This window comes from Macaca fascicularis, chromosome 10, assembly GCF_037993035.2.
Source record: "Macaca fascicularis isolate 582-1 chromosome 10, T2T-MFA8v1.1".
NCBI lineage: Eukaryota > Metazoa > Chordata > Mammalia > Primates > Cercopithecidae > Macaca > Macaca fascicularis.
The window spans coordinates 24959418-25031506 of NC_088384.1; the positions used below are offsets into that span (position 1 = coordinate 24959418).

General features: G+C 47.2%; 2 long non-coding RNA genes across 4 annotated transcripts; both read right to left on the reverse strand.

The window, feature by feature from the left end:
- Positions 1-3072: 3072 nt before the first annotated feature.
- On the reverse strand, positions 3073-25471 carry LOC102130576 (uncharacterized). Of its 2 annotated transcripts, none has more exons than XR_010578400.2 (5): positions 25307-25434; positions 9564-9647; positions 7723-7929; positions 3716-3818; positions 3073-3230 (listed from the first exon to the last, which is right to left on the reverse strand). It is a non-coding gene; the product is annotated as an uncharacterized lncRNA (long non-coding RNA). The 2 variants fall into 2 exon arrangements; XR_012418897.1 differs by lacking the exons at positions 3073-3230; positions 3716-3818; positions 7723-7929; positions 9564-9647 and adding exons at positions 20299-20400; positions 21496-21599; positions 22578-22700; positions 24238-24324 and having other exon boundaries at positions 25307-25471.
- Positions 25472-57036: 31565 nt separating this feature from the next.
- Positions 57037-70682, reverse strand: LOC101865988 (uncharacterized). 2 transcript variants are annotated; one of them, XR_012418896.1, is made up of 5 exons: positions 70561-70682; positions 64221-64303; positions 60708-62107; positions 60327-60452; positions 57037-59490 (listed from the first exon to the last, which is right to left on the reverse strand). It is a non-coding gene; the product is annotated as an uncharacterized lncRNA (long non-coding RNA). The 2 variants fall into 2 exon arrangements; XR_001493860.4 differs by lacking the exon at positions 70561-70682 and adding an exon at positions 70264-70399.
- Between the last annotated feature and the right edge of the window lie 1407 nt (positions 70683-72089).

The following is a 72089-nucleotide window of genomic DNA, read 5'->3' on the forward strand; positions in this document are numbered from 1 at the left end:
ACCCCATCTCTATAAAAGATAAAAAATGAAAAAAAAAATAGCCGGGTATAGAGGTTTGCCCCTGTAGTCCTGACTACTTGGGAGGCTGAGGTGGGAGGATTGCTTGAGCCTGGGAGTTCCAGCCTGCAGTGAGTCATAATTGCACCACTGCACTCTAGTCTGGGTGACAGAGTGAGACGTTGATTCAAAAGAAAAAGGCAGTTACTGTATTTATCTGTTCAGCAACTGTACATAATAAATGCTGAGTAAAAGTCTGTTGAATGTTGCTGAAATAAATGAAATGACCATTGGATGGGTAGATGCGCAAATAACCAAAGAGTTAAATAAATGACTCAGTTAATGGTGAGCAAGTGAAGAAACCATATAAGCTCTTTACCATGGCCACCTACTTAGAAGATGTACAACAACCAGGACATGGGACCATACAGTCTTATGTAGAATTAACTATATTGAGAGCAATAAGTATAAAAATCACACAAAGCAGAAAAGGCAACCTAGGGCATCCATGTAGACCTGCAGTCCCAGGAGGGCAGAAAGCAGGTCTGAGATGACAGGGCACGAGGACAGTGGCCCAGCAGGGGACGCCAGAGGCTCCAGCAGTGGAAAGAAACACATGGTTGCTACAATGAGGTGGAAATGAGAGCGGGCTGCAGGTGCAGGGCTGCTACCTGCAGAGTAACATGTGTTACCAGGTTGATCTTGCCCCTTGGGGAGTCTGGGGAAAACCCAGGTTCTAGAAACCAGAAACAGTGATGATGAATAGAAACCCTTGTGCAAGCACAACACTTTAAAATGTAGACACCACTTTCCCGGGGATCAGCTGACTCAGTCCTCACAACCACCTTGTGAAGGTTTATCTTACTATTTCTAATAGGCGAAGAACATAAGGCTCAGATGGGTGACAGAATAGGTCCAAGGTTACCTGGTGCACAAGAGGCAGGGAGCCACCTCCCAGGGACTGGCTTTATTGGTTCCAGTGAGAATTCCATTGGCCCCATTGAGAACTTCATTGGCCCCAATGCTGCCCAATGAGCCCACACAAGGCAGGGGTGGAACTTGAACCGAGGTGACTTCACCCCCATATCCTATGCTCCTTCAAACACACCCTAGGAGAAAACCTTCCAGCAGCGCTAGGGTTTGAATGTGTGTCTCCGAAACTCGTGTTGACATTTAACTGCTGTTGGAACAGTGGAGAGAGATGGGACCTTTGGGAGGTGGATGGGTCACGAGGGTTCTGCCCTCATGAGTGGGATCGATGCCATTATAAAGGATGAGTTTGGCTCTCTTTTGCCTCTTTTTTGCCTTCTGCCATGTGAAGATGAAGTGTTTTGTTCCTCCCCTTTGGAGGATGCAGCATTCCAGGCACTATCTTGGAATCAGAATCTCCAAGTCTGCCAGCACCTTGATTTTGTACCTCTCAGTCTCCAGAGCTATGAGCAATAAATTTCTGCATGTAAGTTACTTAGTCTCAGGTATTCTCTGATACCAGCTCATATAGACTAAGACAAGTGGGGAAAAGCAGAAATCTCTCCCCTGGTGTGTTGATCTTGGATTTGAATCACAGCCTTGGTTGCTGGCTAGTTCTCCAATTTGGGGAAGCTCACTTGAACCTGTGTTCTGATCTGTAGAATGGGAATAAATGAACCTGCATTATCATATTGTCCTAAGGACGTGAGGTAAAGCAGGCAGGAGTGTTTAGTACAGCATCCATCCCACAACAGGAGGTCAGTGCAGTCATGGGCACCCTTATTTGTCATCTCTTCTCTCTGGTCCCTTTCCCCCTCACCCTCCCCTCTTTGCTCCCCTTCTTTCATCTCTTCTTGGATTCTCTCTCTTGTCTCTCATTGTTCTCTTGTCTCCCCATAAACCCACACTTCCCACGTTCTTCCATCTGGTCCCTCAAAAACCCGCAGGTCCCTGTCCTAGGGAACAGCAGGTAGATGTGAAATGTTGAGTAACTCCTTCCCACAGGTCCGGGCTCCCTGGCCTGTCCATCCCCGCCATGTCCCTCTGCTCCACAGGTTCCATGCCCTTGGTCACACTGCTTTCTATCTTACATTCTTGACTTTATATGTACTTTGAATAATAACTCTCCCCACCTTGGTGAGGCCACAAATTATCACTAATCTCCAGGAGAGATTAAATGTTGTCAACAGTTGGTTTCTCGCATAGACTGGAGGATCCTGGGCTAAGGGGAAATGGATGGAGGAGGGCTGAGGTGCATGCTGATACCCAAGCCACAAGCAGGCTCTGCAGAAGCCAGCACAGCAGAGCCGGAGACACAGGAGCAGGCTCCGGAGCCCGGCCACCTGGAATGAGTCCCAGCCATGCCCCTTCTCATTTGTGTGACCTCAGAAACGGGCATCACCTCTCCGGGCCTTAATCTTTTCATCCACTAAACGGGATAATCGTAGAACAAGATGAGAGAATGAGCATGGAGCCTGCACAGAAGGAGGGCTTTAAGCAATTATGAGAATGAAGGGAAGTGTCATTTCTCAAAGTCCATGTGAGCCCTGCACATACTTCCTCCCCAAGCCCTACATATCTCCCCAGAGCCGTGCATTTGGGAGAGCAGATACAGAGTGCTGAGCAATTCCTCCAGGAGTACAGGGCTCTCTAGACCCAGATGTTGGGACACTTCGGGGACGGCCATTCCCCCTCTCACATCCCACCAACTCCGGTCTCCCAAGCTAGGCCCTGCTGGGTCCCAAGCCCACCCTTTGGCAGCCAAGTAGAGCTGCCCCTCAATGAAACGTGATGAATGGTGGCCCTCAGAGCCATCAGCTTCCCAACTTAACTGACACCCCACTGCTTCCTTCTTTAGGAATTCTGATTCTCCCTTCACAGACTGTCATAAAACCAGGCTAGAAGGCTTCCTTCCAACACCCACAGAGATGATTCAGCCAAAATGTTCATGAGCAAATATTACAGGGAAACGACCCCAAAGGGGAAAGTTCCCCCAAAGACCTACACGTTATTCTTCACTCAGTGCTTCATTTTTGGAGACAAAAGAAACCCTACCGTTCATCTGCTCCACAATGCAGGTGAGTGAACCAGGACAGGGCATTCGCAGCAGGGAACGTTTATTGAGCACTCTCTGTATACCCTGCACCGCACCAGCCAACTCCGGCACATCTCATTTCATCCTCGCACCATCTGTGAGGCAGGGCTGCTGCTAATCCCATGGCACTGGGGGAAACTGAAGCTCAAGGTGGTGGAGCCACTCCCACCTGTGGGAAAATCCAGAGTCACACAGTCACAAGAAGAGCCCAGACCTGCCTGGCTTCAAAACAGGTGGTGAGCTCCCCATTGCTGGAGGTATCCAAGAGTCTGCAGAGGGACTTCAAGTATTCAGGAAGGGGGAGACTCCAAGATCAGTGCCCCATGGATAGGCTCCATCTTCAACAGGGTTTCTCAATATTGGTGCTATTGAGATTGGGGACTGGATAATTCATTGCTGTAGAGAAGATTGTCCTGTGCATTGTGGGATGTTGAGCAGTATCCCTGGCCTCTGCCCAGCAGATGCAGGTAGCACCTCCTCAATCACGGCAACCAAAAACATCTCAAGACATTGCCAAAGGTCCCCTGGGGCGAGGGGGACAAAATCACCATTTGAGAACCACTGTTCTACAAGGATTTTTGAAAAAGCCAGCAGACATCCACGGGGACACGCGCTGACAATGCAGGGAGGAGAAGTTTTACACCCCTGCAGTACCTTCTAGGGAGACAGTTGTGCACCGCAGCAGCCCTTATATCATGGCAGAGATGCTGTATATCTGCTCCTCTGTCAGCATCCCAAAGGACCAGGAGGAATACTCCTGCACATTTAGAAAAGAAAGAGAGAGGAGACCCATGACCCAAAAATACGACATTGGAATTGAGGCACAATTTGACCTAAATGCAATAAAATTGTGCCATTAGTACCAGACCAGCAAGCACTACCCAACCCACTGATAACGCTGAGCTGCCACTAGACCTCAGTAAGCCTTGATATATTTTAGCCTTGATTTAAAACGGAAGAATCTGCAGGTCAGACCTGAAAAGATCCTTAGAAAGTAGAGATCTGCTCTCTGGTCCTGTGCTGTGAGTGTGTTGTGCGGTGTGAGGGTGGGGGCAGGTGGCAGGGGGAGCGGTCCTGGCCATCTGTGTCCGGCATCTTTTTTTTGTGCCCCTCATACAACCCCCAGATTGCCTCTCCACCCTTCTCCCCATGTGGACTTCAGTGGACTGTCTTGCCCTCCACCTTCTGATTTGGTTCTGCCAACTGGAGGCCCAGAAGGAAATCAGGGGCAGGGTAGATGGAGTCAGGGTCCTTGTTCCCCCTGCTCCTGCCGGCCAGTCTCTGAGGATTGGCTGCATCCCTTCACTGAAGGTCTCAGCCAAGGATCTTTTCTCCCTCGGCACCTTCTCCCCTTAACTCTTAACCTTCCCTCATCTGGTTAGGAATGATGATGGCGCCCGCTGACGCTAGACCCCAATTATACCCTCCTGTGTAGGTTCCCTACACTCTCCCCACACCTTTGTAAACAGTTCCTTTACTAAACTGTCCTCAAATTATCCCAATTATGTATGCATCATGTGTTTCCTGCTGAGCCCTGACTGATAGATAAACCAAGTGGTTCTTTGTTCAAACAAAATTGTATGCAAAAACTCAGCAGATACAACAGATCAGAGCGGAGCTCCTGCGTCCATTCACGTGGATTTATTATGTGTCAGCCCTTAGCCAGAGTCTCTGGGCTGGGGCTGAGGACACACTAGTGAGTGAGAACAGTGAGGTCCTTACTGGCTGGAGTATACAGTCTTGCAGGTGGCAAAGGTGGAGCAGGCAACCTGAGCTCCTTGGTCCCCGACACTGTCTTCGTGGGGCCTTATTTAATAACCACAGAATGTCATGTTAAGGCCTGTGATCCAGTTCCCTTGTCCTACTCCCATTTTTCAGACAGGAAAGCTGAGGCCTAGAGGAGGAAAGGGAATTGCCCAATATTTAAGACAGTCTACCTTCTGGAAGTTAATGGAATCTTGCCTTTTTTTTTTTTTTTTTTTTTTAACGGATTCTCACTCTGTTGCCAGGCTGGAGTGCAATAGCACGATCTTGGCTTACGGCAACCTCCGCCTCCCAGGTTCAAGCAATTCTCCTGCCTCAGCCTCCTGAGTAGCTGGGACTACAGGTGTGCGCCACCACACCCAGCTAATTTTTGTATTTTTAATAGAGATGGGGTTTCACCATGTTGGCCAGGATGGTCTCAATCTCTTGACCTCGTGATCTGCCCGCCTCAGCCTCCCAAAGTGCTGGGATTACAGATGTGAGCCACCACACCCAACTGGAACCCTGCCTTCTTAGTTTGGAGTGATGGCTAATATTTGGTGAGTTGTCAGTGTGTGCTGGACCCTTGACTACATATGGGTCACAGTTTAATCCCCTAATGACTCTCTGAAGTGGGAAGGAGTATTATCCCTACTTTATAGACAAGGCTTGGAGAGACGAAGTGACTTGTCCAGAATCACGGAGCGAGCTAGAGCCAGAGCTGGATGGAACCCAGGAAATCTATGGAGGAGGGAGAGGGGCTATGAAAAATGTCACCCTCAGAAAAGCATCTGAGTGTGTGATTTTTTTAATCATCTTGCAACCATAAGGAAAATTCTTGGTGCCTAAATCATCCCCTGAGACAGGGTAAGAGAGGGGCACAGGCATCCTGGATCCCTCAGATATCGGCTTCGTTTCAGAACATTCTTGGCTGGAATGAAAATGGCACAGAAGCCACGGTCAGTCAGGTTCACAGGAAGGGCTCAAGACACGCATGAGAGTCCCTGAGAGTGCCCACCGTGCACCCCAGCTTAAAATATATCCACCAACGTCTGAGCACCCTGCCATGATGCTTGAAATGCCACCGTAAGAGTCACTTTTGTGCAGAGCATGACATGCACTTCTCAAAGGAACACAGGAAATAGGCATAAATTACTCGGATGCAGTGACACATTAAGGGAGGGGAAGAAAGGACTGGGAGTTTTTGAGCACCTACTAGGTGCTTTCCATAGGGGAGACTCAGTAAATGGTAGTTTAATATTACATGGATCATATCTATGGAATATATCTTATTTGTCACAACAGGGCAGTGAAGAGGGCATTGCTACCTTGATATTTAGAAATGCCAGGCTCAGAGTGGTTAAGTGATTTGCTCAAGGTCACACAGCTGATATTGTGCAGAGCTAGGTTGGAGCTTCAATGGCAAGCCTGCCTACTTTCCATCACCTGTGCTATCACTCAAGCTCAAGGGACCAACTTTAAGGGGTTCCAATGGGCTAGGGACAGAAAATGTGGATGTTCGAGGGGCAGTACTAATCTCGGGGGCACCATGATGTCCCTGGGTCTGTCTCCCTATAAGAATTAGCTGTGTGGGCCGGGCGCGGTGGCTCAAGCCTGTAATCCCAGCCCTTTGGGAGGCCGAGACGGGCGGATCACGAGGTCAGGAGATCGAGACCATCCTGGCTAACACGGTGAAACCCCGTCTCTACTAAAAATACAAAAAAAAACTAGCCAGGCGAGGTGGCGGCGCCTGTAGTCCCAGCTACTCCGGAGGCTGAGGCAGGAGAATGGCGTGAACCCGGGAGGCGGAGCTTGCAGTGAGCCTAGATCGGGCCACTGCACTCCAGCCTGGGCGGCAGAGCGAGAGTCCATCTCACAAAAAAAAAAAAAAAAAAATTAGCTGTGTGACCTTCCCTGAGCTGGACTTCGGTTTCTTTTCAGGTAAAAAAAGAAGCTGCATTTGACACCCCCCTTAGCTTCCTTCTATTTCTGAAGTTCTGCGCATCACAAATTTGCTGATGGTATGCAAATTTTCATAGACTAATTTATGCAAATTCACATTGGTCCCTAGCAAGGTTCAACCCAATTGAATACTATTAACAACAGATACTTTCAAAAGGCAAAAACGCCAGGCGCAGTGGCTCACACCTATAATCCTAGGACTTGGGAAGCCGAGGAGGGTGGATCGGTTGAGCCCAGAAGTTGGAGACTAGCCTGGGCAAAATAGTGAAAGCCCATCTCTACAAAAAAATAGAAAAAATTAGCTGGGCATGGTGGCATGCACCTGTAAATCCAGATACTTGGACGGTTGATGGGGGAGGATGGCTTGAGCCATCTGGAGACTGAGGCAGCAGTGAGCCACAATTGCGCCATTGCCCTGCAGTCTGGGTGACAGAGGGAGGCCTTGCATCAAAAATAAAAGGCATCTATTTAATGGGTGCAGAAGAAAGTGCTCTCCACCTCCCATCCCTGCCTGTTCCCCACCTATGTCCCAGAACAGGGCACTCAGACTGTGGGTCTTTTTCCTTAGGATGAAGAGGTAGGAAAACAGGCAAGGCGTGAGCAACCTCTCACAGACTGTGGTGTGGACCAGCTGCTGCTGGTTACTTGGAGTTATTTGCTGCATAGGGGATGTCATCAGGGTTAAACTGGATCCCAGAGAGGGGGCCCCTGCACTCCTGTGATGCCCCAAGCCCTACCCAAGTAGAACTTGCAGACCCCTCTCCTGTCCTTGCACTCATGGGCTCCTCGCCCTGAGGCTGTTAGAAGCAGCTTGTTAAAGGCAGCAAATTTAAAAATAAAATGTTTAAAAATTTTTTAAAATAAGAGAAGCAATGTCTCTTCTCTAAACAGATCGATTCTTGCTGGGACACCTCAGTGATCTCATTGTGCTTGGCTCACCACCCTATGTTACTTACAGAGACCCGTTGGTATTTCTGAAGAACTAAAACATTCCTCCAGCCGGATCTCACTCACAAGTACAATATGATCTCCCATCATATGCTTTTAACCACAGCCTCCTCAATATCCCAACCCAAACACGGTCAGTGTAACTTGGATGGCTCCAATTCCCAGACAGGGTCATCAGACAGTGATCTCCGGAAAATTCCTCCCAGGTGGGCTGCCTGTCGGAGAATCACAAAAAGACATTTTATTTTAAATTAACCTCCACTATGATATGGGTCTACGGCATCCAAGAAGGGATAAATCAGCTGCACAAAGAACTTTAAACCAGGCACAGTGGTGCACGCCTGCAGTCCTAGCTACTCAGGAGGCAGAGGCCAGAGGATCACTTGAGGCCAGGAGATCGAGGCTGCAATGAGCCGTGATGATGCCTGTGAATAGCCACAGCATTCCAGCCTGGGGAATATAGCGAGAGTCTGTCTCTTTAAAAAAAAATTAATTAATTAATTAATTTTGAAAATTTTTAAATAAATAAGAAGAACTTTGATCCAGCCTTTAAACTGTAGGACTTGGTAGACAAGTTGGGAAGGGAGACCATGCCTGGGATGAAATAGTAGGAGCACAGGTGTGGAGGCACGACAGAGCTGGTTCTCGGTAGACTAGTGAGGAAGAGGAGCCGCCAACCCACCGGAAAAGAAAATGGCCCTTTTGGGAGTAATGGGAAATAAGGGGTTTTTGTCTGGTTTTGTTTGTTTGTTTGCAACAGAGTCTTGCTCTGTTGCCCAGGCTAGAGTGCAGTGGCACAATTGTAGCTCACTGCAGCCTCGAACTCCTGGGCTCCGGTGATCCTCCCATCTCAGCCTCCCTAGTAGCTGGGACTACCAGCACACTCCACCATGCCCAGCTAATTTTTATTTTTTGCAGAGATGAGGTCACACTATGTTGCCCAGGCTGGTCTCAAATTCCTGGGCTCAAGCAATCTTCCTGCCTTAGCCTCCCAAAGTGCTGGGATTACGGGTGTGAGCCACTGCAGCTAGCCAGAAATAAGTTTTTTAATAGATGGAGTGCGGTCAGATTATCAAAGCCTTTGAAAGGCAGGCAGGTGAAGTTTATAGTTAATTTAATAGACAGGAGGGAGCCTCACAAGGTGTTCGAGCAGGGAAATAATAATGCAAGATAGAGTCGATCATCATTATTCAGGGGTTCTGTTTTTGCAAATTCACCTGCTTGGTAAAATTTCTTTCTAACCCCGAAATCAATACCCACAACTCTTCCATGAGTACTGGCAGTGTAGTGAAACAGACGAGTCCCTCACACACGTGTTTTCGGCTGCGGCTGAGCAAGGCTGTCTTTTTTCAGCTCTCATACAATTAGCTAGTCCTTTTTGCAGTCTATTTAGTTCCATCTTTTTCACATTTGTGTGTTTTGTTGATTTTGGTGATTTTGCTGTTTCAAAGGGGCCCAGGCACGGTGTTGAAGCGCTGTCTCGTGTTCCTAAACCTAAGAAAGTCATGAGGTGCCTTACAGAGAAAATGCATGCATTCGGTTAGCTTCACTCAGACATGAGTTCCAGTGCTTCCGGCTGTTAGTTCAACATTTAATAACCCAACAATAAATATTAAATAAGGTATCTTTAAACAGAAACACACATAAAACTTGGTTATGAGTTGCTCAGTTGACAATCTAGAAGCAATGGGTCAGTTTTCACTAATTCAGTGATCGCAGCAACTTTATAGAGCATAACTAGCACGAATAATGAGAATCGCCTATATCAGCATTTTGGACTCTAAGGAGACCACAAGACCATGAAAAGAAGCCATCTCTTAAGAGAGTGTATGCTCCAGAGTCAAACTACCTGGGTTCAAATCCCAGCTCTTCTGCTTACTAGCTGTGCCACCTTGGGTGAGTTGCTTGTCTTCTCTGTGCCACAGTATTTCATCTGTAAAACAGACACAACGATTGTCTCTTTATCATAGAGTGACTAGGAGAATTTAAACGTGTTAATGTTTGTCAAGTTCTCAGAAGATTATCTGGGACATAATGAATCCTGTTTACATGTTTTGTGTTTGTTAAATAAAGAAAAGGGAGAAGGTGAGAGAAAGAGAGAGAGAGAGCATGCACCTCATTTCACAGGTGAGGAACCTGAGTCAGGCCCACATCTGAGTCTTTCCAGCGACGAAATGGGGAGGCAGGTGGCTCTGGGGAACCCAGATCAGAGTCAGTTCAATGACGGGGATGCAAAATTGAGGTGGTGGTGACAACCACAGGGACAGGCGCTAACCCACGGTGCTGAGCAAAGGCACGGTGTGACTGAGGGACCCGCCAAGACCCATCCACCTGTGACCACCAAGGGACACTTCCTCTTACTCCCCCTTTCCAAGCCACAGCCAGATGGAACCCAGAGTGCTCTAAAGATGCACCTCTCCACCTCGCCATTTAAGAATTACTAGGCATCTCCAGGCTGTGCGGCTGAGGAGCAAGAAATACTACCGCGCCCCAGCAGAAAGCTAATGAGAAACCGAACACAGCCAGACAGAAGCTTAACAAGAAATACTGGCCCGGGCTCCCCAGAAGAAGAGCAGGCTCCGAAGGCCTGGCAGGCCGCCTGCCATCTCCCTGCAATGCATCGATCGGTGCAGGGAAAGCTGGAGACCTCGGGGAAGGAGATAAACGAGAAGATGTATGACGGGAGGGGCCCAGGGCTGATGAAAGGGGAAGGGAAGGTGGCTTAAATCAAGGGGCAAGTGCCGCGAGAGGGGCGGATAACAGGATTTGTGTTTACGGTTAAGGAGGAGAATTGGTGGAGGTGCTGCTCTGGGGCAGGGGAGGTGGGTGAAGACTTGGGGAGGAAGAGGAAGAGGGGCTCCAGGGAGGGTAACCCATGCTCCAAGCAAATCACTAACATGAGCCAGGGGTAAGTCCCTGAAATGGCAAAATCCTTCCTGGTCCATTTGGCTGGAACTGCGATTGCCTTTTATCTTCTCTCCTTTGTTTCCTAACTTTCCTGAGTGTCCAGGAAAGAATATCCACATCTGCCCCTTTCTCCCACCACCAAGTCATCAGAATTCAAAGCCTGTGTCCGGACAACAGGGATAACAGGAAATGCTCACCGAGCACCTCCTCTGTGCTTCTGGCTGGGCCGAGAGCTTCCTGTGTCTTACTCCAACTAATATTCATCCCACGATGGAGGCACTGCGGTTGTTCTCATTGCACAGATAAGGAAACTGAAATTCAGAGAGGCCCTCCAATGACACAGAAGGGTGCTGAAATTCCAGCCCAGGCAGTGTGGCTCCAGTGCTAACCATGATTCCACACTGAGCCTGTTGACACCCTCAGCATTTATGCCTAATGGGAGATTGTTTGCCTGCATTTCAGGCCTTTGAACCACCTCTGATTTCTGCATCGCTGTGGCACACTGTTTCACGCAGGCTAGTAACACTCTTTGCAAGAAGCAGCCAGGAAACGACTCCACTTTTCTGCCTTAGGGACTTCTCCAAAGATGCAGAAGCAGCTCAGTTCTCCACTAGGTGCAGCCAACAAGTACAAGGCACTCACGTCCCCAGGGCTGGCCCTCTGCTAGGGGATGAGGAGTTGAGGGAAAAATGCCCCCATCCCTCAGGGGGGCAATTCTGAGGCACATTCTGCAGGGCTCCTCAGAGGATGTCTGGCAGGCTAGAGTCCCATTTTCCCCCAGTGATAACCAGCTACACATGCCCTCATAAGGTAGCCTGCTTTTCTTCCTCATCTCCCTGCTCCCTCACTCCTGCTTCCTGCGTCTCCTTCCAGCCGACTCTCCTGCATACAAGCCCTCCTCTCAGGCTCCACTGGGCGGGGATCGCAAACTAGGATAGGGCGCCACCTCAGTTAAACAAGAAATGCAAGAAATAGGACCAGTTTACCAAAGATAAACTTTGGGGAGATTGCGTGATAAGGAGATGAAAAGGGGGTCTCTCTCTCTCTCTCTCTTTTTTTCTCTCTCTCTGCGGTTTTACAGACACCTCTTTTAATGATTTAGCAAGATATTTCCTTGTTTTTAACACATTTCTATTAAATATAGAATATGGCATTAAGAGTGGGTATGGCGGCTCATGCCTGTAAGCCCAGCACTTTGGGATGCCGAGGTGAGTGGACCACTTGAGGCCAGGAGTTCGAGACCAGCCTGGCCAACATGGTGAAACCCCATATCTACTTAAAAAATACAAAAAATAGTTGGGCGTAGTGACGTGCACCTGTAATCCCAGCTAGCAGGGGAGGTTGAGACAGGAGAATCGCTTGAACCTGGGAGGCGAAGGTTGCAGCGAGCTGAGATCCAACCTGGGTGACAGAGCAAGACTCAACTCAAAAAAAAAAAAAAAAAGAATATAGCATTAAAATGGGAGTATTTGGGCCTCTATTGAGGTAGTCTGAATTTATATATAATTTAGAATAGGATAAAAACAGAGTAATAATTTTAACTTCACTTTGTTACAATGATATGGTTTCTCTTATTCTCTCCAATTTTATTCCTCTATCGAGAACTTCAGAACTTTGGTCAACGCTTTTTCCCCATCCAGAGAAGTGCTGGGGGAAATGTGTCTGTCTTTCTTTGCACCCTTGACTTTTTCCTAATTCTGCTAATGACAGCCTGACTCCCATGAACCCTGACATCCAGTTGGTGGCATCGCCAGTCCTCAAAAGCCAGAAACCACCTCTACAGAGGTGACTCCATGTTAAAACAGAGCAAGACTCCATCTTAAAAAGAAAAAAAAAGTGTGTATATATATATATATATATACACACACACACACACACACACACACATACACACACACACTTTTTATATATATATGTATATATGTGTGCGTGTGTGTGTATATATAGCTACAAAGAGGAACCAGAGTAGATTTGTTGAGTACAGATACAGAAGAGCCACATTCACCTCCAGATTTGCTCAAAACTGCACAGCAAAAATACGACCAAGTCTCTAGGAGCCCGTCTGAGCCTCAGTTTTCACATCTTTGAAAAAGAGATAATACTATTCACCTCAGTGAGTTGTCGTTGAGATCAGTAATCATAAACACTGTTTGAGTGCAGACCCCATTCAAAATTTGATTTTACAAATATTCTACAAATGAAAATGACTACTGGTCCTACTAGTAGAAGTAATAGTGATAGTGGTAGCAATAAAAGTAGTAACTGTAGAGATGAAAATAGTAATCATAGCAATAGTACTCATTGAAACAATAGTAGTAGTAATAGTAGTATTTAGTAAGAGTAGTAGTTGCAGTAGTATCAGGTTGGTGCAAAAGTAATTGTAGTTTCTGTCATTACTTTTAATGGCAAAAACCACGATGACTTTTACACCAACCTAACAGTAGCAAGCAAGATATTGCTATTGTGGTATTAATACCACATGATATTAATAGTACTAGTAATGGCAGTAGTAACAGAAGTAGTATTAGTAGTGATAATAATATGGCAGTAGTAGCAGAAATAGTAGCAACAGTAGTACTGGTAAAAATAATAGTGACAGTAGTAATTGCAATTAGTGCTAGTAGGAATGGTAGTTGATGTAGCAATAGCAGTCATAATAAATAGTAAGAGTTATAATAGCAATTTTTAGTAGTAGTGTCAATAGTAGTAGTAATAGTGAACAAAAGATTCAAATGCAATAATTTACTAAGGAAGTGCTCCCGGGAAAATCAGTAAGAGAGTGAGATAAGCAGGACAGGAAACAAAAAAACACTAAGTAAGGATCAGCCTCAGCCTGGTCCTGCAGGGAACCCAGGAACATAAATTGCACATTAGAGTTTGACTTTCCTTGAAGCAGAGGTTAGGCCCCCACGTCTCACACTAGTCAGTCAACAGCCCTGGGTATCCCGGGGGGCTGTAAACTCCAAGGCACCTGCCAGCCATAAGCAGAAAAGCAAACCAGAGCAGAGAGATGGGTATGTGGCCCTGGTAAAGGCGATAGGAGCAGATCTAGGTGGACTCCAACATGACTGTGCTACTAAAATGTCAGAGGAATTTAATGCACAATAGACATTGGTATTGCGGGAGAGCCTACCTTGAAGGAGATTACAATTTAGAAAGACAGCACGTGTGCACACAAACACACACATGGACTAACGGCAATCCAGGTTCACTGAGGCCACCGTACAAGATCACATACACACTGGTAGACTCATTCTCTCATAAGGATGACAATTACAATCATAGTTAACATTTATTGGGTACCTACTATGTATTAGGCACCGTACAATGTACTGTATCATCTCATCAATTCTTCTCCTAGATGGAAAAACTGAGGTTCAAGAGGGTAAGTAACTTGTCCAAGCTCGTGCACCTAAGAAGCAGAAGAGCTGGCTTCAGACTCAGGAATACTGTGCTCAGAACCTGTCTTCCTAAGCACCAGCCAGCTCCCCAGGCCCCCCAGATACACCCATGTGTACACATATGGAGACTTCCACCAAGGAGCACATGTCTAACAAGATGATAGTTGGGGCCTCAAGAATTCAGAAGAGCAAGTCCTCACTAAAATAGGGAGAGGAATACAGAAGGATTCTCGGAAGAGGTGACATATAATAGTAATTTTTATAAGTGGTGTGAATAGCAGTAGTAATAGTAAGCAAAGATTCAAGTGCGATAATTTACTAAGGAAGTACTCCCAGGAAATTAGTAAGATTTGGGCTTTGAAGGATGTGTAGGAGCTTTGAAGGATGGGCCTGGGCTTTGAAGGATGTATAGGAGTCTGGACAAGCAGAAATACGGAGACAGAGCTAGGGGTGGAAGGAGGGGAAGAGAGAAGGAAATTGAAGGTGCCAAATAGATAAAAATATGGACTCTGTGTGTGACCTCAGGTAAGTGGCTTAACTCTTCTGAGTCTCAATTTCCCTTTTGTGTAAAATGGGGAGGAAAGTAGATACCACCTTCCCAGACCTGCTGTGAGGATTCAATGAGCTAGTGCACGTAAAACACTTGGCACAGATCCTGGTGCTCAGTAGATGATCAGTTTCAGGCACGATTTTATAAATTATAACCACAGTCACTGTTACTACCAATGGCCAGTATTGGGACAGCCACCATCTTGTCGCCTCTTCCATGGCTTCTCCCCACCTGAAGCCTCCCTCCTTTGCCTGGCCTCTGGGATATCCCATCCTCAGTCTCCCCAGCATTTATCTTTAGAAATCAAAACTGGGGCTAGGAGTGGTTACTCACACCTGTAATCCCAGTACTTTGGGAGGCCAAGGGAGGAGGATCACTCAAGGTCAGGAGTTCAAAACCAGCCTGGCCAACATGGTGAAACCTTGTCTCTACTAAAAATAAAAATAAAAAAATAGCCAGGCGTGATAGTGGATGCCTGTAATCCCAGCTACTCGGGTGGCTGAGGCAGGAGAATCACTTAAGCCCAGGAGGCAGAGGTTGCAGTGAATCAAGACCGTACCACTGCACTCCAGCCTGGGTGACAGAGTGAGATCCCATGTCAAAAGGAAAGGAAGGGAAAGGAGAGGAGAGGAGAGGAGAGGAGAGGAGAGGAGAGGAGAGGAGAGGAGAGGAGAGGAGAGGAGAGGAGAGGAGAGGGAGGGAGGGAGAGGGAGGGGAGGGAGGGGAGGGGAGGGGAGAGGAGAGGAGAAGAGAAGAGAAGAGAAGAGAAGAGAAGAGAAGAGAAGAGAAGAGAAGAGAAGAGAAGAAAAGAAAAAAGAAAAGAAAAGACAAGACAAGACAAAAAAGAAAATTGGGCCAGGCATGTTGTTGTGCACCTGTAATCCCAGCACTTTGGGAGGCAGAGATGGGAGGATTGCTTGAAACCAGGAGTTTGAGACCAGCCTGGGCAATATAGTGAAATCCCATCTATATCATAAAAAATTTTAAAATTAGCTGGGTGTGGTGGCACATTGCTGTAATCCCAGCTACTTAAGAGGCAAGGCAAGAGGATACCTTGAGCCCAGGAGTTGGAGGCTACAATGAGCGAAGATCACACCACTCCACTCCAGCCCAGGCAACAGAGTGAGATCCTGTTTAAAAAAAAAAAGTTCCCCCATCACCATTTTCTGGGAGTTCACCTTCACCTCACTAATGATGAGTTTGGGTCTCTGACAGTGCTTCCAGAATGCGCCAGGTCCCGTGATTCCTGCACTCCACCTGGAGCTACGAGAGAGCCGTCAGACAGTACAAGTTGTTATTACACTCCCACCACTACCTGAAGACTGTGATTTCCTGAGGCTGGGCCAATTTTTCTCACCAGGGCTTCTCACTGCCCCCCACAGTGGGTTCCCAGCAACCCCAACCCCTTCTGTATCACCCATGAGAAATCTACACAACAGAGGCTCTGGACTGTGCTTCTTGGGGTGAGCAGGGTGGGGAACGGCAGTGGCTCTACGTTAATCTTGCTGCCAGAAGGAGACTCCATTAGGTTCCTCGGGTCACCATAGTAATAATTGCCCTGGACCAGGTGCAGTAGCTTACACCTGTAATCCCAACACTTTGGGAGGCTGAGACAGGAAGATCGCTTGAGCTCAGGAGCTCAAACCTGGGCAACATAGTGAAACCCCGTCTCTACAAAAATAATAATAATAATAATAATACAAAAATTAGCCAGGCGTGGTGGCATGTTCCTGTAGTCCCAGCTACACAGGAGGCTGAGGTGGGAGGATTGCTTGAGCCCAGGGGTGAAGGCTGCAATGAACTGTGATTGCACCACTGCACTCCAGCATGGGCAACAGAGCAAGAACCTACCTCAAAACAAACAAACAAAAAGTACCCCAAACTAGAAGCCTTAAAATACAGAAATGTATTCTCTCACAGTTCTGGAGGTTCAGAGTCTAAACTCCAGGTGCAGGAGGGCCATGCTCCCCCTGAAGCCTGTATGGGAGAATCCTCCCTTGCGTCTTCCAGCTTCCGGTGGTGGCCGTCAATCTTCAGCACCCCTTGGCTTGCAGCTGCATCTCTCCAATCTCTGCCTCTGTTATCATGTGATCGTCCCCCTGTGTGTCTGTCCTCATGTTATCTTCCTTCTTCTTATGAAGACACCAGTCATATTGGATTAAGGGTATACCCTACTCCAGTATACCCTCTTCTTATCTAATTATATCTGCAATTACTCTGTTCCCAAATAATATCGCATTCTGAGATATTGGGGGTTAGAAGTTCACCATCTCTTTTGTGGGACACAATTCTACCTATGCCAGACTCGGATACCATGTTTTCAACCATCTCCTATGTCAGATGGGGAAACTGAGGCAGTCAAAAAGAGTGGCTAAAACCCAAAGAAACCTGAGGTCCAATTCCAGCTGGGCCATTTACCAGCAGAGTGACCTCTGGCAAGTAAGTCACCTCTCTGAGCCTCAGTTTCTTTGTCGACAGAATAGGGGTTAATAGTAATCATGCCTTATTCAAAGGCATGTGGTGAATTCCTGTTCTCAGCCACTGCCTGAGAAATACTCTGTCTTGCATTTTCTCATTTCCTTCTTTACCATGAGGGTCCAAAAAGAAATCACAGCTTCAGCAAAGCATAGATAGATTCTGGCCTTTGAAGTCAAAATGACTTGAGTTTGCAAAATAGATGCTTCCTTTCCTAACTGTGTGACCTTAGGAAAGTGACTTCACCTCTCTGTAAACTAAAGAGAATACTAGACCCTCCCTCCCAGAGTCAGTGAGAATTTAAACAACTGCACATGAAGCTCCAAGCAGAGAATGTACTACATGGTGCTTGATCAGAAGTAACCACTTCTGTGGTTGTGCAGTGCCACTGCAGCAGGCACTGTTGGTATCCCACCCACATCCCCTTGGCAACCACCTACTGGACAGCTTCCTATTGCAAGTACCTGTGATCTCTGCTGTCTCTGGCTACCAGATATCATCAGCTCACATACAGGACATATAGAAAGTGTCAGGGGCACTTCACTATTCACCCCACCCCCCAGCCCTCAACCGATGGCTGATAGGAGGTGGTGAATCAATACCTCAGCTCCCTCACGTCTTGGATGAAACAACCAAAGGTATGAGGTACGCTCTACACAGCCTCCCAGAGGTCCCCAGCAGGACTGAGCCCATTGCCCACCATGTAACCTTATCCTTCATATACCTGCATTGGGTCCTTTTCTTCCCTGGCTAACTTCCCACTCCCCGCCTGTGGATCACCTCCCCTAGTAAATTACCTGCACTAAAGTAATTGTCTCAGGGTCTGCTTCTGGTGGAACCCAACCTAAAACATGTATTTCTAACCTAAGCTTCAGGGACCCTCAGTCCCTGGCTTTGTGTCTTTGGAGTCCCTCTGAAAGCACCAACCTCCTCCTCTTCCAGGGCTGTCTTCAAACTTCCATTCCCACCTCACTAGAGAGGCTGCTGGGTGTGACTGCCTCAGGGTGTTGGTGCCTGGAAATGCCAAGTTCTTGATCTCCATGAACTTTTCTTTTTCTCTTTCTTTCTTGCTGCGTGCTTGCTTGCTTGCTTTTATTTTTATTCTTTCAGGATCTCACTCTGTTACCCAGGCTGGAGTGCAGTGGCCGAATCATGGTTCACTGCAGCCTCAAACTCCTGGCCTCAAGGGATCCTCCCACCTCAGCCTACCTAATAGTAGGACCACAAGTGCATAGCACCATGCCTAGCTAATATTTTTTTGTTTTTTTGTAGAGATGGGGTCTCACTGTGTTGCCCAGGCTGGCAACAGGTTGCGGGGTTGCCCTCCTGGTTGGGCTCAAGTGATCCTCCCATCTCAGCCTCCTAAAGTGCTGGGATTGCAGATGTGAGCTACCATGCCAAACACCACTCCCTCACCATCATGAACTCTTTTCTCTGCTTACCACCTAGCCTGAGACCCACACGAGAGAAGAGCCACATCCCAAGTTGGACAAATGCCCACTGCATGGGGCATCCTCCTTATATGCGAAGGTCAACCTTGAGGTTTGCAGGTTTAGGTCAAGAGGGAACACACGAAGCTCTGGAATCATAATTTTAAGAATTAAAAAAAGAAAATCAGTGGAGCCCTTTTTACAAAGTAAGTCAAAGGAGGAACTTCAAAATACAAAATAGGTAACTTGGGGTGGTGACCCTGACCTTCATCCTCAAAGCTGCCTCCTTGCTTTCTACTGTGGCCACTGAGAGCTGGAGGAGGTAGGGGTGCCAGTTAAAATACACGACACCCAGTTAAATTTTAACTTCAGATAAACAAGGAATCGCATTTAGTATGACTATGTCTCATGCAATATTTGGAATACACTCATGCTGAAAAAATTATTCGTGTTTATTTGAAATTCAAATTTAACTGAGCTTATAGTTTCATTTTCATTTGTTTGTTTCTTTGTTTTTGCTAAATCTGACCACCCCACCTAGGATCCCCTGATACTGCTTAAAACTACTTTGTCTGTGACTGTCCCTTAGATGGGCCTGGACTCTGGCAGTCAGTTTCCTCCAAGACTTTTTTAAAGGGCCCACCCAGGAGAGGACAGGGATGTGGATGATGTCTGCATCCCAGTGGGGTCTTGGTCACCTTGAAATGGAGCAAAGCTAGGGTAAATTTGAACTCCAGGCCTCTGGCTATGAAAACTAGCCTGTCCCCTCTGGAGGTCACTTGATTCTTTTCAACTGATTCTCCTTAGCTGTGATTGTAACATCCTGGAACACAGAATATAGAAAGAAACCGGAGGCCTGAGGCATCACCATCAGCCAGCATGGTGCTAGGGGATGTTTTTCTCTGTACCAGGTGGGCTTGGTCATGTGGGAGCAAGAGACGGGAAAGTGGGAGAAGATGAGAAGTTACATGCATGTGAATGTGCCTTCTTTGGCAAAACATTGGAATTTACTAAGAACCACATACCCCTCCCCACTCAGAGGACACAAGGAACATTCTGACTGAGGGAAGAATTTTTATGAACTCCTCATCTAAGAAGCATACCAATGAGCCACCCATCCACTCCTCCACACATCCATCCATCTATCCATTCGTTCATTCAACAAATGTTTGCTGAGCACCTATTACGTGCCAAGTTTTATGCTGAGTGCTGGGCATACAAGCCCTAAAAGGGACATACCTAGTCCTGACCCCATGGATTTCCCCTATGTAATGGGAAAAACAAAGAAGGATGTAAGCAACCCAAAAAATAAATAAACTGATTACAGAGTACAAGTTCTTTGCAGGATTCATATCCTGTGATCCTTAGTTCACTTTTTATTAAATTTAAAAATGCTTTTGTTCATCCCCATCTCCATTTCTGCCAGTAAAATTGAGCTCCAGGAACCAACTTTTTTGTTATAATATCAAACAGTGACATTCCAGGGCCTGGCCTTAACAATGTAGAAGGCTTCACAATTAACAGAGGAAGTCTCAAAAGATGATGAAGAGGAGAGTTCCTCTCCCCTGTAGTGACCATGGGGCAGATATCTTCCTCCTTCACAAAATGAGCTTCAAAGAAATCGATTTGATAAGATGCGAAATTGAGAACATTCTTAGGAACGTGCAGTCTCATTTTTCAGTGCCATATGGAGGTGTGTGTGAATATCTATAATTCTTAAGCAACTGGACCTGAAAGTACACTGTGAGCAAAGGGGTCCTGAGAAATTCCTAAGAGTTTAGAAATTCTTAAGACATTATTTTCATGCCCTGTGAAAATAACGTTCAAAGAGAGTCATGGCATTCTGATTGATTACCTTACCTGACAATGGGCTGCCTGGTAATCATTGCAGTGAGCATCTCTGTGCTATCCAGACAGAAGTAGCTGTGGGAGAGTAGAGTCAAATCAGAAGAGGGGTCACTGACACTTTCTTCTTCTCCCTCGAGACTGATTGGGGGAAAGACCTATGACTCTAGTAGATTCCATATTTTTAATAAAAAGACTGGAAATCTAGCTCTCTAAATAAATCATTTTAATTTGGTGATTAGGGAAGATCATCTCTGATGAGATGGCAAAATGCTGAAAAGCTGAGACCCGAAGTTAAGAAATTCATCCTTAAAGAGTAGGAAGAGGTTGGGCACAGTGACTCATGTCTGTAATCCCAGCATTTGGAAGACCGAGGTGGAAGGATTGCTTGAGCCCAGGAGTTCAAGACCAGCCTGGGCAACATGACAAGACCCTGTCTCTCCAAAAAAAAAAAAAGTAAATTAGCCAGGTGGCCCACGCCTGTGGTCCCAGCTACTCAGGAGGCTGAGGTGGGAAGATCATTTGAACCCAGAAGGTTGAGGCTGCAGTGAACTGTGACCTCACCACTGTATTCCGACCTACGTGACAGAGTGAGATCTGTCTCTAATAAATAAATAAATAGCAAAAATAAAATTAAAAAGAGAGAGCAGGAAAAACAGCATTACAGACACAAGAAATAGCAAGTGCACTCCAGCCTGGGTCACAGAATGAGATCCTGTCCCAGAAACAAAAAAGAAAAACAGCAAGAGCAAAAGCCTGAGACAGGCGTTAACTCTTGAGCATTCGAGACGCCTAACAAAGACAGCAGAAGTGGAACACAGGGAGGAAGCACGCGGAGATGAGGTGGAGAGGTCCATGGTGGTCAGCACTCAAGGCTCTGTGGAGCATGCATTTTATTCTTCTAGTGATGAGAGCAAATAGATGGCTTCAAGCCGGAGAATGAGCTTTCACAAAGCAGGCTTAGTTGTGCAGAAAGATCAGAACGCAGGATTGGTCACTGTTGGAGCTGACTTTTCATTCTGCGTGCACACTGTGGCTCAGCATAGGAGTTACCTTTTGACTTCTCATAAAATTACCTGCACTTTGTAAATAATCTGACTCCCCTGGTCCAACAGAAGCAGAAAGAAAAAGTTTAAAGCCAAAATAATACAAAACAAAAAAGAACCTGCTTACCCCTGAGAGCATGAGCATGAGGGACATGTTGTCTACTGCCAGCATGGAGTGGGAAATGAGTTTGGAGTTGGCCCTCCACAGGGGGGATTTGTGGTTCCTTGAAACTGTCAAATAAATCACCCATATTTAGTAACTGTAATATTGTTTGGGTATTACCTTCAACGGATTTGTCTGACATTCCAGGCATCTTATTTCCCCGTCCATCAAAGTCCCACTCACCATTACACACCCAGCTGAATGGCTAAAGTGGAAGGAACTGACACCACCAAACATTGGCAGGGATGAGGAGGAACTGGAATGCTCATCTATTGTAAGTGGAAGTACAAAATGGTACGACCATTTTGGAAATTTTGTAGCAGTTTATTAAAAAGTCAAACATATTTGTTATGTGGCCCATTAATCCTGCCCTCAGAAATTTACCTAAAAGAAATGAAAACATATCTTCAAAAAATCTTGTGCAAGAATGTTCATAGCTGCTCTACTCGTTATAGGCAAAACCTGCAGATATCTCTGATGTCCATCAACAGGAGAACAGATAAACTGAGGTATATTCATAGTATTCAGCAATTAAAAAAAAGAAATGAGTGGTCCAGCATTATGGCTCAAGCTTGTAGTCCCAACACTTTGGGAGGCCAAGGCAGAAGGATTGCTTGAGCCCAGGAATTCAGGACCAGCATGGGCAACACGGTGAAATCCTGTCTCTACAAAAAATTGCAAAAACTAGCCAGATACGGTGGCCTGTGCCTGTAGTCTCGGCTATTTTGGAGGCTGAGGTGAGAAAATGGCTTGAGCCAGGGAGGTTGAGGCTACAGTGAGCTGAGATCGTGCCACCGAACTCCAGCCTGGGCGACAGAGTGAGATCCTGTCTCAAAAAAAAAAAAGAGGGGGGAGGGGAATGAGCTATTGACCTATGTTACAGCATGAAGAAATATCGAAAGCATTATGCTGGATTAAGAAAAAAACAAATGGAAAGGGTACATGCTGTGTATGATATCATTTACAAAAAGTTCTTGAAAAAGAAACACTAACTTAACAGTAATAGAAATCAGATCAGCAGTTGCTTTTGGGAATGAAGGAGTTACCTAGCACAATTAAGTTTTCTGTGGTGCTGGTGATGCCTTTTGTTTCTTAATAGAGATATCGGTTGCACAAGTGTATGCCTTTATCAAACTGATGTAACTGTGTACTTCACATTAAGAATTTCACTGAATATAAAAGATAATTTAACAATTAACTCAAGATGGATTAAAGACTTAAATGTAAAACCCAAAACTATAAAAACCCTGGAAGACAACCTAGGCAATACCATTCAGGACATAGGAATGGTAAAAGATTTTATGACAAAGATGCCAAAAGCAATTGCAACAAAAGCAAAATTTGACAAATGGGATCTAATTAAACTAAAGAGCTTCTGCAAAGCAAAAGAAACTATCAACAGAATAAACAGAAAACCAACAGGATGGGAGAAATTTTTTGCAAACTATGCATCTGACAAAGGCCTAATATTCAGCATCTATAAGGAACTTAACCCAATTTACATGAAATAAACAACCCCATTAAAAAGTGGGTAAAGGACATGAACAGACACTTTTCAAAAGAGGACATACATGTGGCCAACAAGCATATGAAAAAAAAAAAGTTCAACATCACTGATCATTAGAGAAATGTAATCAAAACCACAGTGAGATAGCATCTCACACCCGTCAGAATAGCTATTATTAAAAAGTCAAAAAACAACAGGTGCTAGGGAGGCTGCCGAGAAAAAGGAATGCTTATACACTGCTGGTGGGAGTGTAAATTAGTTGAACCATTGTGGAAAACAGTGTAGCGATTCCTCAAAGACCTAAGAACAGAACTACCATTCAACCTAGCAATCCTATTACTGGATAGATATCCAAAGGAATATAAAGTTTTCCATCATAAAGTCACATGCACACATATGTTCCCTGCAGCACTATTCACAGTAGCAAAGACATGGAATCAACCTAAATGCCCAACAATAATAGGCTGGATAAAGAAAATATGGTACATACACTCCATGGAATACTATGCAGCCATAAAAAATGAGATCATATCCTCTGCAGGAACATAGATGGAGCTGGAGGCCACTATCCTTAGCAAACTAGTCCAGGAACAGAAAACAAAATACCGCATGTTCTCACTTCTAGGTGGAAACTAAATGATGAGAACATATGGACATATAGAGGGAAACAACACACATTAGGGCCTATCAGAGAGTGAGAAAAGGGAGAGGGTCAGGAAAAATAACTAATGGATACTAGGCTTAATACTTGGGAGGTGAAATAATCTGTACAACAAACCCCCATGGCACGAGTTAACTATATAACAAACCTGCATGTGTGCCCTTCAACTTAAAATAGAAGTTTAAAAACAAAGAATTTCAAAGAAAGTTTAAAAACAAAAAACAAAAAATATAAAGGGCATCTCATTTTTAATGTAAAAATAAATAAGATTCTATTACCCTGGGCAGTCTTCTCTACCTTTTTGGTGTAGAACTACACCTCAGAGTTACTACACAAGGGGAGGTAGCTGGGGTATTTATATACCAACTCCTATTAGTCATTGGATGAGGGCTGCTGGAAGTGGAGGTGTAATTCCCCAGCACCTCCAGCTGGCCATGAGTACCAGCAGAGCAAGCCCAGTGGGCAAAGAGAGCTCCTTTAGGAAAAAAAATTGCAGAAATGTGGGAGTCAGGCTGGCATGCATGAAACTGGCACCTACCAGGGTAATATGGGTGGGACCACAACAGCATCCACCGCAGGCCTTGTTGTGTCTGCTCCTATAGCCTCCTGTGTGTATAATTGTATCCTAACAGAAATTAGAAGTTTGGGTTACAGAACCAGGCAGACCAAGCCTCAGATTTCAGCTCTGTCACTTTCTAAGTGACATGTTGAGCAAATGGTGCTTCTTCTGAAAAATGGGGTTCATGCATTGTTGAGGACATTCAATAAGATAATCTCTGTTCTGGGCTTACCATAGCACATAATATGAACTCTTATTATGGCACATCAGAGAAACTCCAATAAACACTAACAGCAACAATTATTTTTTTCTACTATGTTCATTCTATTTTCCAAAAAACAGTCAAACTCAAAATTTTTTCATGAAAGATTTTCTCTCTTAAATTATTTTGAAAATTTAATTGTTGAAAAGATAATACATTTACAAAGTTTGAAATCCAAAAATTATTAAAGGATACGCAGAAAAGGCTTTCTCCTTTGACACGCCAGCCACCCAGTTGCCCTCCCCACAAGCAAATGGGATTATCAGTATGTTTGTGTATTTTTCCAAAGGTATTTGCAGATGGTAGTCTAAAATTCTATCCTAGGTCTGCTTCTGTTTATCTATGACTGAATCTAGTACATGAATCAGTGTTTGGTTTGGCATGAATAATATATGCAGGTTTTATTTTGAAAGCATGTTAGATTTACGAAAGAGTAGCAGAGATGATACAAAGAGTTCTTGGACATCCTTCACCCAGCATCCCCCAGTGCTACTATTTTACATAACCACAGTGCATTTATCAAAACTAAGATGGTGATGTTGGTACCCTGAAATTAACAATACTATAGATTGTATTCAGACTTTACCAGTTTTTTCATTAAAGTGGATCTAATCCGGGATGGTGTGTTGCATATGTCTTGGCATCCCTTTAGGGCACCAAGATACCCAGTGCTCCACATTTAAGAATTGCTAGCACAGAGGAGCATGGAGCACTTTATTGGTGTCACTACCACAATGGGACTGGAAATTCAGGTCACCACCCTACTATGTGTCCTTGGAAACTCACCTTTCCTCTTTGGGCTTTAGTCTCCCATTCAGTACAATGCAGCAGTGAAACCGTATTAGCCTTTCTGAACTTGCGTGGTCAAAGCAATGTGATGAACTCCACACACTCTAACACCTCTTAGACATCCCAATGTTCATTAGCATGTTAAAGGTTCTGACAAGTCCTGCAACAAAACACCTGTTTTAATATCACTTAACTCAGCATTGCTCAGGCACATTGGATTAGGGAGGCAATTTTTAACCCTCCATATTTATCTACAGAAGTGTGTTCTTCTGTAGAACCTTTGGGGCATGATGGACTAAATGGAAATAAAGCCTGTTAACAGAGCCTCAGCTTGATGGGGATTCAAGAGCAAGCACACTGCCTAGAGAAGGCTGGTCATGAAAATTTGGAAGGAGAGACACAAAAGGGAAGGCTGACCAAAAACTTGGCTGACTTTCCCTTGGCTTCCCAGATCTCCTTAGCCAGCCCAGCTCCTGGACATTGTGGAAACCCTATGGAGCTGCATGTGGCAACCCGTTTGGAAGAAAACTTAGCAATGTACCTCAAATTGTCAGTGCACATGCTCTTGAGCTCAGTGATAATGTATCTAGATGCATCCGCACCTGAGCACAGAGGGGTCTGTGCAGGCTAATTACAGCCTCATGGCTTGAGGTGGCAAAAGACTGAAAATAATGGAATGTCCCATTATACAGGAGTGATTACAGAAACGGCGGTCCATGCAGGCAGTGGAATTCCACACAGCCATTAAGAAAAAGAGTGTGTGTGTGTGTGTGTGTGTGTGTGTGTGTGTTTGTGTGTGTGTGTGTATACATGCTCACATGCACCTCACATATACTCAGTCACAATGTACGGCCCATCTCAAGAAGGAGAACATGACACTGGGAACCGTGGTTACCCCCAAATAGAAGAACTGAAAGACCTGGAGACAGAAGGGGAAGAACTTGATTTTTCACTGACTACTCCTCTGTACCTTCCTAGTTTTGTACCTTGCAAGCACTGCTTACTTAATGAATTAAAATAATAATTTCAAAAAGAATGAGACATGGTTTAATTTATCTATAAAATGGAATACTGTACTAAATGCAGTTGTTTAAAAAGAAGGGAAAAAAAGAAAGAATGGGGAAGCTGTTTGTGTACTGAAATGAAAGTATCTACACGTTTCGGTGAAAAAAAAGCGAAATGTAGAAATATATATAGATTATATTATTCCTGAGTTTAAAGGGGTTTAAAATAAGATTATAGATATATTTTCTTGGATATATGTATATATGTAAAAAAATTCTGGAAGGATATTAAAAAGCTAATATAATCATATGAAAATAATCATAGTTATGGGGGGCTGGCATGGAAGCAGGAAACGTTTCACTCTATTCCTTCAAATATATTCAGATATATTACACCTTTATATATTTTATTATATGTATTTGAACAATGAGTATATTGCCCCTTCAAAGTTACATAAATATGAATGCAGGAAATCTATATGGACAGATGCATAACAATTTTCCATATATAGGTAAACAGAAAGAGCAAGTTTGCAGAATAGTATGTATAGTATCACTTGTCTACCAAAAAATGTATGTGTGTATGTGTGTATGTGTTTATATACATTTATATACATACATATATATACATTTATATACACACACACACAATTGAAAGCACACACTCTTCCTGGAAGAATTCAGAAAAAAACTGCTAACAATGACTTCCCCTTTTGTGGGTACCTGGAGACAGACAGGGATTATTCACCCTGAAAAACTAGTTGAATGTTTACCACGTGTGTAAAATTTTTTTAATGTTTTAAAAACATCTGTGAAATAATGATCACCATAACAAAGTTTTTTGAGCAAAAATGTACAAATAAATGTTTCTCCTTTGGGAATGAGAGGTATAAATTTCAGTCCATCCATACTCTAGAATCCTCTTCAGATATTAAAATATTTGAAAAAGTAAATGTCAGCCAGGTGTGGTGGCTCACACCTGTAATCCCAGCACTTTGGGAGGCTGAGGTGGGAGGATCACTTAAGCCCAGGAGTTCAAGACCAGACTGGCCAACATAGCAAGGCCTCATCTCTACAAAAAAATAGAAAAAAATAGCCTGTAGCCCTAGCTACTCAGAAGGTGGGAGGATCCCATGTGCCCAGGAGTTTGAGGCTGTAGTGAGCCATGATTGCACCACTGCACTCCAGCATGGGTGACAGAGCAAGATCCTGGCTCAAAAAAAACAAAAACAAAAACAAAAACAAAAAAAAACAAAAAAAAAAAAACCTAAATGTATATTTATTTATGCTGACCTGAAAAGAAACAATGTATTATTAAACAATGTGTTATTGGGAAACAACGTATTTTTATGAAACAAAGTATTATTAAGTAAAATTTCAGAACCAAAAATATGATATTACCCAATTTTTGCAGTAAAGCCTCTATGTACTTGTGTGTACACATGCATATATATTGTATTATATAAACAATATGTAGAAGATTCAAATCCTGACTCTCTTGCTTATTAGCTGTGTGATCTTGAGCTAGTTACTAAAAATTTGGGGGCCTCGGTTTCCTCACTTGTAAAATGGATGCAATTATTCTACCAGCCTTGAATTAACTTATGTGATTCTTCTAACAACTTAGAGCAACAGTCCTTAACCTTTTGGCACCCGAGACCAAGTTTATGGAAGAATTTTCCATGGATGGTGAGAGTGGGGATGGTTTCAGAATGATTCAAATGTGTTTCATTTATTGTGCACTTTATTTCCACTATATTATATTGTAATACATAATGCAATAATTATCCAACTCATCATAATGTAGAATCAATGGAAGCCCTGAGCCTGTTTTCCTGCAATTAGACAGTCCCATCTGGGGGTGATGGGAGATAGTGGCAGATCATCAGGCATTAGATTTTCATAAGGAGCATGCAACCTAGAATTCTCACATGGGCAGTTCACAATAGGATTTGCTCTCTTATAAGAATCTAATACCACCATTGATCTGATAGGAGGCAGAGCTCAGGCAGTAATGAGAGTAATGGGGGATGGCTGCATATATAGCTGAATCTCCACTGGCTTGCCCCACAGCTTACCTCCTGCTGTGCAGCCCAGTTCTTAACAGGCCATGGACCAGTACTGGTCCACTTTCACACTGCTGTAAAAGAATACTTGAGACTGGGTAATTTATAAAGAAGTTTAACTGACTCACAGTTCCACATGGCTGAGGAGGCCTCAGGAGACTTACTATCATTGCAGAAGGGGAAGCAGTCACCTTCAAAGTGAAGGGGGAAGACCCCTTTATAAAATCGTTAGAACTTGTGAGAACTCACTCACTATCACAAGAACAGCATAGGGGAAATCACCCCTACGATCCAATCACCTCCCTCCCTTCATACACGGGGATTTTCCATTCAAGATGAGATTTGGGTGGAGACACAGAGCCAAACTGTATCAATCAGGAAATTGCTAACGTGTTTGATGTGCATTACAGAGACAGGGAGCCAGTGGTGTTCACTGGCACACTCTACACTGATTACCCTAGAATATGGGATTTGAGTGGGCCAGGAAGAACCAACACCTTCTATTTTATATAGTGCTATATTGTTTGTTTGGTTTTGGTTTGTTTTTACAACAAGCGTGCATTATTTTACAATTAAGCTAGAAGAAATAATACAAGAAAACAAATTAGTTGCAAGGAGGCAGACACTCTCCGACCCACAGCTGGGGAGAGCAGGGGCTGCATGCAGTGTGACCATACCTCACATTTTGCACCCATAAAGCAGGGAGACAGGACCCAAGCAGCACACTGCGCACCCTGCAGCTAAATCTGTCTACTTTCCTCCCTTCTGCAAGACACAGGTGACTCCAGAGTCAGAAATTACATCTGGGCTGTTCAGATTTGTGGCCACTCTCCCCAGTCATTCAGAACACGGGGAAATTCAGCCTCATGCCACCATTTTTCAAGCACCACTGGTAGAGGAGGAGACATCAGCCCTGCACCCACCTTGGTCTGAGCACCCATCTTCGTGGAAGATGTTGGGAGAAACAGCATTTCTTCAAGGGCATTTGCAAAGGGCTTCAGTTAACAGAGGGCCTACAAAACCATTACCCATGAAATCCCTTCAGCATCCCCTAATGAAGATCCCCTGTCGACAGACCAAGAAAAGGGCTCCAAGAAGGAAAAGATGCACCCAAGGTAACACAGCTGGAAAGTAAAGAAACCCACATTTAAACACAGATCTGTCTGTCCCAGTGCACATGCAGTTGAGGCCACACAGGAGCAGAGGTTGGATCCACTGCATTTCAGAGAAACCGTTCATTTACTCAACAAAAATGGAACCAGGTGTTTCATACCTGCTGCATGCCAGGCCCTGACCTAGACTCTGATAGCACAGAGATTTGTTTGCCATTCAACACAGGTTTATTTGACACCTACTCTCCTCCAGGAACTGGGCGAGGCACTGGGGCTACAATGGAGGATAAACAGGCATGATCCCTGCTCTCAGAGTCCCTGCTCTCAGCGTCCCTGCTCTCAGAGTCCCTGCTCTCAGATTCTTTTGCAAATAAGGGGAAACAGTTACTTATCCTAAAATGAAGGTGATATAGTACCTTCTGAGGGGAGGTCCACAGAGCTGATAACATGAATTTGAATTAATCTGGGAAATCCAGGAAGGTTTCCCTAAAGAAGTGAAGCTTGTACTAAAATCTAAAGAAGAAGTAAAGAAGATGAGGAGGGAAAGAAAAGGCATCCAAGCAATTAAAACAGCATGTGCAAAGGCCCTGTGGTAGGATGCACCAAGGACCCAAAGGCGACCCTTTTGGCTGGACTAGAGAGATCAAGGGGTAGTGCCATGTAAAGTGACAGTGAAAATGGAGACAATGGCCAGGTGTGGTGGCTCACGCCTGTAATCCCAGCACTTTGGGAGGCCGAGGCGGGTGGATCACCTGAGGTCAGGAATTCGAGACCAGCCTGGCCAACATGGTGAAACCCCATTTCTACTAAAAATACAAAAAATTAGCCGGGCGTGGTGGTGTGCACCTGTAATCCTAGCTACTCAGGAGGCCAAGGCAGGAGAATTGCTTGAACCCAGAAGGTGGAGGTTGCAGTGAGCCAAGCTCATGCCATTGCACTCCAGCCTGGGCAACAAGAACAAAACTCCATCTAAGAAAAAAGAAAAAAGAAAAAGGAGACAATGAAAACCCATCCAGGTAAGGATCTGGTCTTCACCCTAAGGCAATGAGAAATTCTCAAAGAATTCTAAGAAAGACTGAAATGATTAGCTTCACCCTCTGGCAATCAAATAAGAGTAAGAGAGGTATAAAGAAGTAATCAAAACCAAAAAGATACACCTGAGACAGAATAAATTCAGGTAGCTGCGCAGTCACCTAAGGCAACTAGAGGGAGAGGAGCTTCTTAGAGGAGATACTCTAAATAAAATATTTTTTAAGCCCATCACAAAATCCTGAATCTGAAAGGTTCAAACTGGCTCCTTCCAACACAGGTGCAGGCCCATTTCAGAGATGAGGTCCAGGGACCCCAGTCTCATGGTGGCGGACCAGAGACCAGAAGCCACAGGGCTCTCTCTGACTCCTTGCAGAGTGCTTACAGGTTTGCCTGGCTGGATTAAATTACTAATTTGTCCCTAAGCCTCAGCAACAAGCCAGAGGCTAAACAGGCCTGATGCAGGCAGAACCCTGGGCTCATCCCAGAGTCCCCAGAGTCTCTAACACACCAGGGTGGGAGGTGAGACAGGTCTGGGGAGCTGGAAGCCTGTGCTTCTCCCCGAGAGAATCTCCTACTTCCAGCTGGAGAGCCCCCCACAAAGCCATCTAAGCAGCCCCGGGGGGAGGTATTCAGGTAAGAGGACTCCAGGGAGCCCTCAGAGTAATTTTCAAGGAGGGCTGAGGCCAGTGAGAAAAGGGATTATTAGCTCTGCTCTCTGGAGGGAAGTTGATGGAGACAAGTCAGCGAGTGGGTTACTCAGGGGAAGGGGCATTTATAGTCCCTTTCCTTCTAAGCAGAGGACATTCATGATGCCTGGGGATTCAGAGACCTGCTGAGGAAACAACCACAGCGGTGATAATAGCTCAATAAAAATAAATCGATATGAAGAACTCTTACAACTCAACAACTAAAAGACAAACAATCCCACTTTTTTAATGGACAGAGGACCTGAAGAGACATTTCTCCAAAGAAGATATGCAAACGGCCAACAAACACATGAAAAAATGCTCAATGTCATTCATCAGAAAAATGGAAATCAAAACCACAGTAAAATCTCACTTCACATCCCTATGAATGGCTATAATTAAAAAAAAAAAAAGATAACAGCAAGTATTCTCAAGGATGTGGAAAAATTTGAACCTTTATACATTGCTGGTAGAAATGTAAAACGATGCAGCCACTTTAAAAGATGGTTGACAGTTTCTCAATGACTTAAACCTACCAGCAATTCACCGTGTGTGGGTGTGTGTGTAGGTATATACCCAGAAGAACTAAAAACGAGTGTTCAAACAGATACTAGTACACCAATGTTCATGGCAGCATTATTCACAGTGCCCAAAAGCTGGAAACAACTCCAGTATCCATCAACAGTTGAGTGGATAATCAAAATGTGATATATACATTCAATGAAATATTATTTAGCCATAAAAATGAATGAAATACTGATACATGCGACAACATGGATGAACCTTGAAAACATGCTGAGTGAAAGAAGCTAAGCACCTATTGTACGATTCCATTTATATGAAATACCCAGAATAGTCAAATTGATAGAGACAGAAAGCTGATTAGTGGTTGCCTAGGTTTCTGGGGAAGGAGGCAAGGGGCAGTGACTGCTAACAGTTGTGGGATTTCCTTTCAGGGTAATGAAAATGTTCTGGAACCAGATAGTGATGACACTTATACAACCTTGTGAATGGACTAAAGGCCACTGAATTGTCCACTTTAGAAAGGTTAAAATGGCAAATTTTAGGTTATGTGTCTTTTACCGCAACGCTTAAAATCTAGGAACATAAATAAATAGATGGATTGGGAAACCTCCCAGTAGCACCTCAGCACACCCAGGATAAAATCCAAAAGACAAGCTGTTACCTACAAGGCCCCACATGAGTTTTCCTCCCCTCTCTCATTCAGCAACTTGCTGATCTTTGAACACATCAAGCAGGATCCCACTTCAGGGCCTTTGCTCCTTCTGTTTCCCTCTACCTGGCAGGCCAGGTCTCCACTCGGTTCACTCCATCTACCTCACATAGGCCATGGCAGATAGACTCAAAGGGGCTCCCAATGTCCCCCACCTCTCAGTATTTACCCATTTGTATAACCTCCACCCTTACATATGGGCAGGACCAGGAACTTGCTTCTAATCAATAGAATACAGTAAAGAGGACCCAGCACGGTGACTCATGCCTGTAATCCCAGCACTTTGGGAGGCTGAGGCAGGCAGATCACTTGAGGTCAGGAGTTTGAGACCAGCCTGGCCAGCATTGTGAACCCTGCCTCTACAAAAATACAAAAAAATTAGCCCGGTGTGGTGATATGTGCCTGTAATCCCAGTTACTCAGGAGGCTGAGGCAGGAGAATCTCTCGAACCCGGGAGGTGGAGGTTGCAGCGAGCCATGATTGTACCAGTGCACTCCAGCCTGGGTGGCACAGCGAGACTCCAGCTCAAAAAAAAAAAAAAAGAGAAAAGAATACAATAAAGGGGACAGGAGGCCACTCTCATGCTCTCATGACTACATCATATAAGACTGTAATTAATGCCCATCTTGCTAGGAGACTCTCCTTGCTGACTTTAATGCAGCAAGCAGCCACACTGGGGTGGGCCATGTGGCCAGTAGCCGCTGGCCAACAACCAACTAGGCAGTGAGGGCTGCTTCCATTTTACAGCCAGCAAGAAACTGAGGCCCTCAGTCTTACAGCCCACGAGGAACTGAATTCTGCCAACAACCCCATGAGTTTGGAAGTGGATCCTTCCCCAGTTGAGTTTTGAGTGAGACTGCGGCCCCAGCCAACACTTTGACTATAGGTTTCAGATGAGATTCTGAAGCAGAGGACACAGCCTAGGTTCTTGGCCCCCAGACACTGTAAAATAATAAATACATGCTGCTTTAAGTTTGTGGCCATTTGTTATGTGGTGTTGGTGCATGGATCCCTGTTCAAATGTCACCTCCTTAGAGAAGCCTTTTGTGAGTTCCCTTTCTAAAACAGAATGTGTCTGACACAGAAAGATAAATACTGCATGATCTCACCTATATTTGGAATCTAAAAGAGTCAAAGCATAGAGACATAGACTAAAATACGGTTGCCAGGGGTTGTAGGGACAGGGAAATGAGATGTTGGTCAAAGGGTACAAAGTTTCAATTAAACAAGATGGATGAATTCTGGAGATCTAATGTATGGCAAAATGACTACAGTTAATAAGAGTATATATTTGAAATTTGCTAAGAGGGTAGGTTTCACCACAAAAAAAAAAAAAAAAAAAAAGACAATTATGTGAGGCAATGAACGTGTCAAATAGCTTGACTATAAGGATCATTTTACACCATATATGTATATTACAGCATCAAGTTGCACCCCTTAAACATTACCCAATTATATTTGGGTATTGGTCAATCTATTTGTCAATTATGTCCAAATAAAATAGAATCTGTTCCACCATTACTTTCTACAGTTACCCTGACTTCTTCTCCATATCCCTTACTGTGACCTGACTCATTATATATTTATTTACAAATATATAATCTTGAGAGCAAGGACCTAGTCTGTCTGGTCATCTCTGCATCTCCAGTGCCTCTCATGGAACTTGGCACATAGCAGACATTCAATAAATAAGGAATGACTGAACAGCCAGCCATCTTTATATAGGCTTCACTATGGGCACTTGCCTTAGTTGTCCTCACCATGACCCAACAAACTGGTATTTTTATTCCCATTTTATGAATGTAAAAAGTGAGGCTCAATGGTAAAGAATGACACACCCAAGCTCATATAGCTGGTAAATGGCAGAACCAACAATTAAATCCAGGTAGCCTCACCCAAAGGTCCATGTTCTTAACTGCCATGCAGGCAACCTCAGATGGTCAGCAGCACGTCTGTTCCCATTTTCTTCCTTCTATGAAGGGGGTACTTTTATCCATCCTGGGTCAGTGGCAGGAGGGACTCTCCCCATCCCTTTCTCCCGGCCCTGCTGTCTGTGGACAGGAGCAGGTAAAGATCTTCAGAAGCCTTAAGCTTAGAAAAGATGAGGGAGCCCCCTCTGCAATCCCCTATGTAAACTGAAATTAAAACAATGCAAAACCGTAAAACACGAAATATGTGTGCATGCTGATATTAAAGGAACTCTTTTCTAGATTTCCTGATATTGGTTGTTGAAATGCAACCGTTTTCATCCCTTTCATGACCTGACTTTCCTGGGGCTCTAAGCCCATCCTTAGCTGGCCTCCTGGAGGAGCTAGGTCTACATATGGAATTTTGAGTAAAGAAGGGAATGAGGGAAAGACAGAATATCCCCGGCAAAGAGAACAGCATGGATGTGCATAGGCCCTGGGGTAGAAATAATTATGGCAGAGACAAGGGACTGGAAGAAGAGTCTTAGACATCTGCAAAGTGTAGACACACTATAGGCTAGAAACTGCGCTTTTACTTAGCCGTTCCACCTAATCTTCACCAGACCCCCATGAGGTAACTACAACTATCAACGCACTTCTACAGATAAGCAAACTAACACAGAGAAAGGCAACACGCCTTGCTCTTTTGGTCATCTTAGGCTACATTACGCAGTGCTAACAGATACCTTCAAAGGTCTCCGTGGCTTAGATAGCAACCATTCATTCCTCTGGAATGTGACAAACCCTTGTAGCTCTGTTTCTGCTCTGCCCTCTCCTCCCTTCATTCCAGGATGAAGGTTAAAGAAGCAACCCCCTTATGGAAATCTGATAGTCTTGAGGCCAAGGTGAAAAGGGAAGGTGAGGCACAACACTTGGGAAATAGTAAAAATTACCCATAGCATCACAAAAAGGGAAGGGAAAAGGTGACCACACAAGGGTTCTTACAGTGTCTGCCAAAAAGTGGCACATATATCGTCTCCACTGACTTTCATCCCATTGGCTGAAAGTCACCTGGCCAACATGAAACCAGTTGGGTAGGGATATGAAATCTCCTGTAGAGATGACCATATCGGGAAGGGTCCCCATAAGGTCATATATTTCAGAAATAGCCAGACAAGAATTCAAACCAAGGTGGATTTTTTCCACACATACATACATCCCCTGCTCCATTCCATCCCCTGGGCTACGCACCTTAGAGAACTCTGTGTCCTCAATAACAGTAAAACTCTGTCCTTCCAAATCATGCCCTGGAAAGAGGAAGCTCCAGCAAAGGAGAGGCAGCTGGGCTAAAAAGATATGCTGCCTTCCCAAAATGCACCATGCCCTTGGGATCTTATGTATCCTTCAAAACGCAGCTCAAAAGGATGCTGCATTTCCAGGCTCCCCCAACTGAGCAGAAATCTCCCTCCCACATGCCCACCGATGAGCACTGTACGTTCCTCTCTCACAGTTCCTGTTCCCCTCCACTGCACGATAATCGGTATACAGGTCTGTTTCTCTTATCAGACTGTGAATAACATGAGGACATAAGAATGGCATCTTGGCCAGGCGTGGTGGCTCACACCTGTAATCTCAGCACTTTGGGAGGCTGAGGTGAGCAAACTACCTGATGTCAGGAGTTCAAGACCAGCTGGCCAACATAATGAAACCTCATCTCTACTAAAAATATAAAAATTAGCCAGGTATGGTGGTGGGCACCAGTAATCCCAGCTACTCGGGAGGCTAAGGCAGGAGAATAGTTTGAACTCGGGAGGCAGAGATTGCAGTGAGCCGAGATCATGCCACTCCACTCCAGCCAGCCTGGGAAACAGAGGGAGAATCTGGAATCTGTCTCAAAAAAAGAAAAAAAGAAAAGAAAAGAATGGAATCTCATTCTGCTCTGAACACAGTGCCTAGATGAAGACACACAGTAAAAGTCTGATGAATGAATAGATTGGCCAGTGGATATATATGGGTGGATGGAGGTGGAGAGGGTGGGAAGTCAAGTTTTAGAATTGAATTAGATCCCAGCTTTGCCACTTGCTAGCTGTGTGACTCTGGTTTATTTACCTAACCTCTCTGAACCTTTACGAAATAAAAACATAAGTGTGTCTCTCACTGGATTGTTAGATTGTCAGGAAATAGAAGGGTGCATGGTATGATCTGACTTTAAAGAGACTTGAATTTGAATCTGAACTCTGACACTACAAGGTGTGTGACTCTAAGAAGTTACTTGTGCAGCATATCATCTACTTACCCCTCCTGATCCACTCTCCATCCTCCTCCAACCTGCCCACTCCCTAAGAAGTTGGTCTCTATTGACGGCATAAATAGGCTGTGTCCCTTCCTCCAGCCTCTTGTTAAGATCGGCCAGTGGAGAGCAACCACAGAAGATGAAAGGGAGGAAGGAAACTGAGGTCAACTTATTTATTCCTCTATCTCCCTCCTTGCCAAGTCATCAGGGACTAGCTGTGTCCTTCAACCAAAGGTCCCAGTTTCTACTGGGCAGCCCTCTCCTTCTGTGTCTCCCAGCTCCTCATCTATTCAGAACCAGGGGTGGTAATCAAGTCCCACCATTGCTATCCCCAGAGAACTGCACTATTCCTGGTGGCTTCCCACATCCTGTCTTTGGAGGGCAGAAAACTCAACTGGTCACCAAGATTCTAGTGCCCTGGTGAACACACCCTGAATAGTCCCCTCCCCTTGAGTGTGGCCTGAACTTGCAAATATGATGGCATTTCATACTGTCTTAGGTTGACTTCAAGTTAATCAAAAGGAAGATTATCCTGGGTGGGCCTGGTCTAATCAGGTGACCCTGAGAAGTCAGAGAGATTTCAAGTGAGAGACAACCATTTGCTGGCCTTGAAGGAGCAGACATCCATGCTGTGATTTGCCTGTGGACTGAGGGTGGTCTCTAGGAGGTAAAAGCAATCCCTGGACAACAACCAGCAAGGAAACGGGGTCTTCAGTCCTGCAACCGCAAGAAACTGAGTTCTGCCAACAACCTGAGAGAGTTTGAAAGAGAACCTTGAGCCTCAGATGGCAGCCCAGCCCCAGAAACACCTGGATTTCAATCTTGTGAGACTCTGAGCAGAAAACCACGCTGTGCCTGAACTACTGACCCACAGGACTATGACCTAATAGAAGGTGTTGTTTAAAGCCACTAAGTTGGTGGTTATTTTTTTATGGAGCAATAGAAAACTAATACACTGTCAGCACCTCTTTGAATGCTACCTTTATTAAACTCTTCTTGAACCAGACTGATTTCTGTCTGGTTCTATCTATTTGCTGATTTCTCTGTGTGCCATCTATTTGCTGCTGGGCTCTGATGAGTGCATCATTTAACCTCTGTACACCTCGGTTTCCTCAGCTGTAATAGGAGATGATGGTAACAAAGCCATTGTGAGGATGCAATGACATGGTGCATTTAAAGTGCCTTGCACTTGCTAAGAGTCCACCACGTGGAGAAAGAGAGGGATGGACTGAAGCAACTTACTCTGACCAGACCCTCTTTCCGCAATACCCAGAAGAATCCTCCGGGTCTTTTGGCCTTGTCATTGCGGCTGGAAAGTCAAAGCCCCGAATGTGGGTGGTCCCACCCCTTCCTAACTCCCAGATGCCCAGTGCCTTTGGGATGAATACACCACCCTTCATGCTCTAATTGTTTTGACTGAAGATTAGTGGGATCTTAGTGCTCCTGGGGTGTAAAGAGCCATTGTGAATGGTTATGCATGCTGAATTTAACCCAATTTCCAACACAAGGGCTCGTTCGTTCTGCGGAGAAGCCCATTTAAATGGCCTCAGCACTGCTCCCTTCAATCCCCTGGTGGCTGAAAGGAGGAGAAGCAGAGAAATAGGAAACTCCTCTTCTTAACCAAATGTCTCAGGAGGGCTTGTACCCGGGGACCAAGTTTGTTAAGAGGCAGATCTCAGAGCAGTGGAGAAACGGCTCAGAGGAGAAGCAGCTGGACTGCTGGCACTCAACATCCACAACTGTCAACCAAAGGTGGCTCTGCAGGTTTTCCTACTATGACCAGCTGCTTTAAATCTCTCTCCTACCCTGTTATCAATGTCCCTATTGGTGGGCAGAGGACCACGTCCCCTGTTCAAAGACGATTTTAAGAGACTCACTCATTTACTCAGAAATCTATGTGGGGGATGTTGCAAATAACACAGATACTATTCTTGTCTTCAGGGAGAGAATAGCCCAATGCTATAAAATGGTCGGAAGGGCATGAAAAAAATTACTAGATTCGTGACACTAGTGTATAATTATTAAGGGAAAAAGTTGGTACGCTCTCTGGGCAGTAGACCTTGTAAAAACAGGTATTATACCAAAAAATAGAGAAAGAGGGACCTGTGTTTGTTTAATTTTGATAAACAGGTTCAATGAAATGTCATGGGTGTCTTTGTTGCAGGACCTTTTAGTGCCTTTAATGTGATAATGTGCCTTGTGAATCTCTAATCCGGCTGGTTGTCAGGATTCTGTCTGAAGTTGCTCAAAAGGACTAATATGCCACAGGAATCAGAATCCCCAGAAGTCAGGCTCAGGAAGCTACAGTGTTAAAAGACCTCCCGGCCGGGCGCGGTGGCTCACGCCTGTAATCCCAGCACTTTGGGAGGCTGAGGCTGGCGGATCACGAGGTCAGGAGATCGAGACCATCCAGGCTAACACGGTGAAACCCCATCTCTACTAAAAATACAAAAAATTAGCCGGGAGAGGTGGCGGGCGCCTGTAGTCCCAGCTACTCTGGAGGCTGAGGCAGGAGAATGGTGTGAACCCAGGAGGCAGAGCTTGCAGTGAGCCAAGATCGTGCCACTGCACTCCAGCCTGGACAACAGAGCAAGACTCCATCTCAAAAAAAAAAAAAAAAAAAAATAAGACCCCTCAGGCTGATTTTTGATGGTCAGCTAACTTGACCTAGAGATTAGAATTTGGGACTATAGGAATTTCCCAAGGTTTCCTGACTCCTGAATATATCTGTTGGTATCTGCTGAAACTCTTCAGCATGCATATAAATAAGTATATTTATTTCCCTGTTGCAATCCACTCCTCACTGGAAAATCTGCTGGGGGAATCTCAGTTCAATCCCGATGTGTACATTAAGGGGAGCCTGGTGCATCTTTCCCCACCATTAGCCCAGTGTGAGAAGACAAATATCCCTGAGCGCTTCAAAGCAGATCATGCACCTTGGTCCACTGGGATTTCTCCATTGCAGAGCCTCTGTTGGAAGATCTGGTTTTGCCCTGGGTTTTCCGAAGGATGGAATGGCTACAGAGAACCCACTAATGGAGAAGCTGGAGCTGGGGCTGTCTGGGTGGGTCCCGGGAGTCCTGAAGCAATCCGAAAGCAATGAGTGGGTTCTAGAAGGAGATGGTCTTTAAAGGTAGGGGAGACTTGGTCAAGACTCAACTCTTGGTTCTGTCTGTTCTCTACAGGACTTCAAGAGGCTGACCACCAATCTGATGGTTGTCTTCTTCCCACGGTCCCCACTGGCTACCTCATTATCTTTCAACAGCCTCATGCTGATATCTATAGCAAAGCAGCACACCTCTTTTTAAGAGACAACATGGGGTGCTCAGCAATCACGGAATTTGCCAAAATAATTAAATACAATCCCCAATTCTTCTCTGGACAAGTTATCCAACCTATCTGAGCCTCGGTTTCCTCATCTGTAAACTAATAAAATAAAATCTACCTCCCAGCCTGGTAAACATTAAATACATGACATTGCAAAGCACCTAACACACAGTAGGCCTTCAATAAATGTGAGTTATTTTTTTTTCCTTGTTTCTTTCTTCCCCCAAAAGGTTTTGCATCTGAGAGTCAGCAGAAAGTGGATAGTTTTTCATTGGCCTGCAGTGTGACATTAGACATCTCTTGGTTTCTAAATTCATTGGTATGTTTTTGGTTGAAAGTAACAGACTCATTCAGATTAACCCAAGCATGGGAGTTGGGGGGAAGAAAAATTATTATAAAAATGCAGAGATAACTCAGAGAGCCAGGGAGCTAGAATGCAGTCAGGTTTCAGGAGGGGCCTGGAAACAGGAACTGAGATGCACCAGGAAATGTAAGATGTACTTTCTGTGTCCCTCATCCTTTCTCCTCTCTCAGCACCACTTTCATTCATAACTAGTTCCCTGTTTACAGTATAAACAATGGCCATCAAGTCCCCTAAATACTCAAGCTGGCCAGTAGGATCCTTTCCCTTAAACCTAATTCCATATTCCTAAGGAAGATCTATATTGGCCCAACTTGGGTTGGGCCCTACTCCTAGTCCAATCAACAACATCCGGGGTAGAGCCCAGAGGCTTTCACTGGCTTGGCTTAAGATGGGCTCTACCCCTTGTCCAATCAACAGTGTCCACAGGTGGGGCCCTGAGGCTTTCATTGGCCCAGGTTGGGCCCTTCTCCGAATCCAATCAACCACATCCAGAGGTGGAGCCATAAGGTTTTCACTGGTGTGGCTTAAGATTGGCTCTAGCCCTTGTCCAATCAACAGTGTCCACAAGTGGTGCCATGATGCTTTCATTGCCCCAGCTTGGGCTGGGCCTTACCCCGGTCCAATCAACAACATCCAAGAACGGAGCCGTTGGCTTGGCTTAAGATGGGCTCTACCGCTAGTTTAATCAACCGCAGCCAGGAATGGGGCCATGTTACACAAATATGCTGGCTTCTACTGTAGCTATGTGGTTGGAGAAAGTAAAGGACAGTCTTCAGAAACGGGGAGCTGGGTGTGCCAAATAATAAGTGACTTGCTGAAAGCAATGAGAAATAATACCTGCCCTCAAGGAACTCGTAGTTCCAAGAGAGTTTCAGACTCAGAGACAGATAAACACCATTCCTACTCAGAAAACGCCGTTACATGGGTATGACCCAGAGACATCCACATAACCAGGGTTTGATGGAAGAAGTTGCCAGAAGCTGCACCAACTGCCACCCCAAAGCCATCCTAGGACCTGATGAGCTAATTAATCACAATTATTATTGATGGCAGTGCCAATCCACCTGCTCGTGTCACAAGACATTAGTTATTGCCAGGAATGATGAATCCCAGGATGTAGAACATGCTAAAAATATTAATCTACCAGTGAAAATGATTTTAATTGGATTTCGCCCTTGGGGTCGTGTCAGGGGCCCGCTTTCAATCAGACTTCTCCAGTCAGCAAAGCAGACCCCAGCCTTTCAAATTGAAACTGTGATTGGCTGGCAGAGGTTAATAGAAATGTTGGGAAATAAATAGGTTATTGATTGATCATAACAATCAGCTGGCTCCCAGCTTACCTCGCTGACCTCGCCCACCCAATTTTACGGCAAACTCGGTTAGCATCTAATTATAGATCACTTTTACAATACTGTGTATTAATGAGAAGATTATACAGTGGGGCATAGGGGAATTCTTACCGGAGAAGTTTCCCAGTGGCAGAAAAATATAGTGAGACCTCACGTCCAACATGGGGACCATCAGCGAGTGTGGGGGATTCTAGGAGGAATAAAGTGACTCTCCCCACATCCCTGCCTAAAACCTCATTCATTCAAGCAACACACATTTATTGAGTGTAAGATTTGCACAGGGGACCATGGTATATGGTGCTCTATCCGATGCAGTCCCTCTGCTTAGGACCTCACTCTGGAACGCAGTGGTTCTGAAATATCTGTGAGTCCAAGAATCACTTGCCAGAGGAAACACAGATTCAGCCAGACATCATGGTCATGCCTGTAATCCCAGCACTTTGCGAGGCCAAGGCAGGAGGATGGCTTGAGAACAGGAGCTTAAGACCAGCCTGGGCAACATAGCAAGATCCCATCTCTACAAAAAATAAAAATAGCCAGAAATGCTGGCCTGTGCTTATAGTACCTGCTATTCAGAGGCTGAGGCAGGAAGATCCCTTGTGCCCAGGAGTTCAAGGTTACAGTGAGCTATGATTGTGCCACTGCACTCCAGTCTGGATGACAGAGTGAGATCCTGTCTCAAAAACAAACAAACAAAGACACAGATTCCTGGGCCCACACTGAGATTCTGATTCAGAGGAGTCTGTAGTTTTAACCTGTTCCACCTTGAAAACTGTGATGTGGTTGGAGGGGCCTCATTTCGAGACACATTGGCCTGATCGGGAAGAAAGATCCACACAAAGAAAATTACAAATCAGTGTCTTGGATGTTTGGATTGAAGCTTATCCAGAGTCCAGCCAGACACAAGGAAAGTGAGGTCTGCTGAACCTGGAAGTCTTCATAAAGCAGGTGAGGTTCAAGCTGAGCAGGAATATCCAAGGTGAACTGGAAGAACAGTTTGCCCTCATAAAAGGATACTTTTAATGAGCACTAATGGTGTGCACAGCAGTGTTCTCTGCCCCACCAGGGAGAGAAGGGGTGTCTGTCTACTCTCTTTCAAAGTACTAGCAACCTGGCTGCTTTCTCAATTCCAAGTGGCACTTCACCATGCACAAACCCTTTACTGGTTATTTTTTTTTAAAGAGACAGGGTCTCACTCACTCACCCGGGTTGGAATCAGTAGCATGATCATAGCTCACTGCAGCCTCGAACTCCTGGGCTCAAGCGATCTTCCTGCCTCAGCCTCCTGAGTAACTGGGATCACAGGTGTGCATCACTATGCCTAGCTAATTTTTTTATTTTGTAGAGACAGGGTCTCACTGTGTTGCCCAGGCCGGTCTTGAACTCCTGTCCTCAAGCGATCCTCCCACCTCAACCTCCCAAAGTGCTGAGATGACAGGTGAGAGCCATCATTTGTTGAACCAATATGGAGAGGTGGTGAAGGTGGCAGAGATGGGAAAACCGGGTAAAATGACTTGCCATAGGTCATTCAGCCCTGGTACATCTAGGGAAGAACACAAGTCCAATGTCAACACACTACGGTGTTGCTGCCACCTTATTTGTGGGGACAGCCCTTCTGAAAAGGATGGAGTTGTGGGGGAGCTAGGGCACAGTTAGGATTGGAGGGTCTGAACCAATGGTTCAATCCCAGTTTTTAACACAGTGCTGGGAAGGCCTCACTCAGGCAGTCAGGCTGGGCTTCTGAAAGACTTTCAGGATGCTGAAGTGAGTCTGTGAAGGTAGATCCTCACTTCAGAATTAAGGAAGGACTGCCTTTTAAAGAATAACAGACAGAAGTGTCCGGAAGTCATGGGCACAGGGTAGCAGGGCCACAGTGGAGACAGAGGAGCCTCAGCCCCACACCACCTGTGTGGATGGTGTCTTTGATAAATGCATTTCTCACCTGGACTCCTCCACAGCCTCTGCCCCAGGCTTCCTGCTCCCCCGTCCCTCTCCAATCTATTCTGCACCCAGCAGCTGGAAGCCAGTGTTTACAGCATAAATCAGAGGTGTCACTCTGCAGTACAAAACCCTCCGATGGCTTCCAAATATGCTTAGAGTCAAAACAGATTCCTTATTGCGGCTCGGGATTATCCAACCCCGGCTTGCCCCTTCAACATTACATCCCACCAGCCTCTTGTGCTCTGGCCTCACCTCTGTCCCTTCAGCATGGCAAGCTCATCCCCACCTCAGTGCCTTTGCCCCTGCTGTTCCCCCTGCTGACACTTTCTCCTAATGTCACATGGCTGACTCCATCTTAACAGTTCAAATGCCACCTCCTCTGAGAGGCCCTCCTTGACCACCACCTGATCTTGCCCATCCTCCACTCCACCCAGGCCACCCTGTCCCACTGTCCCGCCGTACTTCTTTTCATAGCAATAAACAGTGGCAGAAAGGATTTAATGTTCTTGTTTCCATGTTGAATGTCTGTCTCCCCCACTGGACTGAGAATTCCATGAGAAGAGATATTTAGTTTCTTCTCACTATTCTAGGTGCCTAGCACAGTGCCTGGCACATGGACAGTGGCCTATGCATATCTGATCTACTACTGAATCCAAATCTAAAGTCTAGATGGGGGAAAATAATTAACAAACAGGACCACTTGCCCAGAGACCAAAGCAGTGAGCAAACTCACTCAGGCTTAGTCAAGGAGGGTGTTATGCATAGACAGGATGTAGTGACCACAGGGGTCTTCTCCTGGCCTCATGTGGGGAAAACAGGGAACAGTCCAGGGAAAGACAAATGAAAGGCTCAGAGACACAGCACTGGAGGTAGATGAAACTGAACCCCGATGATTTATCTTATTCTGTACATCATTCGTATATCAAGGTTCCCGTTCTCCCTATGAAACTGCGAGGCTAGTGAGAAAGTTGCCACAGCTGTCCAGAACAGAAGGCTGGTGGTTTGGACTAGGGCAACGTCAGGGGGATAGAATAAAGTGAGAAGAGATATTTAGGGCCAGACGTGGTGGCTCACGCCTGTAATCTCAGCACTTTAGGAGGCTGAGGCAGGCAGATCATTTGAGGTCAGGAGTTCGAGACAAGCCCGGCCAACGTGGTGAAACCCTGTCTCTACTAAAAACACAAAAATTAGCCAGGCACGGTGGTGGGAGGCAGGAGAATCGGTTGAACCTGGGGGGCGGAGATTGCAGTGAGCCGAGATGGCGCCACCGCACTCCAGCGGTGAGTGCCTGGGCGACAGAGTGAAACTCCCGTCTCAGAAGTAAAAAAAGAAAGAAAGAGAGAGAGAGATTTAGGAGGTAAGATGACAGGACTTGGACAATGGCTGTGACACAGATTGAGGAAGGAAAGAAAGATGACGGTCAGGTTTCTTTTTCAAGCAACCAGAGAGAGTGGGGCTCTTTCCTGAGATGGAAAATGCTGGAAGGGACTAGGATTTGGGGAAAAAAGATCCTGAGTTCAGCTGAGACAGAAGCAAAGTTGTTTCTTCAAAGGAACTGTATCCTTGTTTATTGCTGCATATATGAACCTCTCCAAGACCTAGAGGCTTAAAACTGCCATCATTTTGCTCAGGAACCTGCAAATGGAGCATGGCTTGGTACGGACAGTTTGTCTCTGCTCCATGCAGTATCCACTGCAGTGACTCAACTAGAGCTGGATGATCCACCTTCAAAATGATTCCCCCATAGGATTGCCAGGAGCTCAGCCAAGGCCATGGGTGAGAGTCTTGGTTCCTCTCCATGTGAGCCTCTTCAAGCTGCTTGGGTTTCCTCACACCATGGCGGATGGGTTCCAAGAGTGAGTACTCTCCTCTCTCATTTTATGAGCTAGCTTTGGAAGTCACTTAGTCACTTTGGAAGTCACTTAGCATCGCTTCCACCAAAGTCACAAACCCACCCAGATTCAAGGGGAGAACAGTCAAAGTCACATTATAAGAGGCGTGTGTGGGATGGGAGATATTGTTAGCCATTTTTGTAACAATAATAATTTCTGTTTATGGCACTGGGAACATGGGGATCTTTCACCCTTGCGAAAGGGGTGATACAGAGGCTCAGACAACTGACGTGACTAGTCCAAGGTGACACAGTATGGGAGTCCAGACTTGACACTAGATCTGTACCACCTCCAGTTGGCTCAAACAAGAGCCAGCTTCATTTTTCTCTGTACTTCAGTGCCCGGCACAGGGTCTGGTCCTGGATCCAAGGGTACAGGTGCTGGGCGAGAGGCTGAAATCAAAGACCGTGAGAGTCCACGGAGCCTCCATCACTCCAGCCTGAGAACCTGGGAACGCGTCAAGGCGGTTGAGGCCTGACCCCAGTGCCAGAAGGTGATGTCTGGTATGAGCTCCCAGGTGGCCTGGCGTCCCTGAGATGGCTGGGAAAATGCCCCCTCAGCCCTGTGCCTCCAAGACGTTCTCTTTCCTGGGGCCTGGGCTGGAGGCTCTGGCACATTCCTTACATTCCAGAGCTTTCCTCTGAGAGGAAGCCTCCTTCACACAAGAGAGGCCTCTTGAGTAAAGATTAGGAAACCGCTAGTGTTTCAGGCAGAACAGCACCAGCTCCCCACAGGGGTCTCCGTCCCCCTGGCTACATGGCTCTGCCCCTGTTGTGGGTGCTTTGCAGGGGAGGATCTGTGTATAGGCCATGGGCCAGGCAAGAGATGACTGTAGGGACTGGGCCACTATGACTGTGGCTTCTTGGGTGCTCACCCCAGGCAGGCTCAGAGTATAAAGAGGCCAGAGCTGCTGGCCAGCTTGTTCCATGACTTGGTCCGGTTGCTCCCCCGTCTAACCTTCAGGCCACTCTGCCTTCCCCCGACCCTGTTGGTGGTCATACCCGCCCAAGGCCAAGAGAAACCTTCAACACGTGAAATAGGAATTGAGAGCCCATTACATGTGGACACTTTGCATATGCTCTCTTGTCAAATCCTGGTAGCTTCATTGAAAGGGACACAGTTGGGCCAGGCGTGGTGGCTCACACCTGTAATCCCAGCACTTTGGGAGGACGAGGTGGGGGGATCACCTGAGATTGGGAGTTCAAGACCAGCCTGACCAACATGGAGAAACCCTATCTCTACTAAAAATACAAAATTAGCTGGGCATGGTGGCACACGCCTGTAATCCCAGCTACTCAGGAGGCTGAGGCAGGAGAATTGCTTGAAACCAGGAGACGGAGGTTGTGGTAAGCCAAGATCATGCCATTGCACTCCAGCCTGGACAATAGAGTGAAACTCCATCTCAAAAAAGAAAAAAAGAAAAAGAAGGGGACACAGTTATTCCCATTTTACAGATGGAGAAACTGAGGCTCAAACAGGGGAAGTCATCAGCCCTAAGTCACATAACCAGTGAGGAGTGGATCTGGCTACTCTCCAATTTGCCTGGACACCACCCACTAGAAAAGCCCAACTGGCTCTTGTTTCATTCATTCAATAAAATGTTGTAGACTCCCGACTTTGTGCCAAGTGCAGTACTGGGTACCCAGGGTGTAGCTGTGAAGCAGGCAGGCATCGCCCCTGCCCTTGTGGTGCTCACAGTCAGGGGAGCAATAAATGAGCAAATAAATACGAAATCACAAACTGTGCTCCGATCCCCGAGGGCAATGAACACCCTGTAGGGAGAAGGAGTGACAGGAGAGAGAAACCAGCACAGAAAGAGAGTAACTGGGTTTGATCCGACAAGATGGAGTCAGCATTTTGGGGTGATGCAGCCCCATGGGTGTGGGGACCACCTCGAATCCAGGTTTGTCCGTCCTCCAACAGTGTGTCTTTGGGTGAGTTTCTTCACCCCTCTTAGCTTCAGTGTCTCCTCCTATAAAGCGAGGGTGGTAATGAAACTCGCAAACTATTTCTGAGCACTTCACGCATCAATGTGTCCAAACCATTCAGCACAGAGCCTGCATGAAGCAAGCACGCAGAAAACAGTACCAGCCACATTAAGTCAATCCCGGTGAATGAAGGTGTGTTTGGAGGTGGAAAAAGAAGGAACGGTTTTGCCTGCAGGAAGAGCTCACAGCATCAGCGAGTTCTTGGAATACTCTAGGCCTCAGGGGGAGATGGCTGGGGGATCCTGCATTGCTGAAAATGCCAGTGTTATCAAAATAGTGACCCTTGCCGAGAGTGGCAGGGTGGAATGGAAGCCAAAGTCGTAATGTGCCCATTTTGTGGAGGAGTAAGCTGAGGCTTAGAGAGGGGAAGTCACTTGGTTTGGCCTCTGTTAAGAAAATGAGCCCTCGGTCGGGCATGGTGGCTCACTCCCAGCACTTTGGGAGGCCTAGGTGGGTGGATCACAAGGTCAGGAGTTCAAGACCATCCTGACCAAGATGGTGAAACCCCGTCTCTACTAAAAATATATAGCCAGGTGCGGTGGCAGGTGCCTGTAACCCCTGCTACTCAGGAGGCTGAGGCAAGAGAATCGCTTGAACCCAGGAGGCAGAAGCTGCAGTAAGCCAAGATCGTGCCACTGCACTCTAGCCTGGCGACAGAGTGAGACTCCGAGAAAAAAAAAAAAAAAAAAGGAAAGAAAAGAAAAGCAGGAAAGGAGGAGGGAGGGAGGGAAAGAAAAGAAGAAAAGGAGCCCTCGGCAAAAATGAAGGGTGCTTTTCCAGAGTTTCTGTCCTCAGTTGCATTCTCTCCAGTCCCTATCCTTGTCCCACCCATGCCAAGTCCTACTCAATGCCCTAAAACTCTGTGATTTCCAGAGTATCCCGTAGAGCATCCAGCCCCAAATGCCCTGAGAGGAACTGAGTTTCGAAGAATAAGCAGCGGGGGTTTGGTGCAACACCGCCATCTCCTGGTCACTCTTATGAACTACAGCTTGGGCCACGGAGCACCTACAAAGCCGACGGGACTCCCTTCCTGGAGCTACACGACATTGATATGCAACAGACTGAATGCAGAAGCAGATATCACAATGCAACACGATCTGTCTTCTATTAAGCCAGACATTAAAGAGATTTACCCAAAGAAAGTAAAATAATGCTGTCTTCTCACTAAATTTATTTTGTTTTGGAAAATACGGTTATTCGTAATAAAGCATGTGTTATTTTTGTTAATATGCAATGGGTTTATTATTGTTATTGTGATTTTTCCATGAATTAATAAACAAGTCTTTTTAAAACGTCTCTGTTTTAATTTACAACATGGCAGAGTCTCCCTACAATAGTTTCCTTCTCCTGTTCCTGTCCCCCATCCAAATCTAGTTTTCACTCACTGCCTCTCCTGGGCTGTGCACTCTGCAGGGGTGATGCCTGTCTGCTGTGCCCTGGGCACCCAGCATTGTATTTGGCACACAGTAGGACTCAACAACATTTTGAGGCCGGGCGCGGTGGCTCACGCCTGTAATCCCAGCACTTTGGGAGGCCGAGGCGGGCGGATCACGAGGTCAGGAGATCGAGACCATCCTGGCTAACACGGTGAAACCCCGTCTCTACTAAAAATACAAAAAATTAGCCAGTAGTGGTGGCGGGCGCCTGTAGTCCCAGCTACTCAGGAGCCTGAGGCAGGAGAATGGCGTGAACCCGGGAGGCGGAGCTTGCAGTGAGCTGAGATGGCGCCACTGCACTCCAGCCTGGGCGACAGAGTCAGACTCCATCTCAAAAAAACAAACAAACAAAAAATTTGCTGAATGAATGAAACAAGGGCCAGTTGAGGCTTGCGAGTGGTCAGTATCCACAATGCCTTTTTAAAAAACACCTGCAACTGGCCCTGGCTGCCCAGAACACTTCTCTGAGAAAAAGGCTGAAAATGCACCCAAGTTCCCAAAGATAGGTAGGCGATCAGCTAGCACTGTGTGTCATATGGCAAGAATGTAAAGGAGCCTGAAGTCAAAATATTGAGAACTGCAGTGATACAGTGCTGTGGACAGGGTGGTCAGGGGAGGCCTCTATGCACAAATGATGTTCAGCTGAGAGCCACCAAAAAGTCCGCCATGTGAAAAGCAGAGGGACATACATTCCAGGTGACGGGAACAGCCAGTGCAAAGGTAGGTACCCAGGAGAGAACAAATAGGTGCAACGGTAAGAGAAAGGCCAGCAACCAGGCATCCCAGAGGCTAGGGCAGTGCCCACTGTACAAGAAGGACTCAGTAAACAGCTGCTGGGTGAATAGAGGGAGGGAGAGGAGGAAGAGAAAGGAGGACTGGGAGGAAGCTCTCTTCTTGTTAGGGGTCTTGTAGTCTTTTGAGGGCAGGGGGGCTCACAAGTTCTGCCAACCATGGGAGATTCCCAACGCTTCTTACCATGCCTTGAACACTGCTGCACAGACCAGCCTCCACTTCTTAGCTCAGTCTGTAACCTCCTCTGGAGTGTCCACCCTGCCACGCCCCAATATCCTATCAATATCCTCATCTCCTACCGAACCAGTCCAGTGAACCTTGGAGGAGCCACTCCAAAATGCCCTGCACCACCATTGCTATTTTCTCCTAATTGATTGACTATTCCCTATCCTTCAAGGCTCTCCTCAAGTTTCGATTCTTCCAGAAAGCCATCCCTTACTGCCCCCACCCTCACCTCACCTCCCCCTGACCTCCTTTCCAATAGTGCACCTCTGGCCCCCAATGCCATCATCTGGTGATAACACAGAATGAGGTTTCAGGGAACACTTGCAGGGCATCAAGCCCTGTCTCAGCTCTGTAAGAACCCTTGGGAACCTTCACAATGGCCCTATGAGGTGGGAGTGGTCTCCCCATTCTACAGAGCAGATGGAGGCTCAGGGGAGGAGAATCATCCCCAAGATCTCACAACAGGTGTGTGGCAAAGCTGGGATCCAAACCGATGTTTATCAGTAGTCTCAATCCTAAGACTGACTCCAAAGTTATTTTAAAACCTGGCTGCCCAGAACACTATTCTGAGAAAGAGCCTGAAAATGCACCCAAGTTCCCAAAGAGAGATAGGCAATCAACTTGCAATGTCTGTCAAGGATACTGAAGGGAAGAGCGGCAATGTGTGTGGCTTATATTTGCCAGTCCTTCTTGACCACACACTAAACTCTATCTTTTTCTCTGTTACCAAGGAACTCTTTGCCTCCCCAGTGAAATATAAGATCCCTAGCAATGAAAACCTGGATTTCTCAGAGCACTGCCCTAGGCACAAAGAAGGGTTATTTTTTAAAAATGCCACCAGGCACGGTGGTGCAAGCCTGCAGTCCCAGCTACTCAAGAGGCTGAAGCAAGAAGATTGCTTGAGACCAGGAGATCAAAGCCAGCCTGGGCAACATAATAAGACCTCATCTCTAAACAAAAGAAAAGAAAAATAAGTACCAATGGTGATAACGGTTGCACAACAATGTGAATGTACTTAATACCACTAAGATGTTCACTTAAAAATTATTATGGTGGTTAAGTTTTATGTTGTGATTATTTCACCAAAATTAAAAAATAAAATACCCCATTATATTGACTTCCAGGGTCACTCTTGAGGAAAGGCTGACTCCCTGAGAGAGCCCACCCCTGCTCCTTGAAAACACGACTGACTGCCCCTCTCCCCTAAACAGCACATCCCTTCTGCTTCATACGCTACAGTCATGTTTCCAGTGTGAATTGAGTTTTAATAACAAAATGGTATTTTATGGTATTTTACACAGAAGCAGCTACATTCATGGGTGAAAACAAAAATCCAGGTGACACTCCTTTGCTGAATCCAAGTAAAAATCTGATTTTTAATCTACAGAGAAACTTCTGCCCACACATTCAGCATCCCCTGGAAGTAATGACATGGAAAACAAACATCTTTTCTGGTCTGTTAAAGTAAAACAATGGGTCCCTGGATAGACTCTCAAGAGAGCCTTTGTTGGGATGGAAGCAGTCCCCCACCCTGAGAGCATCCCCCAGCTCAATATGTCACCATGTACGCCAGCATAGCCCTCACATTGGGTCCACAGCACAACCTATTAAGAAAGGATTACGACACCTGTTCACATTCGGAGGCCAATTCCTCAGCTCTAAGATCCTGCTCATAGCAAGCTTGATGTTCAGTAGACTCAAGAGCAGACTGAATGAGGGAGGGGTTGAAGAGAATGTGCCTGCTTGGGCTCAGCCTCCTCTAATATTGTCAAGATGCACACACACATGCACGCACGCGCACACACACACCCTCCTTGAATCTCACAACCATCGCCAATCTCTACGTTGGCCTAGTCCCAATCTTTCTGCCTCTGGGAACAAAAGGTTCATTACCCACCAAAGCATATTTTTCCCTCTCTGGGACCAGGATCAGCCTCTTGCAAGCTTACTCCACACTTGTATCTCCCCCCTTGCAGTCATGCATGACAAACGGGCTCCCTCCCCAGCGGAATTCTCTTGTGGACTTGCAGCCTATGACTGTGTTTCCCCTGGTCTTTTCTCCAGGGGCTTCCCACCACCATGGGATGACATGTTTTCAAGATTGCTCCCCTTCCGAGCCTTTACTGTCGCCTTGGTCCCCTTTACTTTCCAGTCAGTGCAGAGCTACCTCCAACGGGGTAGGCATGTACGGATTCTGTTCATCAAAAGGTGGACCAAAGGGTCTTCCTAGTTTCAAAAAGTTCTGCTCAGTTGTGGCCAGTTCTGCTAAAATGTGGCCAGACCCCATTGCAAACTCTTCTGAGTTCCACCTGGGCTGGAAAAGCCAAATGGCCAGCCTAAAACTCAAATCCATTATCTCCCTTTCTCAGATCATATCCATGGCTCCCCAAGCCCTAAGGTTAAAATCTAAACTCCTTGGCAACCAGACCCGGAACCATGCACATTTCCCCTATCTCCTGCTACATTCCACATGAACCTTCCAGAACCTCTTTGGATCCTCTCTGATCCCCAGAAACTGGTGTCCACCACTCTCACTGCCTGGAACTCAACCCCACCCACACTCTACCCAGCCAGAGCTCAGCTTAGAGGCCTCTCCAGAAAGCCACCCCAGGGTGGATTAGGTGTCTCTCTGTCCCCATTCCACCCCCCTGTACCCACCCAACACACTAGAATTAAAGCTCCTAAAGACCAAATGGTGTTTAACTACCACTACATCCCCAATGCCTGGCACATGACTGGCACAGAGTAGGTGCACATCAATGTTGTCTCCTGCGTGTTCCCAAGTCCCCTGACCCATCATAACACCATCTCACTGAATCACTATCTACTTCACCAACTCTCCCACTAGGATCTAAAAGCACAATGATGAAAAAGCCCAGGTGCAGGTCCCAGCACCCAGAGCAGTGCCTGACACATAGTAGGTCCTTAGCAGCATCAAATCTTTGCAGTTAAACAAAGAGGAGTTTCAGGAATAGGAGGTGTTTCTGAGCTTCCTGCTTTGAGTGAAATGGGGTAAGGCAGCCACTAGAGGGTGGCAGGCAGGCACTTCCTGGGTGTAGACTCTACCCCATCCAAGGTCCCTGCCAGCAGCCAAGGCATCTTCTCAGAGCTCTTCCTAAGACATCTTTTCTCTCTTGTGCCCTCTGCAGCTCAAGCCTCTGGATCACCCTTCAGCCCTTACTGCCAACTACAATCGGTTAGCTCTGAGTCCACAGTTACCAGAGAAAAGGGCCCTCAGCACAGGACTAGGATTCAGTGACCCAAGCAACCTGCCTGTAAGGCCTCCAAGCCAGCCTTTGACCTATCCCTAAATTGATCCAATCCTCCAGGCCCTGCCTTGAGCTGTCTTCTCCCACAGACTCTGACTTCCAGACTGAGCCAGCAAAACCTTGACCTAGTGCCACCTCTTACCTGCACCTGGAATCCCTGGCTTATGCTCCCTGCCCTTCTACTCCCAAAGGACGTTCCCTCAGTCTAAAGAGATCAAAAGTCCCTTCCAGAAAAACTCCCGTTTCCTCGGTGCAGCTAAATTGCACAGAAGAGTTTATGCTAGAAGAGCTAAAAGTTAGAAGAGGAAGCTCAGACAGTTTATACTACTAACATGTAAATGACTGATGGAATTATAACCCTTCTGAATACTCTGATCTAACGCTTTATGTCCTAGAGCTTCCAAAACACAACGTCCCCAAACGAAGACTCTAGGCCCTGGCCTGGGGACGGGTGACTCTATACAAAATGGCATATGCTCTGTAGACACCAGACAGGTATTTTAAGGTTTATAAGAGCTGCATCTACTTGTGCAAACTATTGGAGCTATAAGGCTATATTGTTTAAAGAACTGAAACCAAATGCAGATCACGAGGAGTAAAGACACGTCCAATGGCCAAAACCTTGCAAGACTGGCTATACTTCTGACTCCAACTTGGTGGGTACCATTTGCTCCATCAGGCCTGGTCCACACTTGAGCCCTGGCACCTCCCTTAGAAAACTACCATCTTTACCGACTTCTGATTGCTCTGACTCAGAGCAGCCACCACGTTTAAAATTATCTACACTTTTCCCTGTGCTAGTCAAGTTCAAACCGGTGTTAGCCCCTTTCCAGCCATGCCGACATCCAAGCTGTTAATTAACAGTAACAAGGAATGTTAGACCTGTTGTTAGTCAGAAAGAAATCCACAAGCCATTAGTTTCTGCTGAAAGGAACAGACCAGGAAGGCAGGAGTTAGTAAAGGTGAAGGAAAGGTTAATTAAGAGCCGGTCAGGGCCAGGCCGGGAGCCTGGAGCCCCCAGACACACCAGGTTGGTTGTTAGTGGTCAGCCCCTGGGGCAGTCAGGGTGAGGCAGGGATTAGCTGGGTGACAGCAAGAGTTAGTGCAAGGGAGCCAGAGATTAACCCAAAGAAACCAAGGTGCCTACTGGAGGTGAGGCATGAAATCACCCCCAGGTGTGGCCCTGGCTTAGCGGCTGGCGGGCTCTGGGGGAGGCTGGCTGAGGCAGGGACGTGGGTGGGAACAGAAAGCCAGGGATGCATTCCTGGCAGGCCTGAGCAGCTGCGGGAACCCTGTGAGCCCCAGAAGTTCATTTCTTGCTCCCCACTTCTCTCTCCTGCAAACTCCGAGCCCGGGGTAAAGTTGCTTCCCCTTCCCAACCCTCCTTTTCAACAGGACAACTAACGCCCTCTACCTTCCGTGCGTGGAATGGATCTTTCCCAATGACTTCCGGTCACGGCCCTTCCGGTGGGGGAAACCCGCCTCTCTCAGCTCCAGAGATGGAAGAGGCCTCTCTAGCTGACTTCCTGTGTGGGAAAGAGCCCTCTCACTGACTTCCGGTGTCAGAAATGTCCCTCTTCTCGGCTTTCAAACATGGGAAGTGTTCCTCTGACCTACTTCCTGTGTACTAAATACTCCACTCAGTGGTTTCTAGCGTGGGAAAGACCCGCTTCATTGACTTCCGGTGTAAGAAAGGCTCCGCTCTCTGAATTCCGGTGTGGGACACGCCCCTCTGCTAATTTCCGGTGACGGGCACGCCCCCTCCTGCCTTCCTCGTGGGACACGCCCCCCTCTTCCTGTGCAGGACAGCTTCTATCCCTGTCACTTAACAATGGAGAAGATTCTTCCCGAGCTTCCTTCCAGAGAAGGACACAAAAGCTCAAAGCTCCACAGTCTAGTGTCTAGACCCACAGGCCTCCACACTCACGTCCCAGAGGTTTCCCTGGTCCCACCTACTCCCAGTGGCAACCAGACTTCTGCACAGAGGAGAGATGTCATACTCAGAGTGCAGCCTCCCCCATCCACAGGACCACCTCCTCCTCCTCTGAGTCTTGTTAATAGGGCCATCCCCTGCCTTAGACCTGGCCCAGTGGACTCTGATCTTACAAACAGCCAATATGGGGCAGCAAAGTGGGACATCTGTATACAGGGCCAGTAGTCCCAAGTCATCTGCTTGCCAAAAGGAGGGGGACCAGCCCCCGGGGGGAGCCCAGAGCTCGGCAGGGCTGGGGTTAGTAAGAAGAGAAAACAGGGTTAGTAGGGGCTGGGTTAGTAAGTCAGAGCACAGCACCAGCGGACAGGGCACCTCAGCAGACACACACAGGAGTCGCTAGGAGAAAAGGAAGAACGCACGCAGGTCCGTTAGTTTGTTAAGGGATGATCGGGGTGCAGTTGAGGTACCCCGGGGTTAGACGGGTTAGTAATCGAACAAAAGAGTTGCCTACAGAAAAGAAAGCTGAGACGGAGGAAGAATGTGGGGAAGTGACAGTCAGGGATTCAAAGCAAGTGTCTTGCCCCAGGCAGAAGGATCTGTGTGCAGAACACCCAGAGAGGCCAGGGCCTAGGCAGCAGACGTGTTCAACCAGGTTTGGGGGGCCTTCCTCCACCCTCATACATTTTTTTAAAAAAGTATCTACCATGTGCCAAGATCCTTATATTCACGGGAATCCTCACTGCAACCTGTGAGGTATCAGAACTCGCATTCTACCACTGAGGAAACTGAGGTTGAGAGAAGTGAGGTGACTTACTCAAAGTCACCCAACAGGAAGTGGCAGAGTTGGTGAGTCTTATTTGCATTCCCTGTCCTGGAACGTGGGTCTGCACAAAGATCCCAGCCCATAGGCAGAGCCTTCTGGAGCCTTGGCTGCCCCCATATCCCAGCCCCTTGAAAGGCCCATGAGCTGCATGGTTAGTAGGATCTGGCTGCGGGGGGGTGGTTAGTAGGGCATGCTCGGGCCTGGTTAGTGGGTTAGTTGGTTGGCAGAAGGCCAGGCACCTCGCCACACGCCACAGCGTCCCGGCTGAGCCCTGGGTTAGTAGGTTAATCACACCATGCAACATTGCCCCGGCCCCTCCAGCTGCAGCTCCAGAGGCCTCCCGCCCCCACCAGCCAGAGGGAGTGGGGCCTGACCAGGGCAGGGGGTCTACCTCTAAGCCCCTCAGCCCCATCAAAATCAACCCTAACCACATGGACCCTGCTCAAAAGCATGTCGCTTCCCTATTTATTGGCTGTGGGTCTCAGAGCACCCCCTGCAAATATTTCAGCTCCCTTGAAAATGGACCCGACTTGTCCTGGCTAGAAACCCCCTGCCTAGTTCTGGTCAGCCCCTCCCCAGAGGGCTGGATCCTGTTACACTCTGGCATAGACACACGCACACCAGCATCTCTCCGCAAAAGATCTGACACCCGTGCTCAGTAAGCATCTCTTCCATCACCGACTGTCAGGCCTCTAGTTGCTCCAACTATTGGCCTGCCCTCCCCCTCTAAAAAAAAAAAAACAATAACAAAAAACAAAAAAAAAAACTGCATCAAGCTGGCCTGGCTCCTGGAACCAAGTTGAGACTCCCCACACCCTCCCAGTCGGCTTCCTTTTCAGCCCATGCCACAAAGCACCTAACTGTACCCTAAGTATGCCATCTTCTATCACTGCTGTACTTTTCCCATAGAAACCCCGGCCTAGCATCTCCCACAGTTCTAAACGATGTTCCATGAGAAATGGATTCTACGGCCATAAAAGTCAAGGAACACTTCATCCTATGCCCTGTCCCTGAGTGTTTGAATTTTGCAGCAGAATTTGAAATTGAACCTGCCTTTCTTTTTTTTTTTTTTAAAGGAGCAATGATGACATTTCCTAGAACTTACTTTGGGAATTTAGAGGGTCGGGTCTCATCTCAGGCAGATCTTTCTCATCCTTCAAGGCTCTGGTTGGTACAGCTTGCTAGGAAGCTGTTCCAGACTGCAGCAGCCCTCTGTGGGGTCTGTCTCGCACTTCCCAAGCACTCAGAACTTGTGCCTTAATAGACAGTTTCATGGCACTGTCCCAGTCTCTGATTCTCCATGTGAGCTGGTTTTATCCCATCCAGCATGGCTGTGAAATCCTAAAGGTTCGAACCCTGGCACTCTTCACCTATGTTTCCCCCAAATGGCTAGCACGGGAAAGGGCCCAAAGTAGGTGCTCAGTGCTGATGAGAGAGGAGAATTCAGATACTCCAGGAAGCATTCTGAGTTACTATGGAGGCCATGAAATGCTGCCACCTCCCCAAGCTGATTAAAGAGTGATATTAGGAAAATAGGTAGGGAAAGGCTAATCAGAAATGCCTCTGGATCAGAAGATGCTGAGTTTTGAAGTCCAGAGAGCCAAAAAAAAAAAAAAAATAGATAAACCCTAAGTCTATACTCCCAGATGGATAGGAGCATTTACTGAATATCTGCTGGGAGTCAGGCACAGTGCTAGGCACACGACCTCACTGAATCCTCCCTGCACCTGACAGGCGGGCACATGCCTTCCATTTCACAGAGCAGGGGAGGCTCAGAGGTGAAGTAACTTGCCCAGGGTTGTAGCCCAGGCCCTTCTCAGGACACGGCTCTCCCAGGGGCTCCGCCTCCCCACACTGAGCCCAGCCAGTTCCATATGTCCTCCGAAGCACTCCGAGCCACCCCAGCCTGAAACCTGCCACTCTCAGTGTCTGCTTCCCATACCTCTGTTCCTCTTCCCCGTCCCTGGGGTGAGGGGCGGGAATTCTGAAGGGGAGATGGCTCTGGCTTTCCATGTTTGCGGTGACCACCCTGCTAAGGACTGAACGGAGTCCCCTCCCCCAAATGCATATGTTGAAGCATTAGCCTACAATGTGACTGTTTTTGGAGATGGGACTTTTAAGGGGTTAAGGTTAAATGAGTCCCCAGGGTTGAGCCCTAATTTGATGGTATTAATGTCTTTATAAGAAGAGGAGGAGACACTGGAGCTTGCTCGTGCTCTCTGTCCCTCTCCACAGAGAAAAGGCCATGTGAGGACATAGCAAGAAGGTGCCACCTGCAAGCCAAGGAGAGAGGCCTCACCAGAAACCAACTCTAACACCTTGATATGGACTTTCCAGCCTCCAGAACTGGGAGAAAAATTCCTGATGTTTAAGCCATCCAGTCTGTGGCACGGTGCTGTTTCAGCCCAAGCCGATGAATAGTACACACCACTCCCCTTTCTGGGAAAAAGGACATCTGGCTTTTAAACTTGCCTAAGGGAGGCCACAAGCCGCTCTCTTGCAGACACTGGGACTGTCCCCTCTGGAGGGAGCTGGAATTGTGGACTGTGGGGCCTGTCCTGCCACCTTCTGCTCCCCAAGAACACAATCCAGGAGCAGTGCAGCTGGAAGCAGGGATCTGATTGGAGGAGAGTGTCCTGAGATTGGGCTAAGGTGACCCCTCAATCCTTTGGGTAAGACTGGTTCCCTTTGGATGGCAGGAAAAAAACCCAGGGCCGCCTGTCTCTTTCTAGTGAATTTCCCTGGCCTAGATCTTATCTCTTAAAGACCTTCTCTTTTCAGGATGGTGCACACTCAGTCCCTCTAGCTGCCCCTCCCAGAGTTCAACAGCATAGGGGGAAGGCTCCAGCTCCTCCCAGATCCTGACTGTCTCCTCTTTGTAACCATCAGGGAGAGGAAAAGCATGGAAAAGCACCACCAAGGAAGCCCCACAAAATGACAAATACGCACAGAGCAAACGGAGACAAAGGACTCCAGCCAGCGGCACCCAAGGAACTGTGTCTGCCCTCTCCCTGACAGCCCCTCCCTGACTTCCATCATGTTCCTGTCCCCATCCTGTAGGGTCCTTTGAGACCCAGCCTTGGGGAGAGTGTGGTCAGTGGGGCCTTGGCCCAGGCCAGGCTCTGTCTGGTCACCAGCAGAAACACAAGGAGGAATCAAGTTCACATGGGGTCAGGAAAGGGCCCCCAGACCCAGACAATAGGGCCACAGGCAGGGCCCGAGCAGGTGAGGAGGGAGTAGTGGGCTGCCAGGCCTCCCTCATACCCCTGGAGTCATCCTCCAGAGCCAGATCCAGTCGTCCACTGAGCATCAGCCAGGAAGAGCTCCTATCCATGGGAGGCTCCACCCCAACAGGTGAGGAGGATGAGATCTTCAGGGAGTCACCCAGGGGGCTAGAAAACCACCAGAGTCTGCCTGCTAAGTTACTGTGGCCAGAGTCCAAGGTCACACGAGGTCCAAAGAGAAGGCCAGGCCAGGAGTCCTGGCGATGCGGCCCAGATGGAGCCACCTGGGGGGAAACACAGCGAGTGAGGATGAAGCCACAGCCTCCACCCCCAACTTCCCACATCCCCCCCAGCCTGATTCTGCATCTCAGGGGACGCATGTTCAGAGATCCCCCCAGTCTCTCTCTCATGCCCCCAGCACACACACAGGGTGGAAGTGAGGACTCTGGACATGAAAAATTTTCAGAAGAAACTTAGGCCAGGCACGGTGACTCCCACCGTGACTCCCAGCACTTTGGGAGGCTGAGGAAGGAGGATCACTTGAGCCCGGGAGTTTGAGACCAGCCTGGGCAACATAATGAGACTCTGTCTCTACAAAAAATAAGCCAGGCACGGTAGCGTGAACTTGTAGTCCCAGCTACCCAGGAGGCTGAGGTGGGAGGATGTATTGAGCCCTGGAGGTCAAGGTTGCAGTGAGCCATGATCATAACACTGTACTCTAGCCTGGGCAACAGAGTGAGACCCTGTCTCTGAGAAAAAGGAAAAAAAATGTTGTCTAAAAAGAGGAAGCAATGAAAGCTGAGAATACCCCACCAGGCAGGGTTAGCTCAGGGGACCAGAGGAAAAGCAGTAAAGGGAGCCCATAGCAAGCTCCAGGAGCCTCATGGGCAGAGACAGGGCAAGGATTTGAGTGGGTGGGAAGGACCTTCAGAGGCCTTTGATGGCTTCAGTTCATTTTACAACATTCCCACTGGGAGGATCTCTGCACACCACCACCCCCAACACACACGCACACACACACGCACACACGCACACACGCACACACGCACACACACACACACGCACACACGCATACACACATGCACGCACACACACACTGCTCCCAGGATGAGGAGCTCACCCCCTCGCCGAGACTGTAATAAAGCGTGTTCTGACATGAAGATCCAAGCAGATGGGATCATGTCTCTGGGTTCACTTCTGCATCCCCAGCATCTGGCTCGGAGAAGTTGCTTGGTCCATTCCGGTGCTGAATGAATGAACATGCTAAATTCTCTGCTCAAGCTCACCCACAGTGGTCTTGATTCCATCCCACCCACCCCCACCAGGACCACACAGAGCAAGCCTTCCAGCCACCTGCTTCCCTGGCCATCTTCTCATGAGCAGGAATGTTCTGGGCCTGAGGAAGGGGCACAGGTAGGAGGAAAACCTACCCCCATGAAACCAAGCTCCATGTGACCTCCCTTCCTCCCTCCCTCCCTCCCCACATCTCTCTCAGGTTTACCTGGCAGCATCCAGCAGACACACAGGCAGTCCAGGCTCCCAGCTCCTTCCTTCCCCACACAGACCCCACAGGCCCATCCTGGAAGACAAAAGAGCCAACCACACCGCAGGAGAAAACCGCACCCAGGCCCCCTCCCCAGGCCCAGGCCTTGCCAAAACTCCCTGCCGAAGAAAGAAGGACCAGGAGCCAGTGAGGCTGGATCCAGGCACCCCACCCTCCACCTCCCTTTATTCCACCCCAGAACATCCTTAAAAGGTGAGGGGAGAGGGATTCCCGGGTTCCCTTCACTCACTCCCTGTTTCCCGACAACAGCAGAATGCGACCCGGGAGAAAGTAGGACAAACTCAGCAGCTTGGTGACAGCTGAATTGCAGCTGAACGGAGAGTCAGGAATCCAGAATTCTGATCCCAGCTCTGCTCCTGCCACACTGGGTGGCCCTGGGACTCTTCCTGCCTTGACATTCACTCAAGGTGCACAATAATCACCCATTGTTTGAAGCAATGGATGGGGAAATGGAAGGGACCCTGCTGCCCAGCAGTAATTTTTCTGCTCCCCCTCCTTCTCCCCTGCCCTTTCCTGATGCCCCATGCACCAGAGGAAATTCGGGGAGCCAGAGGCTGGAGTAGGACTCTTTTAAGACCACCCTGTGTCACCAGTCTGGAGAAGACCAGAGAATGACCACTAATCCTGACCCAGGACCATCTGCCAGGTTTTGCCTTTGGTGACAACTACGCTGTCTTCATCAACTGACAGACCTGAATCAGGATTGTCAGGGAGCCATCTCAGCATATCTTCAAAGCTTTCTGTCAGCACCTGGGAGTGGGGGCATGAGTTCAGAACTGGAGGTGAACTCAGACACTTGCACTGAGAAAAATGCATCTAAAGTCACACTGCTAACTCTTCACTTAACTGCAAGGCCAAGGAGCTCTAGCCAAGGTTTATAAATATGATCACAAAACACCAAAATTGAAAAGGGCTAGTTCACATTACCAGGGAGTCCCCAGCTTCCTCCTAATAGCAGTTCTACAAGTACACAAGGTGAAGTCATTTAACTCAGCCTTCAAAAGTTCCAGACGGTGACGTTTATAAAATACTAGCCCTAATGCCGAATGTGGAGTGTGAAAATCACCCTTCCTGGGACCCCACAAAATGGGGACAAGCTCTTTCTTTCTTCCATAGACTCAGAAAAGAGAATGAGCTACATCACCCATTTCCCCTCCCACTTTGGGATTCTAGGATACTACACTTCCCTGCACAGACCAGAAGAGGGCAGGCTGGTAGGCTATGGCCTGGTAAGTTTAAATACTTATCTGCAAGGATGCTTCTCAGTGTGGTTGTGAACGTCCTGAAGAACCGGGAAATTCCCTTCTGTCTCCTCTGTCCCAGGAACTTGCTGCTCTCTGTAAACAGACCCTGGGCTGCTCAAGCCTGGCTTGATCCACAGTGACCCTTTCCCCTGGCTCTGTGGACCTCGAGTCATGATATTAGTAAGGTGATGGAAGTTTCAAGGGACCTTTAGCTAGCTCCTGGGTGAAGTTGACACCGTCTTAGAGTGTACAAAGGAAGGCATGGGCTTTGGGGCCAGAGAAACCTGGAGGAAACTGTGGCTCTCTAACCCCCACGTACTTCATGTGTGACTCAAAGTTAATGATTTTCTTTCTTTCTTTTTTTTTTTTTTTCCTGGAGACGAGATCTCACTCTGTCACCCAGGCTGGAGTGCAGTGGCGTGATCTCGGCACGTTGCAACCTCCGCCTTCCAGGTTCAAGCAATTCCCCTGCCTCAGCCTCCCAAGTAGCTGAGATTACAGGTGTGTGCCACCACATCTGGCTAACTTTTTTTTTTGTAGTAGAGACAGGGTTTCACCGTGTTGGCCAGACTGGTCTTGAACTCCTAACCTCATGCAATCCGCTAGCCTCAGCCTTTCAACGTGCTGGGATTACAGGCATGAGCCACCACGCCTGTCCAAAGTTAATGATTTTCAAAGCTTAGCCAGTGCCTGGCACACAGTACATGTTCCAAAAATTATTTTCACCACTCAATGATTTAAACTTTAAGTAAATCTGTGTGTGATATTTATGTTCCAGAAAGATGAGCCATATTTATCCTGTAGCATTATATGTATATAGTGCAGTTAGGAAGCACTGACCGAATTAAAATCCCCTATCTTGATGAATGGAAAAGCAAAGTCTGGCTTATCCACACAACGGAATCTACTCATCAATAAAAAGGAACATACTAGTAATACACATTACAACAAGGATGAACCTTAAAAACATCATACTGAGGGAAAGAAGCTAGGCTCAACAGAACACATATTATATGATCTCATTTATACAAAATATCCAGAAAAGGAAAATCTACAGAGATGAGAATAGATTCGTGGTTCCTGGTGTTAGGGATGTGGATGAACAATAAATGGGTATGAGAGATTTTATCGGGGTAACGGAACTGTTCCAAAACTGATTTATGGCGAAGGTTGCACAACTTGGTACATTTATTTAAAATAATTGAATGGGTGAATTATATGACATTTAAACTATTGCCTCAATAAAACTGGACAGAACAGGAATTGAACTACTGAGACATGCAACAAGAAGCATGAGCCTCAGCTAAGCTCGGTGGCTCACGCCTATAGCCACAGCACTTTGGGAGGCTGAGGCAATCACTTGAGGTCAGGAGTTCAAGACCAGTCTGGCCAACATGGCAAAGCCCCATCTCTACTAAAAATACAAAAATCAGCCGGGTGTGGTGGCACACACCTGTAATCCCAGCTACTGGGGAGACTGAGGCAGAAGAATCACTTGAACCCGGCAGGCGGAGGTTGCAGTGAGTTAAGATGGCACCACTGCACTGCAGCCCAAATAGCACAGTGAGATCTTGTCTCAAAAAAAAAAAAAAAAAAAAACTGAACACAGAAGCTTCCATATATATGGAACATAAAAAAAAAAAAGAAAAAAAAAAGAATCCAATCTACTTCTGAGAAAGCAGGTCAGTGGTTTCCTGGGGCTGGGGCTGAGAGGGGATTGACTGGGAAGGAATACAGGGGAACATTTCAGAGAGTGAAAATGTTCTATATCCTGATTGTGGCAATGGTTACACAGGTGTACACATTTGTCAAAACACATTAAAATGTGTGCTTTAAATGGGGGCATTTCCTTGTATGTAAATTATACCTCAATAGGTTATTTTTGCAAAACTCATTTATATGTGATAGAAGAGGACTGGAACTAAAAAGTGCCAGATCAAAGGCTGCACAAAGAACGGGTTGTGGACACCGGGGCCTCATCATCTCAGCTCTCACTAGACCCCATAGACCACCCACTTCAAGCCAAGGTCAGTCGGGAAAGCCAGGATTGAGGAACTGGAACCCAGAGGGTCATTAGAGGTCTCTCCCACCTCTAAGATTCAGGAGGTCTCGGGACATACGGATTTCATGACGGATCTGACCTCAAAGCATGAAGCTGGTCTCTACCAACCAACCCCAGTGGACACAGGAAGAGAGGGAAGATCACCTTGGTTACTCCTGTGATGCAAACAGGGTCATGGTGGCCACATGAACGTGTCTGGAACCACATGGGTGGACAGATGCCTCCAACTGTCATCAAGAGAAAAAGAGGCAGGAGTAAGAGAATAAATACATACCCGTGGGTACAGTGGAGAATAGATGCTAAGGTCCCGTTTCAAATCACAGCATTTCCCAAAACTGATCTCCTCGGATGCAGATCAAAAGCAAAACAGGAAACAAGGAGGTATTTTGTTCAGGCCAGTGTCAACCAGTACATCCTAACGTGGGTTTTATGGCATGGATTCCTGTGCTGCCCTGCCATCGGCAAACTGTGTGACCTTGACCAAGTCCTTCAAAGCAGTGAGCCTCGGTCTTCTAATCCACAAATTAAGGATAATAACAGTGCCCACCTCACAGGTTTGTCATGAGGATCAAATGAGAAGATGAATGAGGCTTAGCTTGAATTCTACCATTTTCTTACATCATTATTATTGTCATCACTGACCACACAGTTCATTACCACCACCCATGAAGTATTCATTTTTCCCCCTAAACAGCATGCACTGTTCTTAGTAATGGATGGGCAGCTGCCAGGGAAACATACATTTGTTGCATTTTAGATTCCCTCTGGGTTTTGGGTCTTTTTCCCTGACTCTGGAATAAAATCGCTACTCAGAGATCTGAGACATGCAAGAGATGTTGGCCCAAATTGCCTTGGATGAGCCAGCGCCCAGCGATAACGGAAGCTCCAGGGAATAATGAGAATGTGCCACGTGCCTCGCAGGAGACATGCTGGGGGAAGCAGATGCTTCTGCAGAGGAGGATAAAGCACTGTTTCTTTATGAATTCAATTCAAACACAATGTCCACAAAAGAAGAGATTCGGAATTCAAATCTCCTTCAAACAAGGGAACCCCTGAAGTGGAGAGAGAGGAAAGAAAACCAAGAAGAAGGGAAAGGAAGCTGAACTAACATTTATTAAGAACAGATCCTAACTGGAAATGTCTTTATCTACATGGCAAAACAAGCTGGGTTTTATTATCCCCACTTTACAGATGAGGAAACTGAGGTTTCTAAACAGGCCTGTTGGACCCCAAAGGGGCAGAAGGCGTGTTCAAATAGGGGCGGGGACTGGGAACAGTGGCTCACACCATAATCCCAGCAGTTTGGGAAGCAGAGGCAGGAGAATTGCTTGAGGCCAGGAGTTCATGATTAGCCTGGGTAACAGATGGAGGCTCTGCCTCTACAAAAAATTCAAAAATTAGCCGGGCGTGGTTGTGTGTATTGGGCATGCCTGTGGCTATTTGGGAGGCTGCAGCAGGAGGACCACTTTAACCCAGGAGGTGGAGGCTGCAGTGAACCTTGATTGCTCCACTGCATTCCAGCCTGGATGACAGAGCAGATTCATGTCATATATATATGGATCTATATAGATCCATATATATACGGATTGAATGAGAAAAGATCCAAGGAAGGTATATGTAAACTGCAAACTTGATGGCCATCTGCATTACTATTACGGTGAGAAAACTGGCCAGTGATTGATAAATCATCTCTGTTCAGTTTATTCCGGCTGCTTTCACAGTCTGTAGGCAAAAGAGTTCACTCTTAGGAGAGTGGCATAGTGTAGTAGTTACAAACACAGGTTCCAGAGTCAAACTAGATACAATTTGAAATCCTGTCTCCACAGCTAATTTGCTGTGTGGCCCTGGGTTCATCACTTCACCTCTCTGAGCCTGTTTCTCACCTGCAATGCCTAATTCCCTGCCTTATGGAGTATCCGTGAGGCAGCACCAGCAAGAACCTTGGTAAACGGTAACAAAGTGGTAGTTAGGGTTAATTACTACTCATCATCTCCTCCACACCTTTGAGTACACCATAGCTCAGCACCCACGTCCCTTCCATGACTCATCCGGTAGCTTCCAGACGGGCCCACCTGGCACCACAAGGCATAAGGGGACACCTGCCTCATCTGATCTGATCAGAGTGGAATGGGATAGGGAGACAGATGTCACTCTCAGCCAGACTTCGCCTCTGCCCCTGAGAATCTCTGGCTATTGTTCCTCCTCAGAGCTCGAGCTGACAGATGAGTCGGGCCTCAGAGACAAGGGAAGGGATCCTCTTGAAACAAAGGACTGGCCTACAAGTTATTCACCAGCCCATTGAATCTGCACAATGGACCCAATGCCCCAGAAACACGACGCTCAAACAGGCTAATAATCACCCAGGAGACGAACCAGCAGCCTCAACAGAAATAAAAGCAAATCACTAAGTATCCATACAAGACTCAGGTGCTACGTAAGTGAACTCAGCTGGCACCCAGGGGGTGCACGATAGCATTCGCTAGCTTTGTTAAGCACCTACAGGGCACGGAACACGCAGTGGTTCATAGCCTCATGGCCGCTTTTTAAAACCGGGATTGTGATTTCCACTTTACAGATGAGGAAACTGAGGCTCAGAGAAGGGAGATTACTCCCGGACTGAAGTGGACACAGGTGGGAGAAGGATTTGTACACGGACTTGCGTAACTCTCAGCTGCTTCTCTTTCCACCACTCTGCCCTGCCTTGATGAATAAGTAAGTTCAAAGAGTGTAATCCCGCCCTGGGAAGAAGCATGGACCACAGCCAGAGAAAGGACCTTAAAATGAAGACACAGAAGAAAAGAAAAATTGGAAACAACTAGCGGGACCAACAATAGGAAACTGACAAAGTAGACCGTGTTTATCTCCTGCGTGAAATACTGAAATCTCTAATGATTTCGGCAACGGTCATAATAACATGGAGAAACACATCTGATGTAACTTTTCAAAAGCAGTATACACATAATGCAATTACTTTTCTTCTTCTTCTTTTTTTTTTTTTTTTTTTTTTTTTGAGGGTCTCCCTCTGTCACCCAGGCTAGAGTGCGGTGGTGGTGTAATCTCTGCTCACTGCAACCTCCGCATCCTGGGTTCAAGCGATCCTCCTGCCTCAGCCTCCAGAGCAGCTGGGCTATAGGCACATGCCACCACGCCCAGTTAATTTTTGTATTTTTAGTAAGATAGGGTTTCGCCATGTTGACCAGGCTGGTCTCGAACTCCTGACCTCAGGTGATCCACCCACTTCAGCTTCCCAAAGTGCCAGGATTACAGGTGTGAGCCACCGCGCCCAGCCAATTTCAAAAATAGAAAATATACCAGAGAGAGGCCGGGTGCGGTGGCTCAAGCCTGTAATCCCAGCACTTTGGGAGGCCGAGATGGGCAGATTACGAGGTCAGGAGATCGAGACCATCCTGGCTAACCCGGTGAAACTCCGTCTCTACTAAAAAATACAAAAAACTAGCCGGGCGAGGTGGCAGGCGCCTGTCAGTCCCAGCTGCTCAGGAGGCTGAGGCAGGAGAATGGCGTAAACCCGGGAGGCGGAGCTTGCAGTGAGCTGAGATCCGGCCACTGCACTCCAGCCTGGGCAACAGAGCAAGACTCATTCTCAAAAAAAAAAAAAAAAAAATATATATATATATATATGTACACAAACACACACACACACACACACACACACACACACACACACACCCCCCAGAGAGAAATATATGAAAATGAAGTTTTCAGGCCAGTCATGGTGGCTCATGCCTGCAATCCCAGCATTTTGGGAGGCTGAGGTGGGCAGATCACTTGAGACCAGGAGTTGGAGACCAGCCTGGCCAACATGCCAAAACCCCAGCTCTACAAAAAATCCAAAAATTAGCTAGACATGGTGGCACATGCCTGTGATTCCAGCTACTTGGGAGGCTGAGGCACGAGAATCACTTGAACCCAGGAGGTGGAGGTTATAGTGAGCCAAGATCACACCACTGCACTGCAGCCTGGGCAAAAAGTAAGGCTCTGTTTCAAAAAAAAAAGAAAGAAAAGAAAAGAAAGAAAAAGAAAATTGAGTTTTCTTCTTTTTTTATCGTTTATAAATCTTCTACAATTATCATGCATTTTATTAAACTTATTGAATTTGTTTTTTAAAATCGGCAAAAATTATAAAAATTCTCATTTATTTTTATTCATTTATTTTAGAGACCGGGGTCTCACCATGTTGTCCAGGCTTGGCTTGAACTCCTGGGCTCAAGCCATTCTCCTGCCCCAGCCTCCCAAAGTGCTGGAATTGCAGGTGTGAGCCACTGTACCCAGCCCAAAATTCTCATTTTTAATGCAAGCATAGAGAATGATTCTCCTAAAGCTGGCGGTAAGGGGTTATGGTTGTTTTGGGGGACTCTGAAGACTTCATCACTCTCTTCTGTTAAGGAGTGGGGTTAAGGCTTAAAATAAGTAAATTTCAGAACAGTTCTCAATGGCAAGGGTCACTAAATACTAAAATAGGCGGCCATGGGGGACATGGAAGGTGTTTACATAAAATGCTTTCAACATGAAATTAACCAAACTTAGAGTAGGGTCAATTCAATGCCACCCAAAGCTAGGAGCTGTCCAGAAATGGTTTGCCCAGGCTGCTGGATGATTCTGCCTAGAAGGGTGAGGGGCGAGGTGGGAGCACTGTTCCTCAAGCAAGGATCTGCCCACCTGCAGGATGAGGATGAGGAGGTCTGAGTAAACATCAGATACCCAGCCCCACCCCAAAACCTGCTGACTCATCCTCCTTGCCACGTGGCTCAGACATCTGCCTATTGGAAGCAACGCCCCTAAAGTCTGAGAACCACTGTCCTCAGGTTTCCCTGTCTGTCAAGTGGAATTACTCATCCCTGCCCTGCGTCTACCCCCGCCCCCCTCCCTGGGCCATCGCGGCGCTCCCAGATGCTCCCAAAAGGGAATGCGCTTTGCAAAGCACTGAGTCCAGAGCGAGCGTTCTGCTTTGAGCCGTGCTCAGTCCCAGCCTGGCCCTGAGAAAAAAACAAAGCCGTTCCCTCAAGTTCTCTCGCAGTCCTCCCTCTCATACTTCCTCCCCTCCCGCCGCAGCAGGTGGGGGCGTTTTCCCCGCGGCGGCACTGCAGTGGGGTGTGCGCGCCAGCAATCCCAGGCGCCAGGCAGCCTCGGATCCGGAGCCTGGGATGAGGGTGGGAAATCCAGGGTGCGCCCCCGGGGCCTCCCCCTGCACAATCCCAGAAACAATTTCTCTACCCCAGGGCCCTCCGCTGGGCGGAGGGAAGTCTGGCCCCTTTCCTCCCAAATTCCCAGCCTCTCCAGGGAGTGTCCTGGAACCGAGGAAAGGTGGAGAATCGAGCTGGTGGGTTCCGGGATCTCCTTAGACCCTTTAGGAGATGCAACGTGGGCTTTAGAGTCCTGCATATCTGGATTCACAATCACTGGCTGTGTGACCTTGGGCATGTCGATAACCCTCTCTGAATCTCCGTTTCTTCATCTTTAAAATGGGGTTGTTTCTTACCACTTTCGTGGAACTGTTGTGATAACGCTTGCAAAGCACCAAGCAGGTCCCTGCCTAGAGTAACCTCTCCATAAACTGATGTCACTGTTGTTTTCAATGAGGGTGAGTTACCAGCCCTCTCCATCCTTTTGGAGCCAAATTTGACGCCGGACATCTGGGATTTGAGTCCCAGAAGTAAAGGAATGGTAGGCTCTCGGGGGGAGGGCGGCTGGGTATGAGGGAAGGGGACCTCAAGGACCCTGCCCCGCCACCTCACCCCCACCTCCAGTTCCGAGACCCTCTGGGCTCTGCCCGTGGCTTGGCCAGTTAATTGCTAACCTGGTGGGCTGAGAAGGTTCGCGGGTCCACCTCCCAAATCCTGTCTCGTGTCGTCGGAAGGGAAGGGTCTTTGTTCCCCCTCATAATCATGATTGCAAGACCCCCATTCGCACTGGACTCCCAAAGCATCCTCCCCTTGCCTGACCTCACCCCCGATCCCAGCCAGAGCCTTGACTGTGTTTGACAATTACAGGCTGCAAAGCCTCTTCATCCATCCAATGCGGGACACTTCAGGCGGCGTTTGCATCCCTGAACCCAGCCCTGGGACTCTGGGACCTGCCCTCGACCCCAGCCTCGGGGAATTAGGCTGTTCCGCATTCGGGGACAAGGACGCTTGGGAAGGAAGGCTGCTAGGATGGGGCGACGTCTTACCTCGGGTCCGCGGTCCTGCGGCGCGAGTGCAGAGGGCTCTTTGTGCCCCGGCTCACAGCGCAGAACTGGGGGAGCCCCTGCAAGCGCCTCCCATCTCAAACTCCTCCCCGCACTCGTCCGCAGCCTCCCTCCCTCTGGTCCCCCGAGCGCAGCCGGCGTCGTCTTTGTAGCTGCTGCAGCGCCCATGAAATTTTAATGCGGGAGCGGCTGGCGGGCGGAGGCGCCCCACCCCCGGCCCTCGCCTCCACCCTCCCGCTTCCTTGCGCCCCTACAACTCCACACCCAACCCCTCCTTACCCAGCCCAGAGTCCTGGCCAGGAAAGCGGGGTGCAGCGGGTCTTGGAGGGAGCACACCGCCGCCCCCGCCGCACAAAGGGGCTAGCAGGCCGGCGCTCTCAGCCTCCCGCATCCCCACCCGCGGCGCTGTCATGGCAACGCTTGCCCGGCCACTTTCGGCCGCAGAGAGCTCAGGGCTGGAGAGGCGCGGGGGCGGCGCGCGACCGCGGACCAGGGGCGCAGAAGCCTGAACCCCAGAGTAAGAGGACAGAAGACGCTTGTCCTGGAATAGTGCCAAGGGCTTAACTAGCAGACCTCGGGTGTATGCCACTTTATGCACATGGTTATGGTGAAGCCCAGATTTGAACCCATAACTGTAAATTCAGGCGTGTACAGCATTTGGCCTAACAACATGTATAGGTTTAGTCTTTAATTTTTTTATTATTTATTCTTATTATTTTAGAGATGGGACTTCACTCTGTCACCCTGGCTGAAGTGCAGGGGCACAATCATAGCTCACCACATCCTCCAACTCCTGGGTTCAGGAAATCCTCCTGCCTCCCCCTCAGCTTTTGGAGTAGCTGGGACTACAGGCGCGAGCCCCCGCGCCCGGCTTAGTCTTTTATTTAACTGCCCTCTTCTTAGTACCTACTATTTTCTAGAGTAGGGATGCTAGGAAGTGGTCCTGAAGTAGTGGTTCTAGAGCCGAAGCATGTACGTTGCTTGAGAACGTGTTAGAAATCCAATTCAGGGCCGGGCTCGGTGGTTTACCCCTGTAATCCCAGCACTTTGGGAGGCAGAGGCGGGCAGATCACCTGAGGTCAGGAGTTCAAGACCAGCCTGACCAACATGGTGAAACCCCGTCTCTACTAAAAAATTAGCCGGGCGCGGTGGTGAGTGCCTGTAATCCCAGCTACTCCTGACGCTGAGGCACAAGAACCGCTTGAACCCGGGAGGCGGAGGTTGCAGTGAGCCAAGGTCATGCCACTGCACTCTAGCGCGGGTGACAACAGCCAGACTCCCTCTCAAGAAAAGAAAAGAAAAGACAAGACGCCGGGCGTGGTGGCTGGCTCACATCTGTAATCCCAGCACATCGGGAGGCCAAGGCAGACAGATCACCTGAGGTTAGGAGTTCGAGACCAGCCTGACCAACATGGAGAGTCCCCGTCTCTATTAAAACTACAAAATTAGCCAGGCATGGTGGCACACGCCTGTAATCCCAGCTACTCAGGAGGCTGAGGCAAGAGAATGGCTTGAACCCAGGAGGCGGAGGTTGCAGTGAGCCGAGATCATGCCATTGCACTCCAGCCTGGGCAACAAGAGTGAAACTCCATCTCAAAAAAAAAAAAAAAGAAAGAAAAAGAAAAGAAAAGAAATGCGATTCAGGCTGAGTGTGGTGGCTTGCTCCTGCCTGTAACCCCAGCACTTTAGGAAACCTAGGGGACAGTCTTGCTTGAGCCCAGGAGTTCGAGACCAGCCTGGGCAATAAAGTGAGACCTTATCGCCACAAAAAAAAAAAAAAAAAAAAACAGAAAGATTAGCCAGGCCTG